The 72089-nt window shown below is 33.4% G+C and overlaps 6 protein-coding genes and 1 long non-coding RNA gene across 8 annotated transcripts; 4 read left to right on the top strand and 3 right to left on the bottom strand.

The window, feature by feature from the left end:
- Positions 1–2161: 2161 nt before the first annotated feature.
- Positions 2162–3649, bottom strand: LOC120075996 (probable galacturonosyltransferase-like 1). Its single transcript, XM_039029765.1, has one exon. It carries the CDS (start codon positions 3642–3644, stop codon positions 2454–2456), a length of 1191 nt encoding a protein of 396 aa, XP_038885693.1. The 5' UTR covers positions 3645–3649; the 3' UTR covers positions 2162–2453.
- Positions 3650–13932: 10283 nt separating this feature from the next.
- Positions 13933–15431, bottom strand: LOC120074973 (E3 ubiquitin ligase rnf-5). The gene is made up of 2 exons (XM_039028095.1): positions 15275–15431; positions 13933–14948 (listed from the first exon to the last, which is right to left on the bottom strand). The coding sequence occupies exon 2, from the start codon at positions 14931–14933 to the stop codon at positions 14241–14243; it is 693 nt and encodes a 230-aa protein (XP_038884023.1). The 5' UTR covers positions 14934–14948; positions 15275–15431; the 3' UTR covers positions 13933–14240.
- Positions 15432–18344: 2913 nt separating this feature from the next.
- LOC120076558 (elongation of fatty acids protein 3-like) lies at positions 18345–19559 on the top strand. The gene has a single exon (XM_039030424.1). It carries the CDS (start codon positions 18540–18542, stop codon positions 19377–19379), a length of 840 nt encoding a protein of 279 aa, XP_038886352.1. The 5' UTR covers positions 18345–18539; the 3' UTR covers positions 19380–19559.
- Positions 19560–24348: 4789 nt separating this feature from the next.
- LOC120076434 (probable 1-acyl-sn-glycerol-3-phosphate acyltransferase 4) lies at positions 24349–26703 on the top strand. Its single transcript, XM_039030259.1, has 4 exons — positions 24349–24517; positions 24824–25437; positions 25694–25824; positions 26140–26703. Exons 2-4 carry the CDS (start codon positions 24866–24868, stop codon positions 26586–26588), a joined length of 1152 nt encoding a protein of 383 aa, XP_038886187.1. The 5' UTR covers positions 24349–24517; positions 24824–24865; the 3' UTR covers positions 26589–26703.
- A 44-nt stretch (positions 26704–26747) lies between these two features.
- On the top strand, positions 26748–28840 carry LOC120076435 (pathogenesis-related thaumatin-like protein 3.5). Of its 2 annotated transcripts, none has more exons than XM_039030261.1 (2): positions 26748–27845; positions 27990–28840. In XM_039030261.1, the coding sequence occupies exons 1-2, from the start codon at positions 27797–27799 to the stop codon at positions 28670–28672; spliced, it is 732 nt and encodes a 243-aa protein (XP_038886189.1). In that variant the 5' UTR covers positions 26748–27796; the 3' UTR covers positions 28673–28840. The 2 variants fall into 2 exon arrangements, with proteins under 2 accessions (XP_038886189.1, XP_038886188.1); XM_039030260.1 differs by having other exon boundaries at positions 26748–27854.
- A 1490-nt stretch (positions 28841–30330) lies between these two features.
- On the bottom strand, positions 30331–36848 carry LOC120075623 (leishmanolysin homolog). The gene is made up of 17 exons (XM_039029189.1): positions 36334–36848; positions 35223–35561; positions 34972–35115; positions 34548–34680; positions 34349–34462; positions 34157–34230; positions 34003–34077; positions 33777–33869; positions 33607–33667; positions 33068–33400; positions 32737–32863; positions 32548–32647; positions 32199–32268; positions 31959–32111; positions 31780–31875; positions 31113–31432; positions 30331–30962 (listed from the first exon to the last, which is right to left on the bottom strand). Exons 1-17 carry the CDS (start codon positions 36412–36414, stop codon positions 30714–30716), a joined length of 2562 nt encoding a protein of 853 aa, XP_038885117.1. The 5' UTR covers positions 36415–36848; the 3' UTR covers positions 30331–30713.
- Positions 36849–39147: 2299 nt separating this feature from the next.
- LOC120075276 lies at positions 39148–43383 on the top strand. The gene is made up of 3 exons (XR_005481273.1): positions 39148–39305; positions 42659–42871; positions 43188–43383. It is a non-coding gene; the product is annotated as an uncharacterized LOC120075276 (long non-coding RNA).
- Positions 43384–72089: the final 28706 nt, after the last annotated feature.

Raw genomic sequence — 72089 nt, 5'->3', positions numbered from 1 at the left:
CATTTAAAAATGTAAAATCAAATATTGACTTAATTTTGAATGGTTGATATATTTTTAAGTGATTTTGAACCTCACAAAAGTAATTTTAATGATTTTAAATCACTATTAAACATGTTCCAAATGTTATAAGAGTATGTTTGTGATGGTCAACATCACTTTTTCTCTTGCCAAAAAAATTACTCTCCCTTTAAAATGATGATATTTGGCATGAGCTAAAAATGATTTGGAAGAATTAATTGGTAAGTGATTTTTATTAAGGTGATTGACCATTCCAAAAATGACTATCTAATTAGTTTTATTAAAATGTTGTTTGTTAGCTATTTTAATAATGTTGTTCGTTATCTATTTGTTGAAATGTAAGGGATGTTAAAAAAATCTGATGACCCGAAAACACTTATCAACTCAACCGTTCAAATAAATGAAAATTTTATGGGTTGAGTTGGTTCACAGGTTCACGCAAACTAACCTGAACCAATCCGAATTTATTATTAACTTTAAAATATATATTTCTTTTCTTACTTATGATACAATTTTATACACATATATTTATTTTAGTTTTATTTAATTTTATTATATTTTGGATAATTTATTCTTCAACAACTCCTAAAAATCGTTTTTTAGCACCTTGGAAAGAAAATTTTCATTAAATAAATTGAAATTGAGTTTTATTATTAATTCAATATATGAAATAATTAAATCAAATTTTTATGTATTAACATTTTACTCTTTTTAAAATAAAAAATTAAATAAATGATTGATTAAACCGAACCAACCAAACCCAAATGTTTCATGGTTGGGTTAGATTGGGTTAATTTTTTAATAAAGGTTATTTTGGTTAAAAAATTTACAACCTAAACAATTGAGTTGAGTATAAAAAGTTCTTCAACCCAACCCACAAATACTCCTATGTGTTTTTTTTTTATTTTAAATTCATGATAGACACGGATAGATTGGTTCATAGACAGTAGCCTACCATTGTATGAAATGTTTTTTTTTTAAAAAAAAATTCATGATAGACACGGATAGATTGGTTCATAGACTAGCCTATCATTGTCTATCGTGGTAGATAGATTGTGATATTTCCCTATTAATTGTAAATATTTGGTTCATTTTTCTATATTTGAAAATTTTCCTTGATTAAAACCCAAATATTAGATACTTATTTAAAATGAATTCAATGTCCAAAATTTCTATTCTTGATAACATTTTGAGGACGTGTTTGGAATACATTTTCAAGTGTTTAATTTTAAAAATAAGTCATTTTAGGAGAAATTAGAATATTTGACAACCACTCAAAATAATTTTTCAATTATATTTTAATTAATTTTTATAAAAAAATATTTAAATAAAAATGAATTTTTTGAAAAATATTTTTTCTTAAAATCAATCCATAGAAACCCTAAATCACACCTATCTTTTTCAGCACACTCCAACTATACAGAAAATTTTAAAAATAATTAAATAATAATAACAATAGTTGAATTAAGTGAGTTGCACATTACAAGATAATAAAGTCAAGGGTGCTGATTTGTTATTCAACCATAAGAATGCATGTCTTTAGCTTTAAACCTTTTCAAAAGTTTCAACCTAATAAATAAAGAGTATTCATTTTGTCAATTATCTTTACAACAATTTATTACGATAATAGGCAATTTTAAAATCAAATTTAACTCGGTCAAATAAATACATGAGTAAAAATAAATCTTCCTATAATAAATGAGAAGTCGATTTTATAGAATCATGTAGGTAAATTAATTTCAACCTGCTCAATTTTTCTCTATTGCTTAAAAAAATTTTAAACTTGCGATTTCATTCAAAATTTTAGAATTTAGAAAAAAAATATTTTTAAAAAAAAAATAGAACCACCACTTAACATATTTTACTGGACTATATTTGGATGTATCAAGATATGTACATCCAAGGGAGTACCCAAATATTTTTTCAAGTCAAAATAAATTAATTAGATCAAATTTTCTCACTTTTTAAGTAATCCATGAATTAATAACTCTAATATAAAATTTTAGATGTTATATCAAGATTCCAATTTTATGAAAATTTAAATAGGGATATTGACCAAATGTAAATAGTTCTTTCCAAAAAAATAATAAAATTAATTAAAAAGTGAGACGTTCAAATTTTTACCTTAAAAAGGAGAATTATTATTTAAAAAAAAAAATTGATGACAATGAGTGTTTATATAAAAATCTATACTATACAAGCTTTTGAATACAACAATTATACATACATAAAATTGATCTTCAGAAATATTAGTTCTCCTTTTATCCTTTATTATTTTTCTTTTCCCTCAAAATTTAGCTTTAACATTTACCATTTTTTCAAAAATCATAATTTCCGTTCCATTTTCCGGCCAATCATATCTTCTCCGTCACCGACGGCCTTCGTCTTCCTCTGTAATCCTAAATACCAAACCGTTGCCGACGAGCTTCAACCAATCAAGAGTCCAACAAAAATGGAGTCTGCAACAAATCATAAGGGACCCACAAAGCGTCCAACGGACACGGCCGGTTCGCATCGAGCCGGGCCCACGGTTTTCCCTTTCCGCTCCAATGCAACAGACTCACCGGACCCGGGTGCAGATCCCGGCAGAGTCCCCTGAAATTATCACCGCCGAGCCCGTGCTGGTTCCACCGGTGGTCCACGGGTACAATATTTCCGGCAAAAACGAGCATGAACGGTGGCAGAGATCCGAGCTCGTAGATCCTCATTCGCTTCTGAAGCTCCATCCATTCCTCGATTTTAGCGGTGAAGTCGCCGAGACGCCACCTGGAGAGGTCGATGACCATGACGCCGGTGTTGAAGTAACAGGGATTGCGATTGGCGAAGGTGAGAGACAGAGAGGGATTGGACCAGAAAGTGGGAGTGAAATAGGAGGTGAAATTGGCGTTGCAGTACTCAGGGGCGGCGAGTACGGAGTCTTTTAGAGGGGTATTTGCGAGATTGGCGATATCGTCGACGAGGATTAGATCAGAATCGAGATAGACGACACGGCGAACGCAGAGGGGGAGGAGGTCAGCCAAGTAGCTACGAGCGTAGTTCAATGGACAATCCAAGGCCGAACGAATGGAGGCGGAGATCAGACGAGACACGGCGCCGTCGTCGAATGGGTAGATTTGAAATTTCAGGTAAGGGAAGGAGAAGGAAATGGTGGCGCGTAAAGCCGACGCGTTTGCAGAGGCGGAGGAGACGAAATGGAATATTACATTTTGAGGGCACGAGGAATGTTGCAGAACGGAGAGGATGGCCGCCATAGACCCTCGAATGTATGTCGTGTCCAATGTCATCGCCACATGGACCCCGTAGTCAGAGCATAGCCGGTTACTGTCTTCCTCTCCGGCGACGACCAAGGGGCAATCCGGGGAGTTGTAGAATTGTGGGGCCTCTTTGAATACAGGGGTGGCGTTGGCGGCGGTTATGGGGGAAATGAAGAAGAAGAAGAGGAGGAAGAGAAGGGAGGTTGGCGGCGGCGGTTGGAGCATGACGGCGGCCGGCGAGAGGGTGTGAGGAAAGGAGGAAAGGTAAAAGGTGGGTTTTATGTGTAAGGTGAGAATGTGAGAGATAGGGACTGGCCGGTGGTGAGTAGCTTTAACTTTCAAATGGGGTTTAAGAAAATATTCCAACAACATTTTAAATAATAATAATAATAATAATAAATAATGAAGGTAAGTGAATCTCAAGTCTCAACTCAATGTTATGTTTTCCTTGGTTCTTATGATAAATGTATCTGGAAGCCTCCCATCATGAAATTAACCTATGGTAAATCTTACAATTATCGACAACAAAATTACCTGCCTTCGAGGTAACAACTATGACGCCTAAGTTTAGAAGAGACATTACATGAATGAATTGAATTCGATCATATTCAAATGGAAAGGATTTTGAGGATACGAGCGTATGGTTGAGAAAGACTTAAAAAATTGATAGTTACCATATATACCAATAAAGTGCATCTTTCTTTTTAGTAGCTCAATCATAAGAAATCTAAAGCTAAGTTTGAGTGAGGACAAAATAAGTCCACATTATATTTGTTGGATTGTGAGGATAGTCCTCATCACTCTTAAAATTAGTTAAAGATGAGTAAGAATGACATTGTCCGTCGAAAGAGAGATGCAAGGAAATGTTAAGACTATCAAGTGTCAAATCTAGATTTTGAATCCAAGCTTGGAATGTTACAAAAAATAATTGTAATCTCAAATATTTGATCATCTATTTCTATCAATGGTTTTTTTTTAAAAAAAAATCTTAATTCCTTAACTTTAATTTGTAAGGATTTAATTTTTTATACTTTCAAATTTTGTAAAAATTTAGTTTTAGTCGTGAAAAAATATTATCAATATTTCATAATAAATAGCACAAATATTGTAATTGATTGATAAAATTAATAGGGATCAATTTTGTTTATAAATATTTAATCCTTATTAAAAAAAGTGATACTTAAATTTGATTATATATTAAAATTAAAAGACTAAATTGTTGTAAATTAAAAATATATATATATATAGACTAAATTATTATAAGCTAAAGTAATTTTGAGACTAAAATGTTACTTTCTAATACAGTTTTAGGAACAAAATGTATTTTTTTAAAAAAATATATATAACAAAATATTAGAAAAACAATGCTACCTCCTTTATAATATATAATTTATACTAGTTAAATTATATTCAAGTTTGAATTAAAAACAAATATTAACTCATCTTCTAAGTTTTAATTTATCTCCTTCCTAATTTAGGATTTTAATTTCTACGAAAAATAAATTTGAAATAGATATACAAGTACACAAACATTTATTAATATTTATTTCTAGTAATAATACTAGTTCTTTTCACTCCTAAAAAAATGATGAAATCTTAATATAAATATGACCTTTTATGAAATTATTGAATATCACAACTTTTAGTTAATTATTATAATAATTTAGAGAGATAAAAAAAAATAAGTAGAGCAAAAATTGTTGAAAAAGAAGAAAAAAAAGAGAAAAATAGAATCTTTTGAAGGGGTTTAAAAGGCAAATAAAAAGGGGAAAAGGTGGAAATAAAAGTAGGTAAGGGATAAAAGGGCAAATGGTAATATTTGTATGCCTTTTACATGCACGACGTAACATTCTTCCAGAAAGATGACAATCGACATGTCGTATTCACATTGGCGTTGAGTGGTGGGTAGCCCAAATTTGTTGCTTCACCCCCTCCCTTAGTCCTTTCCTATTTTATTACTGCTTTTTTAAAAAAATTATACATTTCCTTATATTATGTTCTTTTTGTCCCTTTAATGAAATGCAATAAGTATTAGGACCTTTTTAAATATAAAAAATTATTTATACTATATAACAAAAGTTTTTTTTGGAACTTCTTATTATAAAGTCTAAATATTTTTTAGATATCTCTATTTATAAGAATTTCCCTAATAAATATGTTTCTTTTTTTTTCTCCCTCTTTAAAATACAATTGAGGATAGAGTATTCGTCTGGTATGCCAATTGAGTTATATTTGCTTTGACAATTATAAATATATTTCATTGGTGACAATTCAAATGAATGGTATAACTTAATTGTTTTAAATAAGACATATGTGATCTCGAAAAGACAATGTGTTCAAGCCACACGTATATGACACCAGTGTTGTGCCAAGTTGACCTACAGCACCACGTACACTTTGCTGTCTAAGTTAGCATTTGAAGTATTTTTATATGGCTAAGCAAAGATTTTGCATACCTTGTGAGGTGGTTTAATGTGATATCTATAAGGCTAATCATCCACATGCACTTGTGGCTTGTACGTTATTAGCGATGTTAGCATGAGGATAATGTTGAGATTGTAGTGTACGAGTACTCGGCTCAAGAATTTCCTCTTTCGTGAAATGGTAATGGGCTCGACTCTGTCGTCTTGGCAATCGAGGCATTATTCTTCCCTTTCGGGAAAGCGTGAATTCTAGGGTTATTTGGGCATGGACTTGATCGAAGATAACCCTTAACAACATATATCATTGACTAAGAAGTCAAAAATACCAACATCTCAAATGTGTCCGTCCCTTTCTTTGATCAAAATCATCTATGCATCAATTTCAACTTGAAGGAACTCTTAACGAAGAGCCATGGGCGTGTTCGGACCTTTCCGATTTCATTGTGACTAGAATACCACAGACACATTCTATCAAACAGTTATGCAATATCACACTAATTAACGGCATGCTTTGATAAATAAAATAAAAGGGATTGAGATCACATACCAGTTGAAGACTCTCTTCAATTTCGAACTCAATGCAGCGGAAGAACCTTTACATTCTCTATTGCCCAGCAAAACAGTCGGCTACGGCAGCACGATCATCTACACGAACGGCAGCAACACGAACAAGCACGAGCAAGAAGGAACGGGGACGACACCACCACTTAGAGCCTTTGGTATTCTCAGAGTGAAAATCCAAAGAGTGATACTTGTTGAATTTGGTAAAGGTCAGAGGAATGGGCTAATCGTGTAGACGATAAGCAAGTGGGAGAGAAAGTTGTTATCGTATAGCAGGGTTGCTTATCGTTTCGATAAAGCTATACGATTGTGTAGGTTTTACTAAGCGATCGTCTAGTAATAGGTAAATGATCATTTAGAAAACACGGTACGCTAGGCGATCGTTTAGGAAAGCTAAGCGATCGTTTAGAGAAAGGCTTGCAATCATTTATATGCGGGTGTGCGATCGTTTAAGCGATGAAGCTCTATCGTATAGGCTCTCAGCTAAGCGATCAAGACGTTTTCACACCGACTGCGAATTTTTACGAATTCATTGCAAAAATGAAACAAATTTTCGTTTTATTATTCAGTTACAATAACCGAATACTGAATTCCCACTAATGCACGATCGAGGAGAGGATTTCGGCTAATTATCATATAATTAATAAATTTAATTAATAAATGAATATAATCATATTATATTCTTACCCTATAGTTTGATATCATATATCTACTATAGTAATTTCTTCTCCACTTGATATAAATCATATTTATATCTAATTTTCTCCAAAAATAATGTATCTCATACATTTAGTCAATCATATCATGTATAATTAACTAGTTCTCCCTCTTGTCAATTTCAAGATTTCAAACTAACCCAAGAACTGATTCTCGACTTTATCTAAGCTACCTAGGAAATCTTATGGACCTGTGGCTCGAAGCTCCAACGGTACGTGAATAGCTGACTAGACTCTTTAGCCACGAGATCCACCATTCGTTAACTGCCAGACATTCCACTAAAGACCAACAGTTGAACTCTTCTTATCAAACAGATATATTTCTGTGTCCATCGGATATAACCAATCATGAGTACGATGACCCTTCCCAGATGCTCGTAAGTACAGCTGGGCCAATTTACTATTTTGCTCCTGTAATTACATCTCACTCCTTAAGTACCATTGATTCCTCTAATGAACAATACAACATAGTCCAACTATGTGTGAAACCTCTCAGGCCAAAAGAAGGTGTATGGCACCACATCGTTCAAGTCCTAGCTATTTATCTACTTGCCCTTGGTTCGGGAATGAGTGAATTTCATCTTGTGTAACTAAGTTCTCAACTCCCAAATCAGACGAATCCCCAAAATGGTAGGTTTGAATCGGCGACCTAGCCACTCGCACCCATACAAATCAAAGGACCGCCCTCAATGGTAGGAGTTCCAACTCACTCAGAATTGAGGTCATGTTACCTATGGTCATCCTAGTAAAGTGAAATCTCATTCATGAACGGTGTTATATAACGAGACGTTAACACTTCATGGTCGGGTCTTATATAAACTCTTTGTATAAGACCCCTGCTCGCATGTCCCCTACATGAATGATCAAGATCAGACCATTTGTGACAAGTCACAATACTTGTGACCATTCCACAAAGCGGGCCGCATCCGTAGCGTTACCACGATAAGGTTTCCTTCCTATATCCATATACTATAGACCATTTTGATTATCACTTAAGACATGATCCACATGTATGTCACCACATACATGCTTAAGTTACATACAGATAACTAGAGATTTTATGTTTATTGGTTTGTGGAAAAGAAAATAAAACATACAACTGAACAAAACCAAGATGTGAAGTAAATATCATATATTATACAACACAAACGTTCGTACAATCTGTTTACAAACTACAAAACACAAAGACTTTAAGGCATCAACCCCAACACAACTGTCCATTTCTTAATATGATATTTCAAGAAGTTTATACACATATAATAATTAATGCATTATTAATTTTCAAAAGTAATCTTAATTAAGAAATAATCTACACTGTTAATCTCATATGATAATTTATGAATGAAATCTAGAGGATGTATGTCACACCTCTTCCCAGATTAACCTCTTAATCCAAGAAAAGATGTGAAGACAACAATGGCCACCCATTTTATGACAACTACTACCCAACATATTCCTGAAAGCCTGTTAAACCTGATTAGCATTTTATGATTGTCTAGAACTTAACACATAATTTCAGCAACAACTTTAAACATATAGTTTATTGCTAATCATAAATATTAACTTCAACATACATAACAGTTCAAAAACCAAACTTATTAACAACAACTATTCAACACAAACTCTACCATATTCCCTCTGACATTAACATGAAAACTAAATACAGAACATGATGAGCCACCTAAACTTCCAGTCTTTATGGGTCTGAGAAGTGACTGACTGACAGAACTGCTAGGCCTCGAGACGTCGACCGTTACTTGGGGAGGAAAACATTTTAAAAGAGTGAGCTAGGAAACCTAGTGAGTGACTATCTTAAATAAAACGTATTTTAAATCATAAATAACGTGAATTTGCTTATCAAATAACGTGAATTTGCTTATCAAGGAAACAGTTATAAAATCATAATCGGAGTTTTAGAAATGGAACTAAAATAATAGAAATATATCATATAACCTCAAAATAAACTCTTTAGCATATTTCTAAAAAACTTCACTACTCTACTGCCTGAACATGTGGGAAAGCCCTTTTGCTCAATCCCTAATAACCTTAGTTGAGAGAGAGCCATTTTGCTCAATATCATCAACATCGATAACATAATCAGAGTTAAATTGGATTCTGACCACCTTATTATACCTTCGGTACCAAGGATCCCTAACATCACTGAAATCTAGATAACTTACCATACCTTTGGTACCAACATTGGAGTGGGATTTATACAAGACACAAACATTTAAACATTTAAAAACATATACAAATTATGCATTAGAAATTATCTCACTTCATGATTTCATATCATCGCATAATACCTTGCAAAACATGGAGTATGCTTATATAATTTCCTTGATAAATTTTCCTCATGCAGTACAACATAGCATAGGCTTACTGTAAAACGCATGTTGAACTCATAAATAACTTCATCATTTAAAAACATAAATCATGCGATCAACGTTCATTTTTAAAGCATGCAGTGAAGATAATCATGATATAAAATTCATATGAACTGTTATGTAGAATTTATTTATAAAACTCGCATTAGAAAACATTTATTAAAACTTGTCACTCATTGTCTTAAGCTACTTATCCAAGGGGTTTCTACGCCTCTGCTATTTGAGTTTGTCCTGAAAAGGAAAGGTCCCTTGGTCAGCATAATTAGCTCCCTTTTGAGCTTAACGCATAACTTAACCTCACCGCATACTAACAATTCTTTGCATCATAATCGATGCATCGAAACCATCTTCACCGCATCGGCTGACTTACCTTAAAACTTGGCTGATAATTGGGAATCCTTCCTCAAAGTCTTTCGAATAAGCGTCGAAACACCTTCTTGGCCTATGTGATGAATGCCTACTGTGCAACATACTCCAAGCGCATTTGTTGTGAATTGACTATGTTGTATGCGTCAATGCATAACATTACTGGGTCAGCTGGTTGCTTGTTCTTCGTATACAACTGCCTGCTTATTCATCCATAACATCATTCCAAATTCAATCTTCCAAGTTTCTTAACTTTAATTCCAACATTAATAGAAACTAAACTCTCTTTAAGGAAATTGCTCAAAAACATCTTATCTTTTACTTACCTTAGAATTTGAACATTATTTCCTCTAGAATTAATGAGGGATTCCTGAAATCTCCTTTGTTCATCTCGTGTAGTGATTGTAGACAAGGATATTGAGCAATTTGTTGAGAATTCTTCAACCTTCATAATCTTCAGATGGCAACAACACTCACTCACTTAGGTATTAGAAAACATTTGCCACCTAACATGCTTATCCTTCCATTGACATCCACAAGACTGTCACCTGAATTACTTACTCATCAATTAGGTCGAATTCTTTAACTTAACTTCATTGCATGGCCTTGTGGCTACTCAAGTCTTCTCTCTACAACGCATAATCTTTTGCTGCATAGTTCAACATAATTGGTCATATGGCGCCTCTTAGCTCCAACGCATGGAGTCCTATACTTCCACTGAGTATCAACTTTCTCCTACTCCACTAGACTCAACATTCCACACTTAACATATTTTCTTGCCCTTTCCAGCTTATCATTGTTATTCTCAACTCTCTATGCGTCGACTATGTTCACAACCTGGACGAATATACTCGTAACACTTAAAAAATTTTCCTTCTCTCACATTCTAGAGACGTCATTTAATTAAACATACTTAGCTTACTTTTTTCATTATTGTTAATACACACCTTAAACACTTACTTAAGAGAATTTAAAATTAAGTAATTAGTAAAACAAGTTCAAGAGTTAATAGTGTAGATTGATACAATTATTAAAATTTAAGATTTATATTGATACAATCTTAAACACGTACATACGTTGAACTATACGTTGGGTTTAAAAGGAGAAAAACCGTATAAAATTTCTTTGATTTAATTTTTGTGCATAAAATAATAGTTCGATTACCTACCCATACATAAGTAATTAAGACATAATGGCAAGCTAAAAATGGATAAATTTAAAGACAGAAAATTATATAGTTTGAGAAGATAACTAAAGAAAAATTGAAAATTATTCCCAATACTTTATTGATTTAGAAGAAAGTTGTGGAGTTTGTAAAATTCCTCTTAAGTCTCCACATGGTACACTTTAATAATTTCTCCAATTTTAGATTAGACAACACATTGATATATAGTCTACATCCTGTGTGCAAGACTGTTAGGGTCACTATATCACACTTTTTTGCTTATGAAAAATGTAGTTTCATTAAATATAATTATATGGTTCTTTTAAATTTTTTGTTTTGTTATCTACTTTCTATACCATCCTAAAAAAATATATTTAAATACACTCAAACATATCCTTGTACAATGCATCCAATTGTCCAACTATAATTTGACACTTCTCAAACTCTTTTTTCTTCTATTTTAATTTTTTTCTTTTTGTTTATATTTTTCTATATGATTAGAGTGGACTACAATATATCTTTGAGGAATGGTTAAAGAAGAGTAGTAGTTGCTAAAAACATTTTCTTTATTTTAAACTTTAAATAACATTTTAAAATTGACTCTACCAAATAACTGAGAGTAAATAAAGGAAGTGATAATATAAATTTTTTTTTTTTTTTTNGGGGGGGGGCGCGCGGAAACGAAAGATAAAAATGTTATCAAAATTTAAAAAAGACCTGAGTTTAAATAATTAAATTTTATACACCCTAATTCAATTTTCAAGCCTACAATAATTTACCTTTTGGCACAAACTATTATTAATTAATGGCCAAGTCATAGTAAAAATATCAAGGAAAAATAAAACATATATAAAAAAATCCACAAAATATCACTAAATTACTAATTATAATAAAACTAATAATAAGAAGAAATTTATTTATTTAAAGAATGCAAATGGCATAATTTCCAAGATTTTTTTAAGAAAGACTATCAACATCATTTTGTTTAAAAAATAATTTGAAAATAAAAACATGTCAACATCAGAATTAGCCCTATTACATTTTAGAAAGGTCTCTTTTTTATATTTGACTAATAATTCAATTACTTTTTAGCAAAATAAAAATAAAATCATTGTTAAAAATAGGAGGAAGAGGTTGGGGAAATTGCACAAACCATCCCTAAACTAAGGAGTTTGTTGCAATCGCACCCATAAAATTTTAAATTGATCAATTAACCCATGTAATTTATCAAGTGTTGCAATTATGTCCTTTTGTTAGTTGATCTTCAATTAAAAAATGACAAACACATCCATCCACTCAACCTTCCTCTCTCTTAAAAAAAACATTCTCACCTATTTCTAAAAGAAGGTTTCTTATGTCGGTCAGCGATTTGTGCATAGGTTTTTAATTCGACGATGAAAAAATCTCTGGACTAATACTCTGACAACACCCACAAAAGTGGTAGTCTTTCGACGAATACCCATGCGACATTAGATCTCCTCGAGCAAATACCCATGAATTCTAGACCAAACACTGTGAACCCCGGTAAAGTCCAAAATAGCAACCACCCACAACCTCCGACAAATTCAATAACGCACATGTAGCTCTTTGCCTCCATCGAATCAGATGCGACGAATAACAACCCTTTTGATCTCATATCCAACAAATGTCTTAGAGCGATTTTGGTGAATAACCACGGATACAAGACCAAACCTTTGACAAACTCCTGTACGACACACGACTCCTGATGAACAATAGTTGCCCACCACCAATGAACTGATATGACAAACGATGTTCAACCCCGACAAGCTCCCCAATGCATTGTAAATCGTCCAACAAATCCCCACTAACAATACACATGCACACTTTCAAACATAAGTGATCCTCCGATACAAAATAGGTGAAAAGGTTTTTTTTAGAAGCGAGAGAAAGATTGAGTGAATGGACATATTTGTCCTTTTCTAATTTAAGATTAACTAATATAAAGACATGATTGCAACACTTGTTAAACTCTAAGGAGTTAATTGATCGATGAAAAAGTTTATAGGTATCATTACAACAAACCCCATAGTACAAGAGTGGTTTGCGCAATTTTCCAAAAAAAAAAAAAAATGAACCGATCCAAATATTAAGAATAAAATACTAAAATTACTTATCAAGTGAGACCAACAAACGGAACCTCAATTCCTTCTTTCTAAGCTAGGAATGTCACGCTCAGAGGCCCTAAGAGTCTCAACTTTGGGCAGAGGGTAAGGAAATGTTTCCTGTTCTAATTTTGGGGACATGGTTTGTGCTCCCTGTCCCCACAACATTTAGTGATGAGTGATTTGGGAGTGGGGACGGGGACAGAGAGGCCACCCCCTTGACACTCCTCCTAAAGGATGCTTACAAACTATCTTCAAATAACTCTACAAGCTATGCTTTAAAAAGAAGAGAAAAATACATTCTGAGCAATTAAAATATTGTCTAGTCTTCAAAAGATGAACCATAACAAAGTAATAGATGAAAATATATAACGTGTCAACCACTATATACTGTCATGCTTCATATAATATTCCAGGCTTAAGAAGAAAGATAACATCAGACAATTGAGCTCTACAAGCCACAGCATATCTTATATAAGTTCAGTTGACATCTAGCATCAATAGCAAGCACCTACTCTTCTCTGCACTCTTCCGATAAACATGGTCTATCATGACATGTTACATGAAGCTAGGTGCAAGTAAAATTCAAGCATAAACCAAACTGGAATTTGAGAATTGGGGAAAGGAAACAAATAGCAAGCAAGAATTGTTAATTGAAACAATAAACATGGATACAACCATAGCAAAACACCATTAAATACCATGTGCAGCAGCAGCCCATTAGCATCCTAACTTCTTCACCAAGAATCAACCAAAGATATACTGACCAAAAAAAAAAAAAAAACAGGAAACCATAGCGCAAGTAGTGCATTAGCCATTAGGTAAGACCACTAAAGAAACCACTTAGGCAAATAAACCATCTCAGAGAGAATGAAACCAGAGCATGTAGTTTGTTCACATTGCATCTGATTGCATTTGGTGGTCAGCAAATAAATGTGTGTGTATTATATATATGCATAAATGGAAACTTCCAAATACAATTGCATAAGCATGTCAGCTGATGTTCACCATGCCTAAGCATAGAAAGTTGGTGTCCATTCAACATACAGTAAGACTAATCAGGACGAATGATGAGATATCAAGACAATGTACCAGCAGATTCTTTTTTTTTTTTTTTTTTTTTTTTGACCATGTACCAGTTGTTTTTTTCCCCCTTTCAATTCTTACATTAGAGGTTGAATACACTAAACACCACGAAGCAATATAAGCCCTAATGGACCCTTTCATCTATTGCCAGATTAGGGCAAGAAGAACACAAAAACCAATAAACAAAAGCAGCCGCTTCAGATAATAATCTTGCTGACCTTGACGGAGCTGGTGATAGTATCCATGGGCGTGACCATGGCTACCATGAAACATGTTAGGAAACCCGTATGGAAAGTTAGCACCTGCACCGTACATGCTTGGATCTGCGTATCCATGCATCTGAAAGTTGAATAAAGATGGGACAAGACCACCAAAAGCTGCAGACAACGTGAAATTGCCAAACCTCGTCGACGCCATTGGAGCAAACCCTCCAAGACCTCCCATGAATCCAAACCCATTGTGAGGAAAAGGATTTGGTTCTGGAGGAGGACCTGCTGCTTCGGGTCTCTGTCCCGCAGGCCGATTAGGAATGTTAATTCCAGGAATACTTTTTGATCTTGGGTCAGTCGATGTCTTACCCCTACCATATAAAGGAACCAATTTTTGCTCTTCTATGATAGCCTTGCAAACTGGACATTCCTGGGGATGGGAATGAATATGCAGCCACTTATAAAGGCATGGCCAACAGAAAAGATGACCACATAGGGTTACAATAGGATCTTGAGCTAAATCCAGGCAAATATTGCACTCAAAATTACTAGCATCACCATTGTTGTCGGAACAAGAAGGGCTTTGAGGTTGCCTACTTGTCGATTCCCCAAACCCGCTCGCCATATCTACACACCCCACCTATTGAATCACATTACAACACAAAATTGAGATAAAAAAAAAAAAAAAAAAAAAAAAAAAAAAAAATCCACCAAAGTCGAGAGAAAAATCCTTCTACCAAACGGAAACAACAGGCGAACCTAAAGAGAATCAACCATCATAGCAATGGATCTACAAGCACAGCAATACAAACGAGAAATATACAACCGAATCTCGAATCCTAGGGTTTCAAAATCCCCAAGCAGAGACCAAGAGAATTAAATTCAACGGAAACAATCCAACAAAAGAACAAAAGAACTCATCAATTAAACTAGAATTACAAAAAGAATCGGAAAAATGAAACGAACCTAGTGATTAAGAAGAACAAACCGGCCGATCCTGCGTTCCGATATGGATCAAAAAGCAAATCTAAAAACTGGAGACGAACGCGTTTGACGGAAAAACGAAACATATACGTTTGAAAATGGAAGCTTCTCGCAGCCGTGTGCCCTAAACAATATTCACTGCACTTTCCCCGTGATTGTCAACTTGTTCCCACGTGTCATCAGATTACTGGGTTATATCTTCAAACTATTAGCGGTGTAAAAGAGAGCATCGATATTATATATAGTCGAAGTAAGGAAAAATAAATTGTATCCATTTCCATACAAAATTTTCATTTTATCAAATTCAGCCTTAAAGCTTAGATGAATTTTGCAATTTGCATTAGGGTGTTTAAAAAATTCGATGATCCGAAAAAATCTATCAACCCAATTTAACCCAAGTACAACTTGGATTGAGTTATCAACTCATATAAATGAAAATTTTTATGGATTGAGTTGGTGTATGATTTCACCTCATATAACTCGAACTAATCCGAATTTTTTATTAACTTTAAAATATATTTTTTATCTACTTATAACACAATTATTTATACATATATTTATTTTAATTTTATTTGATTCCAATATTTTTTTAATATTTTTTTCTTCAACAACTTTTAAATTAGTTTATTTACATTCTAAAAACAAAATTTTCACTATATAAAGTGAGATTGAATTGTTAGTTTTAATTTAATAAATAAAAATAATTAAATTGGATTTTTACATATTTACGTTTTACTTCTTTTTAAACAAAATTTTAAATAAATGATCTGATTAAGCTGAACCAACTCAACCCAACCCTAACTTAACTCAATCCAACCCATAAACACTCTTAATTTGCACCTTTGATTATTATTTTTCTTTTTTTTTTTTTACTGATTCACCCACCATTTTAAAATTAGTATTTTAAACCCAGACTAGCATCAAAATTTCTAAAAACTCACCAATTTCATTGAAATCTAAGCTTTTGCACAAAAAAATTATTGATTAGTTTTTTTCAAAATTCAAAGATTTCAAGTGAAATTTGAGTCCAGTCTAATATATATATATATATATATTCAAATCTTATCAGGTTTCAATTTGCACAACACGTGATGAACTAAAAAGGATTTTTTAAAAAAAATAGAAAATCTTATTGACTTTAAATAAAATTATTAGGTTCAAATATTGCTTTTTGTACTTTTTACTTTTCTACTTTTATTCATTTTGGTTCTTATATTTTGAAAATATTTATTTTAGTTTGTGTACTTTAAAAAATGGAATGTTTTGATCTTTTCATTTTTATTTTTAAGGGACTAAAATGGTTACTTTTTAGAAGTATGGAAAGCAAACCAAGGTTGAGAGTATGATGCAAAATGAATATTTTGAAAGTACAAATATCAAAACGAATCAAAGTTGAAAAAACAAATACCAAAACGAACCAAAATCAAAAGTATAGAGATCGAAGTAGTATTTAAACCAAATTATTATTAAAAAAAAATGGAAACATGCCTGAGCAAATATAAATCCGTAAGTTGTCATTTAAAAAAAAAAAAAAAAAAGAAGAAAGAAAAGAAAAGAAAATTGAATCCTCACGTTGAACCCATTAAAAATGAATATGAATGGAAGAAATAACCCAAGTAAAAAGAGGAAAAAAGGTTGAAAGTTGAAGGGATTGTTTCGTAGATAATTGAAAAAAAAAATTGAAAAAAAAATTGTATTTCATGTTTTTATATATGTATTTAGTATAAATTTTTTTAATTAAATTTTAATTTAAATAATTGTTCGAAAATGTGTTTGAAATATATTTATAAACCAACAAATCGAATTGTATTTACCCGTGAAATATTAAGTTGAATATAAACTATTATTATTTCTCGAGTTTGATTCCTGGTAACGGAAAATCTAATATTATTTTGTATTCAAAGATAATAAAAATTATTATCAATTAATTTATGAAAAAAAGTATGTTAATAATTTTGTATAATTATTATCTTGTTTCATATAATTTATAATACGTAACATAATACATATTTTAATTTAAAAGAAAAATGAATTGAGTGTATAATACGAATTATTATATCTATTAATGTTTTATTTAAGGTTTAATTACGAATTTAGTCTCTATGATTTGGAAAAGTTAGAATTGAATCCTTATAGTTAAATAAAATTTCATAAATATTCTATATGGTTTGATAAAATTTTCATATATAGTTCATGTGGTAGGGACTATTTATGAGTATTTTTATTAAACCATAGAAACTAAATTATAATTATAAAAAACAAGAATACATTCAAATTTTCTTCAAACCATAGGATCAAAATTTCCATTTAACATTTCTATAAAAATATATTTTACATTTTAAATTTCAAGTTCAATATATGCATACACTAAAACATAAAAATATACCAGAATTAGAAAACGAGTTTTTTAAAACAAAATTCAAATTACCTACGAAATACATATTTATTGATAGTGATTTTAAAGACATAAACAAGAATATAGAGTCTATCCAACATTTTCTAAATTTATCAAATTATATTTTTATCCCAATAATAATTAAAACGTACTCTTGAGTTAAATAGTCAAATCTCGCATCTCTAATTATTATAATAAAATACTTTCCATTGATAATTTGAAAGGTTTGAATGACCAATAATTAAAAATTATTTTACACATGGGTTTTCAAATGTTCAACACTTTTCCTTTCTTGGATGACAATCCAACTCCCTCCTTAGGCTTGATTTCTTAAAGGAAAATTATATTCACTTTTTCCAAAATAATTGAAGAATCATTTATTCCAAATAATAATAATAATAATAATAATTTCACTCATTTTTATCATGGTGGAGAATTTTTACTTTTTACTTTTTAGTAAGCATTTAATATTCGTAAACGTTTGGACATGTTTCATACGAAGCATGAACCTGACTTTTAACAACTTCTTTTATTTTATTTATTTATTTATTTATTTACAACAAAGTATAAATTATTAAAAAAATTCAATAATATAGGACCAAGTTTCAAAAAACAATAATAAATCTAGTCCCACAAAACGAACCGTCCTTGCCTCCCCCAATTGGCCCAATTTACAAGTCGGCGTCGTCTACTCGTGAAACGTTTTTAACTATCTGTCTAATTTAAATTTAATATTCATATTTTTCCATTTTCAAAACAAATAATAAATTTATGTAATTTCCATCTTCAGTAGTTTTTTTATATATATAATGTACTCAAATTGTTTTGATTGTGAAAGCCCCCAAAATTACAATGCCGACGGTTTCTCGATACTGGCTGTCGGAGCACCCTTCCATTGTCAATTTCAGATGGAGCCACTCCCAATCATGGGGCTCCACGTGGTCTTTCCTCGTCGGCACCGTCACGCTCTACCTCCTCGCCGCCGTCTTCCTCCGTCTTTCTACGATCCTCCTCCGCCGCGATCGCCCGGTCCCACTCGGCCTGATTCCGGCCGTTCACAGTCTCTCCATGGCTGTAATCTCCGCCGTCATCTTCGCTGGTATCCTCTTCTCCGCTGCGGCCGAGATTCGTGACACCCGGTGGCTCTGGCGACGGAGCAGAACCAGAACCACCCCATTTCAATGGCTGCTCTGTTTTCCAATTGGCACTCGCCCCTCCGGGCGCGTGTTCTTCTGGTCGTACATTTTTTACCTCTCTCGATACCTCCATCTCCTCCGCACCTTTTTCACCGTCCTCCGCTGCCGTCGCCTCCCATTGTTCCACCTCTTCAATCATTCCATCCTCATCCTCACTTCCTTCCTCTGGCTCGAATTCGCACAGTCTTTTCAAATTCTCGCCATTCTCTCCACTACCCTCCTCCATACCCTCGTCTATGGTTACCGATTCTTGACCGCCGTCGGGCTCCCGGCCGCCTGCTTCCCGTTCGTACTTAATTGCCAAGCTGCTCTTCTTTCCTGTAACTTGCTCTATCATCTTGGGATGTATTCATTTCACGTTCTGAAAGGCGGGTGCAACGGCATTGGCGCTTGGGCTTGCAATTCTGTGCTTAATTCCGTTATCCTTTTGCTGTTCGTGAAATTCTACAAGGAAAATTGTTCGGGTTTGATTTATAAGAAGCCTGCGAATTTCTGAAATGGGTTTTGCTCTGTTCATGTTTTTGTTTTGATGGGAATGGGGTATCACTGTAAAGTTTTCTTTTTGTAGTTGTAGTTTGCACAGAGAGAAGAGGAAGATGTTGATACTTTAGTTCATAGAAGTCCGTCGTCAAATACAGTGTTTGTTCTTAAAGGAACAGAAATTGTCAAATGTCAAAAAGTGATTTACTCATATAATATAATTGATTCTCAAATATTTAAAAATTTATATATTCTTTTATAAATTTATTTATCGTATTTTCCCTTTCGCCACGTTTGAATTGAATGTGATTTGAGTCGATTTTGACCTTTTTGTTTTTTTTATTTATTTTAGATTATCTACTTGTTTGCCACGTATGATTTTGTGGCCTTGCACATCAAAATTTAATTTTTTTTTTTTTAATTGTTAATGTTTCTCCAAATATTTTCTTTAGGAAAAAAAAAAAACCTTTACGTTTAATGAATTAGTAAACAAATGTGTGGTGTAAGATTGATAAAATGATAGAGATTTTTTTTTAGTTTACGAATTTTGGCAAAGTTATTAAAAAGTTTGTCAAACTCAAAATTAGTAAGTTTTTGGAATATTTTTACCCTTTTAAAAGAAAATTGTGGTTGAAAACATAAATTAAAAGCATTTCTTAGAATGCCAAATGCCAAAACACTTCATACATGATTGCTTCTAGAAAAATCTTCTTATTTAAAAGCATTTCTTAGAAGTTAAATTTCTTTTTATCGTAGTGTAGATAGATTTTGATCAATTATGGACTTTGGGCTCAAATCATTTGATGAAATTGTCAATGGAATCAATTAAGGCCATGTTTACTCATTCATAATGAAAATTTGTATAATGAAATATCATTGATAGAGTAATTGCAAACGTAATTGGATTATTTTTTTTAGCACATTTACTTGAAATTATGAATCTATCACATTTACTTTTATTGTTACCATTTAGGGTCAAACAGTAACAATAAATGTGGAAAATTCACAATTCTCATATAGTAGTAGTGACAGTAATGATAATTGTTATTTAAAAAAAAAATAATAACGATAATTGTAAAGATAACGATAACAATATTGGTGCAATTTTCAAACGCAATTTGATTGAGTACCCTCCGCTCATCAAGTAATTGACGTTTTTTTATTTTTGATTTAGAAGTGGGATCCCCAAATGTCAGTACATGTACGAAATATAAGTAAACAACACTAAACGTAATCAAATGGAGCCTAATTTTTATATTACCATGGATTAAAATTCTCTCCATGTAAAAAGAAGAAGAAGAAATAAAGAGTGAATGAGTGATAATTTTTTTAACTATATGCCAAATTTGAGATTTGAAAATTTGTATCATCGATACATTGACATACTTTGTACGTGATTATTTAAGTAATTTGGCGGAGTAAAACTTATATTTTAATTATAACTTAACAAAAAGTTTGGTAACTTCAAACATAGTTTAACTAGTTTAAATCACTGATGTGAACAAATTTTAATTAAATAATTTACTTTATCATTAAATTGTTTATTAAGTTAGTTTTACATGATCATTTGAATTTAAAGATAAACTACTCAAGACTAAAAATACTAATTAATTTTTTTAGTAGAAATAAATAAACATAAATCAAATTATTCACGTATATAATCTAAATTTGAATATTCAATTTAAACATATTCATTATCTTTCCCAATAAATAATCAAATTTGAAATTTAAATGTAATATTTATATAATAATAATAATAACATAAAATTAGATAATTATACTAAATAAATAGGTAGAAACTAATCGGGATGGGGATGGGGAACAAGGGGTGCATTCCCTATCCCCGTCCCCGTCTAGGTTACAGGGAATTTTTTTCTCCCACTCCCTCCCCGCCTAATCGGGAATCCCCGCCGCGTTCGAGGCGGGGCCCGCGGGTCTCCATCCCCTTAGAAAAATTGGACATCTCTAAACTAAAATATTAAAGATTCGAATTCTCCCTCTAATATGTTATACTAAAAGAAGTAATATTTCCCAATCATACTCCATCAAAAAGAGAAGATAGTTAGGTTTTAACCCTATTTAGTAATAATCTTACTCTTTTAAATGCATGTTCTTAATCATAAAAATTACCGCACCATTTTTCAGTAGGCCAACTAATTGTTGGATATTTAACCGAATTAGAAAAGTGGTTGTCCCATGTTAAAAGTATTCAAGAAAATGATAAGCTCCAAGAACTATAAAATGAGCCTATAATATTGATTTCAAGCTATCCTATGGAACTGATATACCACTATCCAAAGTCTCTATACTCGAATGTGTTAATGCTAGTTAAATTTTCTTAGGTTTTTTTTGGTCTAAGATTGAGACTAAAAGGTGTGAGTAATAGAAAAATTTTGAGATGGTATTCTTCTAATTGAGATCAAAGAAATAATTATTATATGAATTTTTCTTGTGGGCTGTGGTTTTCCTTCGGATTGTGAGTTATTGTTTTTTTTTAAAAAAAAAAAAAAATTCTCAATTATTCATACGATAGTAACAAGAATTTATTTTTCTAAACACTAATAAGAGACTAAATTTTTGTTTTTTCAACATACCAAACGAAAAAAGTTCTCGCCTTAAAAAAGATCAATACTGTAATTTGATTTATATATGCGTGGTAACAATATATTTGGTACTTCCCCTAAATCATAATCACTTTCAAATTAATTATGTTATTTCTTATTATAAGAAAGAATAATTTGGAACTTAAAAAGATTTCAAATTTTGTTTTAACTAAAAATGTCCAATATCACATGAATTCATATGATCTAGAGTAATTTATAATTAACAGATCATAATCAAAGATGCATATTAGTAAATTTTGTTACTTTCTTTTCTCTTTTAATTGCAAACATGGAATTTTAAATATATTTATTTCAAATCATCTTCACTCCAAATGAAGTAAAAAAAAATTAAAATAATTTTTAAATTTCAAATCACATGATTTAGGTTGTGTTTGGATGATTTTGGGAGAAAGATAAAATAATTATAACAAAATCTTAACAGTTTTTTTTTTTTTTTTGGTAAAACTAATTAGGATTAAATCTACTCAAATCACTTCTAAATAACACCTTCATTTCACACCCAATTTAAAAGTCATTATTTACTACCTTTTAGATTCTCTTAAAAGCATATGTTTTTAATAAAATTTAATTTAATTTATCAATTAAAAATAAAATTTATTTTTTATATCTATATTAAACAATTACTTAATAATTATAAATGATGAAAAAAATAATAGTAAGGCTACTTTAGTTATATATATATATATAAAAAAAGATAATTTAATATTTATTTACCAATCACATGTAATTAAGTTTAAAATTTACCAAATACTAATACACTTTAAAATTAATTTTACAAAAAGAATATAACTGTCAACAATTATTTAATAACTACGAAAATATCAAATGAAGCCTTAAAATCATTTTTTGAACTCTCTAAAATCCAAATAGAGGATTAATCCGAGAAGGTAATTTGATATTTTCTAAAAAAAATTATATCTTATCAGTTATCCGTATAATTACCGTTATTTTTTTATTATAAAAAAAGGAAAAAACACATTGAAAAGACAAACATACCCTGGTGTGGTGGAGCTGCATAAGAATTTTGATTACTTTCCCTAATTTAGAATGTGTGTTAATTTTCAACAGCTCTTTTCGAATATCCAATTTGGTCCCTGCTTCTTTTGTGGTCCACTGCTTGTGGGAAGGGCAAATCTGTAAATACACGCGGCCATTGTACGGTGTTCTCAGTATTGTCGGTGGTTTTTCATTTTCTAAAGCAACTTCGCCTCCGCCTCCCCCCACTTACCTCATTTTGTGATTTTTTTATATTCTTTATTTTTCTTTTCTTTTTTTTTTTTTTAAAAAAAGTGTTATTTTATCAAACAAATTAATTTTAAATTTTATTTTCATTTCTTTTATATAATTTCAATATTTTTCATCCCACCAAGTAGTTTACCAAAATTTTCAACTATATTTTTTTAAATTGATTATATTTTAAATCATTGATGATAATAATAATGAAAATAATAGAAACTAGAAAAACATTTTTATGTCATTTAGTTAATTGTTTGAATTTGAATAAACAAAAACATGATGGATATCAAAACAATATCATATTTATATTTTTAATCTATTCAAAAGACTTAACTCAAAAAAGGAATAACATATGCTAGTATAAGAATCTAACCATAAGTTTACATCAATTTCACGTCGAGATGCATAGTTTCGTAAATCTAAAGTAAGATACTCATGTGATGTGATGTTGGGCCCAACACATTTCGATGCTTTAAAAACTAATGTAGTGTCGAATTAAATGAGAGTAGTATTGCAACATCTCTAATGAGATGGATCTCTTCTATTCATACTCTTCTTGAATGTTTTATTATTAGGATCGTTTTTCCAAAATGGCACATATCCTACTCCGATTAGAACTAAGCTCGATAGGCAACCTACCTTATCGACTTCATTCATACCTTCTCAACTTGGTCATTTTTAGAGGCCTAATTGGAGGTTTTTCACATTTGTGATCCACACAACATTGAAGGGTCTACGTGGTTATGGATCCTTAAAATCAAAGTCTACTATAATATCAGATCCTTCACCTTATACAAAAATTGTTACTATCTAGTTCGATTATATTGAAAGGTCAACCATTTAAAACCTAATTGAAGGATTATTATTTTTTAATTTAAAAATCTCTTATTTATTTAAATCCGATAAAGAAACTAAATGATTATTTTGTGGGAATAGTTTATTGATTTATTTATAAAATTGAAGATGTTACCTAACCAGAGTTAAACCTCAGGTTACAATCTGTTTAATTAGTTTTGTAGTAAAATTCGTTCCACAAGCAGCCTCTTCCTTTACCTTTCGTTAGTCTGACTCTGAATTTCCCAAATCTCATATATATATATATATTTTTTAATTTTATATATATATTTTTTTGTATTAAACTTTCAAACTTCTCTCTCTTCCGATAATCATTTCTTCTCAATTTACCATTTTTCGCGATTCCCTGTTCCATTACTTTAGATAAGAGCACACCCAGTTTCATTTTCCACAAGAAATTTGAGAGACCACGACCCAAACAAGATTTTCTTCCTCTGAGGTAATTCTTGTTCCAATCGAATGCACTTGTTTGTTTATGTAATTCAGCTGTTCTTCTTAGTTTCAGATCTGTATTTGAATTCAGCGACACTCTGAAAATCGTCTTGTTCCTTAAATTGGTATCTACTTTTTTGTGATTCCCTTTATGGGTTTTCCTGAGAACGGAATCCTTTATGCCTTTTGGAAAGATTATGTTGGGATTTTTGTTGATTTGTCTTTTTCATGTCTAGAATTGTTTCAATTTCATTAGATTTGATGAAGAAATTGTGAATCTCTTAAGGGATGTAAAACGTGTGTTTGTTTGCAGCAATCTCTAGGAGGGGAATTCTTTGAATCGGTTCTTGGAAGAATGGATGTTTCTACGCCACTGCAATCTGATAATACACAAAAACATAAATCTCTCGGTCCTATTAGGCTAATGAGAGGGGTGATTTGTTTAGCGGTGTTTCTATCCACTGCCTTCATGTTCTTAGTGTATTTTGCGCCTATAGTTACACTATCTTTGCGCCTTTTTAGTCTGCATTACAGTAGGAAGGCAACTTCCATTATTTTCGGTTTCTGGCTGGCTCTGTGGCCCTTTCTGTTTGAAGTGATAAATGGGACTAAAGTTGTCTTCTATGGGGATGATATTCCAGCAAATGAACGTGTTTTACTAATTGCCAACCACAGAACTGAAGTTGATTGGATGTATTTGTGGGACCTTGCATTGCGAAAAGGGTCCTTAGGCTGCATCAAATACATCCTTAAAAGCAGCTTAATGAAGCTGCCTCTCTTTGGTTGGGGATTTCACATTTTGGAGTTCATTCCTGTTGAGAGGAAATGGGAAATCGATGAACCAGTTATGTGCCAAAGACTTTCGACGTTTAGAAATCCTCGAGATCCCTTGTGGCTTGCTGTTTTTCCTGAGGGAACCGATTTTACGTATACCTTCCATTCCTTTTCTACTATATTCCAATTGGTTTTTTTTTTTTTTTAAATAGTTTAAATGCATTCTTCTGCTAAGCAAAGAAAGGATGGAATTGGTCAAAATCATCCATTCCCCCTTCAATCTTAATGGTATGGTTGCAAATTAATAATGCCTGATTTAGAAGCTAGTTTGAAGTTTGAAATCTGATCTTTTGTTCTTGATGATCTGTTCGCACTTCAAATTGTCAACTCATACAAAAGTTACACGTAGGGAGGCAAAATGCAAGAAGAGTCAAGCATATGCTGCTGAAGTTGGACTTCCGGTGCTGAAAAATGTTCTACTTCCAAAAGCAAGAGGTTTTTGTGCTTGCTTACAAACCCTACGAGGTTCCCTCGATGCAGGTTTGTTTCTTCAAAATCCCATCTCTTTACTCTCATTATTTCTATACGATGTAGAAGAGATTTTCTTATTTGTGTTGGTGGAGAACATGGTAGCCGTTCAGTGGTTAACTATTGTCGTATGGCGAATAGGCTGAAAGCTAAGCATGCTTATGTGTGATAATCCCCTGACTTTAGTGAAAGACATCTTTTCATCAAGATGTTATAAAGAAATGTTTAGTGCAAAAGAATATTCTAAATGTTTATATTTATTTTTCCATAACTTCTGGTCCTGGTTTTGGTTTTTTTTTCCCCCCCTAATTAACTCTATTTATGCAGTTTATGATCTGACTATTGCCTACAAGCATCAATGTCCTACCTTTATGGATAATGTCTTCGGCCTCGGTCCTTCAGAAGTTCACATTCATATTCAACGGATCCCTGTTGGTGAGATCATCCCCGCATCAGATGAAGGAGCTTCGGCTTGGTTAATGGATAAATTCAAGCTCAAGGATCATTTGCTCTCATATTTCACTGCTAATGGCTATTTCCCAGAGTCAAGAGCAGACGAACAACTTTCTTCCTTCAAGTGCACAATGAACTTCATACTGGTCGTTTCCTTGACAGCCGTCTTTGCTTACCTTACTTTGTATTCAAATTGGGCCAAAGCGTATGTAGCTTTATCTTGTATATATCTTGCTTCCGTTACATATCTCAGAGTACAACCAGAGCAAGATTTAGGCGTTTTGATATCAACGTTCATTAGCAAGAAACAAAGCACTGAATAACATTCTTTATAGCATGGTTTTTCCTTTTTGAGGTGAAGTTTTTTCAAACGCATTTACTATTTTGCTTAGACTGGTATCAAGTTTTCGTGTAGAAATAGAGCATTAACAATTTTGATATAATGGGTCCCCCCATAAGCTAAAGAAATCTTTGCTTCTCTAGATTCTACTGTCTCTTGGCCTATAAATGGACAGGCAGAAACTGAGCAACAAAAGGGTACCTGTGGCTATATTACCTGTTCATATCTTTCTCATTTGCCTAGCCTTTTTCTTTCATATTTCATCACCTGATGATCTATAGCCTTTACTTTCAAAAACCCGCTTACGTGTATGATGTGAAATCCTGATCCCATCTCAGAATTTCAGCTCTAAACCTGCTATACTCTCATCTTACGATGATTTCAAGTTCATTACTTGACTGGGAGCAAAAATGGGGTGACCTCCAGAGAGGAATAATCACAAACCTCAGAAGGTGAAACTAAAACGCGTATTATGCATCAGAAAAGAGACAAATGTATGGGAACAGCAAGTGATTAATGGAAAAAAATTGCGATATTCACTACACACTCAACGCAGACCAACTGTTTGTTAAAAGGTCCAAACCAGCAATGAATGTTGTTGGGTTAGGTGACCGAAAAAACAGCAAGCTGCGGTAGCCCCCAGGCCATGGCCTACCTTGATTGCTAGCTTATGCCTACAACTTGGTCATGGAAGAATGATCAGATGGAAACCCATTTCTGAAAAGCCACCAACTTCTTCTCTTAGAGGGTGGGTGGAAGTTGGAATGAGGCAAAGCACATGCTTTTGTTAACTGCTTTTTGTGGTCGTGGGCTGATTGTTCGGATAAAATGGGGATGTCGGCATTCACAATTACCTCAGTTTTTCTTTATTTCTGCCTCTCCTCTGTTGTCTCTCGACACCTCCACTTTCCACTTCCTTCTGCCCTCACTCCTGTTTTTTGGCCATTTCGGTTAATTGTGCTCAAACTGACGCTGAAACTGAAACCCCATTCTTTTTCCCTTTTCCATTATATACTGTCCACGTGGCTTCTTCTTTGTCCCCATCTTTTCTACTGTTCACGAAAAGATTGGTTGAAATATCTTTTTCCCATTACTGACCAATATAAATATAAACCTCTTTCTGCGTTTTTCTTCATTCGATTCCCTGAAATTCTTGTTTTTGTGTCTGCGGTTTACTTGGATTAAAAGAAAATGGCTTCCCCATTAAGTGTTTTTCTTCTGTTAGCTGTGTTTTCTCTTGGTAATGCTGGTGTGTTTTGTGTTCACCTTTGATCAACTGGGTTTAGTTCAAAATCGTTTCTTTTTTCTGTTATCGTAATGGGTTTTGGTTAATTCGATGATGATTTGGTTTCTTTTCTTGCAATTGGGTTGTGTAATGCTGCAGGAAATTTGGCTTTTGCGACTGTTTTTACGCTTCAGAATCATTGCAGCTATACACTATGGCCGGGAACGCTCTCCGGCAATGGTGCGGCGGTTCTTGGCGACGGTGGATTCCCTCTAGCACCCGGTGCGTCGGTGCAATTGACTGCTCCGCCGGGCTGGTCCGGACGGTTCTGGGCACGAACCGGCTGTGACTTCGACGGCTCTGGCAATGGGAAATGCCAGACGGGTGACTGCGGTGGCACGCTTAAATGCATCGGCGGCGGTGTTCCGCCGGTCACGCTGGCGGAATTCACCATCGGTTCAAGCAGTGGCGATATGGATTTCTACGACATTAGCCTCGTCGATGGCTATAATGTGGGTATTGGCGTCCGGGCAAACGGCGGCACCGGCGACTGCCAGTATGCCGGCTGCGTCGCGGACGTGAACGGAATCTGCCCATCGGAGTTGCAGGTAACCAATTCCGGCTCCGTCGTGGCCTGTAAGAGCGCGTGCGCTGCCTTCAATACGCCGGAATTTTGCTGCACCGATGATCACTCGACGCCGCAGACATGCCCGCCGACGCCGTACTCAGAGATGTTCAAGAACGCCTGTCCGGCGGCGTACAGCTATGCATACGACGACGCTTCGAGCACGTGCACATGTGCCGGGTCGGACTACTTGATTAGCTTTTTCCCGTCGGGTTGATCCATTAGTATTGAATTATCTTCTTTTTACCTTATTTCTTAAAATTCCATTTTTACTTTAATTTTATGAATCATTTAAGTCTTTAAAAAAATAAAATAAAAAATAAAAAATCTTGTAATCCATTGTAGTATTAAATAGTAACCAACTCCGTTTAAATGTTTAGAAATATTATTCAAATTCGTAACTGAAATCTTTTGTTTTGTTGCATTTGGGATCTTGGTAAATTAAGAACCAAATCTTGCAAAAATAGCTTATCCGAGCAAATTAATTATTCAAGTTTTTGAGCAATTAATCACAATTGATTGGTTGATTAGTAATTTAAATCATAAATGCACTCCATTATTGAGGAAGCACGCCAAATCAAACGTAATTATGGTATTATAATAGGGTCAGTTGTAATAAAAGGAGGTTGAGTTGGGAAAGAAATGGAAGCTCTAAAGTTATTGGAAAAATGAATACAAAAGAAAAGAGAAATAGTTGGGAGTTGGAAACTAAAAAGGGCCAACAAAGACGTGAATCACCTGTCTCTCTTTTATTTTTCTTGCATCACTTTCAAACCAATCGACCCTTTTAATTTTTGGGTCTTTCCTTTTTTCTTTCTTTCATTCACTTGGTTTGGTATCATCCTTCAATTTCTTAAGCATCCTTTCACATTGTTTCTCTTAGTTAGTTAGTGCACAACATCACCTTCCATGTATTGCTAAATTTGCACCAAAATGTAACACGTACCTGTTTGGATTGCGGATATTATTTCATTGGTATGCACATAATTAATATCTGTGTTTAGATACATAAAATAACTAATATTAGGAAGTTAAATATGTATATTTGGTTTACCAATTTTGTATATAGAAAACAAAATTAAATAATTAAAACAATAGTCATAAATTAAATTTAACATAATTTAATATATTATTTTATTAATTATTTATTTAATGATTTAATTTAATTAAATAACAGATATTAATAATTATTAATATTTTTTTATATTAAATAGTTAAGATAACATAAAATATATATTAATTAATGTAATTATATTTAATAATAATAATTAACTAATTTTAATCTATTAACAAATCGGACTATATTTTTACTATTCATGTCTGAGGTATAAAAATTTCACATGTATAGAGGATATTAGAAAACTCATATCAGGTGGGTTTATAAGGATATTTAATGTTTGTCTGAAATTTTATGACAAAAACTGTAAAACAAACAGACCCTTAAAGAAGAAATGATAATAAGTATTTGAAATTACCTTTTACGTATCCAAGATTTTTAAAAATAGTATTAATTATTTGCTATTACACTCATAAACTAAGTCTCCTCCTAATAACAATCATTTAGTTATTTCTTAAACTCGTGAAATCGTTACAAATGCTCATCTCTAAATTGTGATGATTACTATAGTTGGACAATTTACCACTACTTAATTATAGAATTGTTACTCTTGATGTGCAATTCCTAACGGGATGAGCTCACATGTTCAAAATGAACTCTTAAGTCTTTTTTTATGATGTGGTTAATGATTTTATGTTTGTATGATCTCCAACTTCTACATCAATTTTACAACAAAACAAAATAAAAACTCTTTGCCTTTGAATATCAACTCCCAACACCAAGATTTTCTATGCAGAATTAGTAGAATGACCACAAAATAAGGAAAAAGAAACCTTTTTTTTTCTTTTTCATTTTTACTTTCTAATTTTCTTCAAGGGCCTTCGGCCAGATTATGTTATACATCAACAAAGCTTTCCCACCTTCACTTTTTCTTTTCTTTTTCTTTTTTTCTTTTTTTTCCATACACTTACAAATTCTCTCTACAAATAGCTTTCATTTTTGAAAGCCTAAAACTTGGCAACCTCTCAACCCAATTTTTTCCTTAAATCATTTTGGGTTGAGCAAACTCAAAACCTAAATCTAAGGCTTTTTGCATAGCCAACTCTACCCTAAGTTAAGACCCCTGGTAAGATTACAAACCCGATCGCGATAATAACAAAATCAAAAGAAGGAAACGGAAAAAGACCCTACTACAATGAAACTATTTTACAGACGTTCCTCCTTTCGAGGTGCTGTTACTTACGAATAAGTTACTCCGCAATCGATTAAACCACGACAATTTGATCTCACCGGACCCAGTGCATTGCCCTTCACCTTCCTCTTCGCTGCTGAAAAGGGTCTGATCAGAGCAGTCGAGCGATGCCCCACAAGCTAGATTGTACGACTGACAAGCGGAATGGCATACTCGGAGTCTGTTGTCACCATCTTGATCACACTTTTGTATGGAAATCTGAATACGAAAACGGCATGTAAGAAGTGAAATTTAAGAATAGATGGAGTCCATTTCATGAAACAGCATATCATGTTTAGTTCAAAGATCATGCGAAAGAAAAGTGCTGAGATTAGAGTGATTTGAAGAGGTTTAGGGTAGGCCACTTACCCAGCAAGCCAACTGCTTGGCAGCTGCATCGCAGTAGCTACCACCAAAGATGTTAAAAAGCTTCCGTGCACCACCGGGAAACAAACGGTGGTAATTTGGCATGACGACAACTTCCTCAAGCTGCTGTAGTATACTCGGTTCACTGGGTGCACAGTGTTGGCCAGTCATATCCCTTTGCAATACATTTCTGCAAACAGAGAGACTTGATAGAAGCCTGGAGCTGTTCTGACATGAATAGCCAGCATAATCCGAACAACGGAACTCGCAAATGCCATTATCACATACACCACCATGGAGGCTACATTGCTCATCACAAATAGCTGAGAGATCATGCCAAGGTGAATTTGTTAGGTTATAAAGTAGAAATGCAAATGCTACAAAGATGATAACATCTACCACAAGGCTCGATTCTTTCTTTCATATTTTAGTAACCAATGACTTATGGGATTCATACTACACAAATTTCTTACGCATACTTGGATGCCACAATTGCTTGATCAACTCCCACTTTATGTTGCTAGCTATCTTTTTCCTTGTTAGACCATAAAACCAAAATGAACTAAATAAAGAATATTACCATTTCTTGAACTTGATCACAATTAATTTCTCCATTATTAAAATAGAAATGAATGTCCAAGAAGTTCAAGAAACGTCAGAAGAGAAATACCCGTGGAGCAGTCGATACCAGTGTAACCGTTTCCACATTCACAAAGTCCATTAGAAAGACACCTTCCATGTCCACTACAGTTATTGGGACAAGATCCTGCAAATTAATTTACAAGTATAATTGAGCAAGCAACATCGAAGCATAAAATGAAATTATACGGGAAAGAAATAGATGCTCACGTTCGCTACAATCATGTCCATGATAGCCTAGAAAGCAAAAACACTTCCCACCTACACAATCTCCATTGAAATTGCAAGTATTGGGGCACTTTCCAGGCACTGAAACCGAGTCTTTGCTACAAAGTTCATGATATGCAGGGCAGACTAATTCACCTACGGTAAGAAAGTAATAATAAATTGTTAAATTTGTTGGACGGAAACCATTCCCAAAACAGAAGATTGATAAGGGTAGGAACTTGCCATTGAAGCCAGGGAACTGAACTGGTCCACCAGCTTCAGGGCATACTTTCCACATACCATCAACAGCCACCTACAAAGAAAATGATTAAATCAGATTGGAATCAATAGTGTTGAAAACAAATTCTTCAAAAAAAAAAATGTATCAAGCCTCATCATCTTGCCATCAGAACAAAACTGTTGCAATGTTATCCAATCACCAACTTCATCCAGCAAGCAGCAGAGACTTAGAGATATTATATAAAATGGTCCCTATTACTAGTATAAACTAGGAACTGATCATATATGCCTGTGATACTTTTTTTTAAATAGCATCGTGGGTACAATTAGATTGCCAAAATTCCCAAAGTACCTCCAATGAATTGTTAATGCACCGATGCTGATAACAACCATTTCCTTGGGTCATGGAACCTCTTACAAACCCAGTCCTCACAAGTGATGAGGCCATGCACCTGTATACCCGTTAGAAGAACTGTGGTTACCAACAAGATTATAAATCATCTTCATACACAAAGTGCACATTAACCATAACCATTCTTACCTTGAGTTACTTCCTCGTACTTCACCCAACATTCTGTCAGGTGCACGTGCACTGTTGGTGTCAGTGCACGACCCATCCGAGTAAGCCACAAAGTAAGTACAATAATCGGCCAATGATGATTGTCCCCCTACAGTAGAGAAATTACTATATTGGTGAAATTTTAATATCACAAAAGCGGTCAAATCAACCATTCATCTCTACATATATATACACACACACATATATATAGTAGTTTACTCCCAGAAATGGAAAGAAAGAAAAAGAATGACTTCACAGTAACGTAGTTCCAATTCAAAACATCTGCAAAACCATGAAATCTTCTCTTACTCACCCTTGTTAGGTTGGGGAAAATATCGAGCCCACTGAGGAAGATCCCCGCTATAGCTAACAATTGGACAGTAACCCTCTGCTTCCCTATTATATGTACATCCTGACAACTGTGTTGTGTTGCAATGGTATGCCCCCTTCCATAGATTGCAGGGGGAAGTGACAAAATCATTTCCCTGGTTGCGTCCCCAATCAAGACGATCTGCCATGCTATAGTTGGCCTGGTACCATCCACTATCTTCCAATAAAGCCAGCGTCATTTTCGAAACTACAGATCTTGTATCCACTGAACCAGTCATAATTTCATTCATCAGAAGCCTTTTCTCCCAGTGAGATCCTGAAAGAGAACATTAATGATATGTTGATCACTTTAAATTTCATGATACAACGATTTAGAAAATATCGTTTGCAGTAGTCAGGTTTAAGAATATATGTTTTCAGAAAAAGGCTACAATAGGTTGAGTAGACTGAAGTGCCACGTAGAAGAAAGGTGGGGACAGGTAGAAGAAAGGTGGCAGGAAAAAAAAAAACCAAGAGCAAAACCTGAAGTGCCACGTCCTCCTCCATCTTCAAGCTCTAAACCTGTGAAATTCTCTGAAAATGCCTGCCAAGGGAATTGCATATTGAATTTGCTTGGTTATTTAGTTTTCAAGAAGAATAATTCCCCCTCACCCCCAATCACGCACACCAGAAAGAACAAACAACGCACTCACCCCATAATGATATCTTGAATGCATAACAACTCGTGGTAGCACCACACGAGTCACTGTGCGCCCAAGTCTTTCATCCAAGACCTGTTCTGTTACCTGATGAATATACATCAATCCATAGGTCAATTTCACATAATCCAAAACCGTTTGAACATTCTGAGAGGGGAAAGCATTAGAAGTATATCTTATATTTTTATTACTCAAGTCATTAGCACTAGCTATAGGTTACCTGACTACGCCTTCTTTTCCTCTCATCTCTAAAATGGGCAAAGGCATGTGGATCAAAACCAAGAACGTGCATAACCTGTGAAGGATGGAACATGGTGATGAAAGAAATTAATAAACACTTTTTATTAACCAAACTATGCTTAAAACCCGCAAACCTCATGTATAAGAGTAGCTGATAGTAAGGTTTCTGCTTCAGCAGTCAAATGCCGAGGTGCAACATTCACATGTCCTGCAAAAGAAATTAACACTTTTCGTTTAGAAAATAAAAAGGTTCATATTCCATGCAGCTGTAGAAAATGTTCCGTCCTTCAAACAGTTCTCTCTCAAAAAAAAAAATAATTAATTACCTGCAATTGCACGGCCCCATTGATCGCGTTCACATGCAACAGCCCAGGCAAGTGTGTTCCCAGTGGTAGGCCTTGTGGTCACTAAAAGAACCAAATCTGCATTGGGAATACCCTCTGCAGAAAACATACACAATGGTTACAGCCTAAAGATAGAGAGGAATCCCTTCTAAGGTGCATGTCAAAAAAACAATTAAAATACCTTCAACATATTCACGTGGCAGTTGCACACCTCCATCCTGTCCACAAGCAGAATATCCACTTAGACGCAAGTTCCCTTTCACGGGTTCAACGGCTAATGCCCTTCTAAACCAATCTGCTGTCTGACCTAAAGCCTGCATTGAGAAGCCTTCTAAATCAATTTCCATATCAGAGCCTATGCTCCAAGAAAACTTAATGAGAAATGTATAAAGAATGCCAAAGAAATATAGATATGAAGTGTCTTTTCACAAGCTTCAGTTGTTTTCCCGTTGATAAATGCCTAATGTCAATTAACCTTTTTGCTTATCATAACAATTTGACAGCTTAAATGAAGGAAATCAAGCATATGACAAAAGAAGAAAGGGTAGAATAAAATATAAAACAAAGCATGATATACAGGGAAGGTAATTAGCACTGCATAATACCTTGTGCAGTCGATGCCTTTTGTCCTCCCCAGATATATCATCAAAAGTGCAATTATACCAGCAGTCACCCGAAATTGGAGGGTTATTATGAGGATTGCAAGAAGGAGAGCCCAAAAAAGAACTAGTGACAGGAGGTTCTCCAAGCTGCTTGGAGAAAACAAAAGGTACAACATAGACAGAAAACTCATGGTCAATATCGAAACTGTGTTGGGTAGACACATTAGTTAAAAAGTTTCAAGGTCCTGTTTCACCTTCACAATGTCGCCAACTTTTTGGCAATCTCTATCAGGAGAATGACCAACGGCATCATAATTCAGATATATTCTGATAGGTTGTTTTGCACTCTTTTGCTGATCCGATAATTCTGAAACTCCAAGCAATGCTCTGCCCTTTCTATGAAGGGGTTTTGCATTACCAGAGACGTGGTAAACTTGGGGTGTAACAGAGTATACCTTGAGCCCAGGTCGCCTTTTTTGCTCTAGTATCTGATCATGGATGCAGGAATGTGAAACAATGCTTTCAGCTCCCCTTTCTAACTGGCGACCTTCAGATTTTGCATATGCAACATCCAAAGCCAGAAGAAGCAAAATCTGTACGAGGACAACATAAACTGAAAATTATGAATCCCAGAGAAATCCAGACATATACTTCGTGGTCAAAACAAAAATAATAAGTTTAGAGAGGCAAAAGTTGAAGCTTAAACTCCCGAATTCTCTGAAGATTGGAATACACAACTACCAATATCCTGTCTGGTAAAATGAGATCTTACAGAAATTAGATCAAAGAGGAAAACCCCTTAAAACTCTATTGAACTTAAAGGAAACCACTGGTTCTTTCTCCCAACATTGTGAAAGAAATCTCCTTCAACCTCGAGAATCAGCAACCCCAAAACCTTAAACAGAAAAGGGAAACAGAACAGCACTTTCAAGCATTAACATCCGTTTCCCTTGACTTCAAAAATTAAATAAACGAACTCCCGAAAGAGAGAGAGAGGAGAGATTTAGAAGAGAAGAGATGGGAAAATTACAAATTACTTTCTAAAATCCAAACTTCCACAGAAAATAAGCGGGGAAAAAAAACTTAACAGCAGTTTCTTGAATTGTTCAGGATAAAACGCACAGCCAAGACATCTTTAAACGTGCACTGGCAATGCCAGTCCAACAATTGCAGAACTTCCTCTGCTTCCAAATAATTTTCAGACCCAGAAAGAGCGAGCTTAGTGAACATTTTTGCTATTTAGAGAAGATGAAATCCAGTCCAGAGAAACCCTAAACCTAAATCTCCACCCCCAACATAGCCAAAATGATTACCCACCGAACTTTACTAAAAAAAAACAAACACCAGTCACCACAAAGAGCTCACCTCAAATACAACAACGGTGAAACGGATCTTAGCATCAAATTTACGAGCAGTACATAGACTACACCGAATCGTCTCCTCCATTAAGAGTCGAAGAAGACTGAAACACTAACAGAATCAATCCCATCAAATCGCCGGCGATTTTCCGATCGGGTCCAAAACCCAGTAAAACCAAACACTATTCTGCATTATAAAGTAGTTAGAAGTGTAATGAAACACGAAGAAAGATGAGCTAGGAAAGAGCGTTTGGAGTAAAAGATGAGATAATTCAAAGGTAGTGATGAAATGGGAAGGTGGGGGTCCTTGATTTCTCCGACCCAGTAGAAATTTTAAGACTGATTCAAATCTGGAGCTCGTCAACGTACGGATAAGCAACCCCAAAGCAAGAATTTGGTCTAAACAAGCACCTGAGAGCTCTCTCAGAGAAGAAAATGAGGAAAGAGAAGAAGGAAAAATAGTGACTGTGAATGGGAAAGCGCTTAAGAAAGCAAAAAACAACAAATATCCAAGGGATTGAGTGGGGGTGGGTGGGGAAGATCAAATTTTTTTACACTACACACAAAAAAAAACAATTTTTTTCACTAAGAAAAAATTTAAAGCCATAAGAAATTAAATAAAAAATATCTGGTCGCTACCTTACCATTTGTTGCTTGGAACTACAAAAACCCCCATTTTACCTTACCGCCACGCCTCTCTCTCTCTCTCTCTCTTTTTTCCTTTTTTTTTTCCCTTCTCTTTGGACCAAAGATCATAATTTATGTTATTATTTATTGATGATTTATTAGGTTTAAAATGTCGGACTTTATCTTCAAAAAAAAGTTTGGACTTTCTAAATTGTACATTATTCAATGTTTAAAAGCGATAAAAATCTCTTTTAAAAAAAAGGAAGTAAATTGTTAAGAAAAGAGCATGAAATGGTAAAGATAATAATAAGAAATAAATAACATAAATGGTACGTGATAATTGTACTAATCTTATATNATTTATATAAAAAAAATTATAATAAATAAGAAGATGGAAATTCAAATATTTGATTTTAAACATTTTTTAAAAAGTTTTTTAGGGAAATTATGACTAGTTGTACACGGTGCAAATTTAACACCCATAAATTATATGTGTGTTTAAATATTAATGCAAAAAAGGTAAATCATTAAATGTTATGTTTTTATCCATTACATATAGAGTGAAAATTAAAGTCCATCTCATACTAAAAAGAGAAACAATTAAAAGTTTTTTTTATCTTGTAATATGTGGGTTTTTAATACGGTTTTATCTTATAATATTGACTTTTACAATATGTGTGCTAATTTCATCATAATCTTTAAATTTGGAAAATTATCATATTTGTTCTCTATATATATCTCTATCTCTACGATGTTAAAAGGGTTATGTAGGAATAATTTTTACATGTTCTTTTCGTCTCTACATTTTTCATAAATTTTGATATCTCCCTTTATTGAGTGGTTGTGATTTGTTGAGTATAGGTGTCCATTTGAAAGATGGTGGATGTGACTTTTCCAATTTTTAATTTACAAAATAAATTTATATATTTAAAAAAACAAAGTCTCGAGTCGAAAGTGCAATTGATATTGAGGGAATGTATCTCTCTGACATAGGATGCAATAAATGTCAATTGTATGCATGTATTTGTGGTGGAGGTGGTTACGCATATCTAATTGGTGCAACGATTATTCCCATGTATATGTGAGATGCACAAAAACAAAATAAATACTTGCATTTACATTCTTAAAAAACAATTATGTGAGATCCAAATCTTAGAGATTTTTTTTTAAAAAAACATAGAAATTAATTGAATGAAAGTAGTCATTAGTATAGTGAGACAATGCATTATTTTGTGTGACTTCACGGTAGATATATAATAATACTAAAACAAAATTATTACATTATATATATTACAATATTGGAATACCGACATATTAATTTAATGGTTTAATTATATATATATATTATCTTTTTACACTACACATAAGATTTTTTTTAAGGGCAATATGAAAATATTGAAATAAAAATCATTACATTATTAACTTTTAAAAGTTGATGGTAACTAAAATAAAACGGTGTAATGTTTATTTATTTTATACTAAAAAATCACTATTTTAAAAAAATAGAACTACAAGATTTCACGTACATTGCATGTGTTACTTGATTAGTAAAATCATAAATTACGTTATTTTATAAAACTATTATTAAATTATGTATTTTACAAAATTGTTATCGTTCTATTATTCATGTATTAATACATTGTGTACAAATACGTGTCACTTAAATGCTAATTAAGACGTGAAATTTAATTAACCAATCAACAAAATTCGACTAACCCATCAATAAAATGTATTTTTCAACTAGCATGCTACATATTCATATACGTCGACAAAATAATAATTCCACATCATATTAACTTTATTTGCAATTTAAATGATTAAACCAAATAGAGGAAACTAATAAAAATTAGGACAATTGATATTTAAAGCAAAAGAATTAATTTTTGACATGTCATTGCATTTAATAATCAATTAAACTTAATTATTGGCTTTACTCTTTAGCCACATGCAATGATCTTGAAAACAAATTTATCAATAATTTTCAATAAAATAAATCAAAATCTGAATGAATACCCTTTTTATTAAATATAATTTTAAATAACAAAATTAGTCCCTAAAATTTTGTAAAAGTTAGGATATTAGTCCTTATAATTAGGATTTAATCCTTTAAATATAATTCAAACATTTAACGGTAAAACATAAAGAATTAAAGAAATTTTACAATAAAATAAGAATAAAGATAGAATAGTTGTTAAATAAAAAGTAGAAGAATCAATTACTTCGGTTGACTTGACACGGTTGCCGAGAAGATGGAAGAAGAAGGGGAAAGGGAAGGAATCGAAGCGAAGCTTTTGATTTTCTTGGATGAATCAATTTTTTTTTTTTAGGGACAAAGAACGCGCCATCGGAAAGGTAACTTTTCTTCTTTTCGTTAGGTTGAAGCATTGGATTAGTATTAATCGAGTTCTAAGCGTAGGGTTAGGAATTACGTGAATTAGATTTCTTGGTTTCGAACAATTCTCAAAACCCATTAAACCAATTCCTTGATTTGGGTTCGGTATTTTCTTCAAACCCATTTTTACAAGCTTCCCATTTGTCAATAATCTATCTCAATTTCATTCACCCCCTCCCCCATATGTGATCCATATCTCTGATTCGTTTCCTCAGAAAATCCAAAGAATCGAATTGTTTATGGAAAACCACAGGAATCATTGAAAGTTAGAGAAGGGGTGTTTAGTGGGGAAGGGAAAAATTTTAGGAGAAAATTCCACGTACGGAAGATGTTTGTGAAAATGCCCGAGAGAGAAAAACAATGTTTTTCAGCATGTGGACTGTGGCTCTGTTTTATACAATTTGTTTTCTAAGCATATTTTGACTGTGGAACTGGAAAGGGACTTTTGGAATCCAACCCACTTTGCTTTAATTGCACAAATTGCTGAGTGGAAGGATTTGACTGCAACTCATGCACTAATAATGATTTATTATTATTAGCCTCTCTGTCTATTTCTTATGTCAATTATTAGAAACTTCCTGCCCCCAGTTTGGTATTTACCCACTAGCTTTTCAGGGCTGAATCTTTCAGATCTATTTGAAATATCAACCCAGATCTGAATCCACCTTGATTCATTGATACCCATCTGCATATTCAAATCATCCCAACAAGAACAAACTACTAAAAATACTCTACTGTTCTTTCTTTTGGTTTCATTTTTATTTGTCAGTATACACATCTTTAACGTTAGTCGTCCTTGAAATTGTTGAGAGTTGTTGATTCAATTCTGTGTCAACTGAATCCCCAAGGTCACTACTGACTCTCACGTTCTATACGCTTTCCAGCTCCTATTTTTCCACCAGTTTTCCCCTAAGAAAGTGAAAGTGCTTAGAAAAGTTAGGTCGGAGTGATGATAAAGTTTTTGAATGTAAAAATTGGTGGGTGTGAAATCTGCTTTGATGTTGGAAAAGAAAAGTGATCAGAATCAGAATCATCCACCCATTGGAGCTAACCAAACAACCTCTAACTAATCTAATCAATTCCCCCAAAGCTATTTCCCAATAACAAACAATAATGTTATGGTTCAGTTTGCCAAGCTTAATTTGGTGAGAGCAGTTGGGTGGGTCTTGACATCATTTTACCAAATAAACTTTTAGTTAGCTCCCATTTGGTTGCCTACCATCGTTCCATTAGTGTTCCTTTTCTTTAATGAAATATATCGATATTTTGATATACATAGTCATCATATTTTTCTCTTTTTTCTTTTTCTTTTTTAATAGGACAAGATTCATCCCATTCCCATTTCAATTACTTGAATTTTTAAGTCTTTCAAATCTTACCCATATAGTTGGCCTAAACTTCAAAGTCACAATCTCTCATCTTATTCTTATCCAAATGTATCAGTAATCTACTTTTATGTGATTCCCTGGGCTTCATTTATTAACAATTTTAGAATTGTTTCAAGGCCGTTTGGTTAGAGAATTTTCTATATGGAAATTAACACAGACATTCAAATCTCATATTTGTTTCACTATTTTAAACTTTTTGCCTAGAATAACCTATTTTTAGGCATCATCATTTCCCACATAGAAGGATTTTTTTTATTCCCTTCCAAAACTATGGATTTTCCTTTTTCATCTCTTCATCTATTTTTCATTTTATATATAATTTCACTTTAAATATAGTTAATTAATTGATTAACATTAATTAAATAAAAATAATATAAATATTTATTTTAATAATTCAATACTAATATATTGAAATATTTACTGGACTTGTTTTTATAATAAAATTTATTAAATGAATAGAATTATTTTTTATATAAATTATTATTTTATTAACCAACAGTATTTTAAATATATTTAATTAGTAGACTAGAATTAGTTAAATTTAGTCCATATAAAACTTCATTTTTTTAATAATAATAATTTATTACTTTATTGTTTTTATAAATAATCAAATAATTTTTTATTATGATTAATTTTTATTACTTCATTAATTATTAACATATCATATTTACAAAACACTTTTTTAGTATTCTTTATTAATATGTTATATTTTTATCTATTATTTCCACGGTTTATTTAATATATTGTTTCTTAAAAAATATTTTTTATATTATTTAATTTAATTTAAAATTACTAATTTTGAACTCAATTAATTATAAAAATGATTAAGTATTAAATTATAATTAGTATGATGTTCATTAATTACGTTAATTAGTTAATTTTGATTATAAATTACTCAATCTTCGAATATTTTATAATTAAAATTATTATTAATTCATAGTTAATTAATTTTTTAACGATATATTGGATGTTTTTTATTATTTAATTTATTAATCTATTATAATTATAATAAGATTTTCATGCTTAATTTCATAAATTAAATACAAACACAATTGTTGATGATAGCATTCTCATGTACAAACCAAACACAGTCATCTTTGATTACCACACATCCTATTCCCAAGTATCCTTTATTCCCAAACATCTATAGAACCTTAACCCCTATTTTTAAAAAAAAAATAGCCAATTTAAAAAACAAACATGGGTTTTTTTTTAATAGGGCAAATATGAATTAATACCCCTGAACTTTGGAAATTGTATCGATTTAAACCCTAAACTAAGAATTGTATCAATATAAATCTTAAACTTTGAGGGTTCTATCAATTTAAACTCTAAACTTTGGGATTTGTATCGATTTAAACTCCTAATTAATAATTATATCAATTTAAACATTGAACTTTCATAAATATATCAATTTAAACCCTGAACATTCATAAAACATGATGGAGGGGTTTAAGTTGATACAATTATAAAAGTTTGGAGTTTAAATCGATAAATTCATAAAAGTTTAGGGTTTAAAAGGATACGATAATGATTTTGAGGTTTAAATTGAATACAATCCCAAAAGTTCATGGTTTAAATTGATACAATTATTAGTTTAGGGCTTAAATTGATACAATACCCAGTTCAATGGTATAAATTGATATTTGTCTTTAATCTTAATATTAAAGGGATTTGAGATATTTTGTTGTTGGATTATAGGTTGTTGCAAAACGTTGTTTAGCCCCAAGGACATTTTAATCTTTTATTTATTGTCTACAGTCTAGGGTTTCTGACATACGGCTATTTATATATGTTCATATATTGAGTAGTGTGTATCAAAAATCAATAAAAACTCTCTATCGTGGTTTTTTCTCCCTAGCCTAGGGTTTTCCACGTAACTTTGGTGTTCTTTCTTCTACTTTTTATTTTCAATATGATATCAGAGCAAGGTGATGATACCGTAGTTCAGTCACCAACTATGGCACACAAAAGACCAATGCTGGAAATTACACGACCGTCCACCAAATGGCAAGCGACGTCCTCCAAATGATAAGTCTAAATCTGAGCTCTCGTTAGTGAAGCTATTAATGGTGCTCCCCAAGTGACCAGTTATGTTGATCCAAGTACAGTTGGGATCGACAATATTGTCCAATCAGGTACTCCTCAATCCTTTAGTTTCTTTGTTGAGGAGATGAATCCTGGATTATTGACTCAGGAGCGACTGATCACTTAACCGGATCATTTGACCAATTCCTCTCCTATTATCCAAGCGCTGGAAATGAGAGAATATGAATTGCATATGGGTCTTTTGCCCCCGTTGCTGGGAAGGGTCACTTGTCTTCGATTCAGGGGTTGATTTTACATAATGTTTTACATGTGCCAAAGATCTCTTATAATTTGCTATCGATAAGTAAAATAATCAGAGATTTGAACTGCAAAGTTGTTTTCTCACCAGATGATGTTTTGTTTCAGGACCTGAGCTTGGGGAAGACGATTGGCACTCTCCAGCACGATAGGGGCTCTATTTCCTTTCTGATGATGCTTCTTCTAGGAGTTTGTCTAGGATTAGTTTGTTATCTTCTCTTACTGTTTATGAAACTGACTAATTATTATGGCACTTTCGTATTGGACATCCAAGCTTTCATTATATGAAATACTTGTTTCCCCACTTTATTTCGTAATGTGAATGTGTATCTTTATCTCGTGATGTTTGTATTCGTGCTAAGCAACGTAGGGCCTCTTTTACTTCTCAACCCTATAAACCTTCCCGACTTTTTCCATTTCATACATAGTGATGTTTGGGGTACGTCTAATGTCACATTTGTGTCAGGTAAACGGTGGTTTGTCACCTTTATTGACGACCACACTCGTCTTACATGGGTGTTTCTCCTTACTGACAAATCTGAAGTGACAACGGCGTTCCAACAATTTTACGCTACTATCGAAACTCAATTCAACACTAAAATTGTCATTCTTTAAAGTGATAATAGACGTGAGTTTATTAATCAGTCTCTTCGTGAGTTTTTGACTTCTAAAGGCATCATCCACCAAAATTCATGTGCTTATACCTCTCAACAGAATGGGGTGGCTGAGCACAAAAATCGCCACCTTGTTGAAGTACCCTGATCTCTCATAATACCTGCGTTCTAAGTAGCCTAATCTCTCATAATACCTGCGTTCTTACCCTCGTATCTATGGGGAGATGTTGTATTTACTGCAGCTCATCTCATCAATTAGATGCCCTTCCATGTGCTTAAATTTCAAACACCCATAGAGTGTTTTAAAGAGTCTTTCTTGTCCACTTGCCTTTTCCCAGATGTTCCCCTTAGGGTGTTTTCCTGTACCGTTTTTGTTCATAATCATGGTCCTCACTGGAGTAAGTTTGCTCCTCGGGCCCAAAAGTATGTGTTTGTTGGGTATCCCCTTCATCAACGGGGCTATAAGTGTTTTCAGCCTTCCTCTTGAAATTATTTTGTCACCATGGACGCCACCTTTCTCAAGGACAAACTTTTTTTTTTCCGTTTGTCCTCTTTAAGGGGACTGCTAGTGAAAAGGCTTACACATCCACCTATTCTGTTCCTATAGATTTGTTTCCTAGGCCTACCCTTGAGACAAATTACCTTGTCCTTCCTATGAAACAAGTGCCCTAGATAACCTACTATAGGAAGAATTTCCAAAAGGAAATAGTTCCAGAAATAGTTCCTCCTATTGCTCAACCAGAAGTTGTCCAAGAGTCAGAACCGGAACCAACTCAAGATGCCTCTATCCTTGATGATAATGAATGTGATGTAGTGAACTCTGACGAAGTCAGGATCGCTGGTGGTAGCGAATTATCAGGTGATACACAAGAAACTAAAAACGTGCAACAGTCGAGTACAGATAAACAGGTGGAAAAGACTGTTGAGTTTGATGCTACCTTGGATTTGTCAATTGCCTTACAGATAGGTACTAGTTTGAAAAACTTATTGTCCTACAGTAACTTGTCTTCGAGATTTAAGGTATTCACTACCAACCTGGATACCGTGATGATACCAGGTGATGTGCATAAGGTCATGGAAGTTCCTGAATGACAAGCTGCAATTATGGAGGAAATGCGTGCACTTGAGACAAACAGAACCTGGAATTTGGTCGCTTTTCCTAAAGATCACAAAACAGTCGGGTGCAAGTGGGTGTTCATTGTCAAATACAAGTCTGGTGGGATTCTCGATAGATACAAGGCCAGGCTAGTTGCAAAAGGGTTTACTCAGACATATAGGGTGAATTACTCATTAATTTTTTCTCAAATGGCAAAACTTAACACGATTCGAGTCCTTCTTTCAGTTCCTGTTAATCAAGACTGACCCTTACATCAACTGGATGTAAAAAATGCTTTTCTGAATGGTGAGTTAGAAGAAAAGGTCTATATGAACCCAAATCCATGTTTTGAAGCACGGTTTTGCAATCATGTTTGCAAATTAAAGAAATCTTTGTATTGCCTAAAGCAGTTTCCTAGAGCCTGGTTCAATAGGTTCACTACTTTTGTTAAGTCCCAAAGGTTTGTTCAAGGGTATTCTAATCATATTTTATTCACTAAGAGATCGACACCAGGGAAGGTGGCTGTTCTGATTGTCTATGTTGATGATATCATCTTGTCAAGGATGATTCAGTTGAGATTGGTAGGTTGAAACAGAGGATGGCAGATGAATTCGAGATCAAAGACCTTGGTGACTTGAGATATTTTCTTCAAATGGAAGTAGCAAGTTCAAAGGAAGGGATTTTCGTGTCTCAGGGAAAGTATATGTTGGACTTGTTGAAGGAAACTGGAATGACTGGGTGTAAACCTGCAGATACGCCGGTGGAAGTTAATAGAAATTTGGTAAAATCTATAGAAGATGTTCTTGTTAATAAGGAAAGGTATCAACGTCTTATGCGGAAGTTGATTTATCTTTTGCATACCATGCCTGATATATCATATGCAGTTAGTTTGGTCAGTCAGTTTATGCAGCTCCCTCTGACAGACACATGGAGGCTGTTACACGGATTCTGAGATATTTGAAGTCTACTCCTGGAAAAGGCTTGGTGTTTATAAAACATGACAAAAGATGCATTAAGGCCTACACAGATTTAGACTAGGCAGGTTCTATTACTGATGGGAATTCCACTTCGGGATATTGTACGTTTGTGTGGGGAAATTTGGTTACATGGCGGAGTAAAAAGCAAGGTGTCGTTGCTAGAAGTAGCGCCGAAGTTGAATACAGAGCTATGAGACTAGGAATTTGTGAAGAAATTTGGTTGAAAAAGGTTATGATAGATCTTCATCAGGAAAGTCATGACCCCATGAGACTTTATTGCAATAATAAGACAACTATTAATATTGCTAACAATCATGTCCAACACGACAGAACAAAAAATGTGGAGATTGACCGACACTTCATCGAAGAGAAACTGGATAGCGGTAGTATATGCATTCCCTATGTTCCGTCGAGTCAACAGATTATTGATGTCCTTACCAAAGGGTTACTGAGACATATTTTCGACACATGTGTTAGCAAGTTGGGTCTTATTAATATCAACGACCCAACTTGAGGGGGAGTATTGCAAAACGTTGTTTAGCCCTGAGGGCATTTTAGTCTTTTACTTGGTGTCTATAGTCTAGGGTTTCTGACCTATGACTATTTATATATGTTCATGTACTGTGTAATGTGTATCAAAAATCAATAAAAACTCTTTGTCGTAGTTTTTTTTCCCTAACCTAGGGTTTTCCACGTAACTTTGGTGTTCTTTCTTCTATCCTTTATTTTCAATATGGGTTTGTCATTGGTAACTGATTGTACAAATAACAATTCGACCCAAAATAATAAAAAAAAATGTAGAACAATGATAAACATATTAGGGATATGGTACAAAATTAGTGTCAGATATCACAGATAGCTACTATCAGCGATAGCTATATAGGTAAATGACTAAAAAGTCCACACGCAGCCCAACATTTCGCGCATCTTCTTCCCGTTTTCTCAAATTGAAAACTAGCACTGATAGTAGCTATCAATGATAACAATTGATAGCTGCTATTAGTTGCTATCATCGACAGCTGCTATCAGTGATAACTTTCAATTTGAGAAATATTAATACAACTTTAAAATAGTAAAACTTGAAATATCAGCTTTCAATTTGCTATCAGTTTTCAATAGCTAGCATTGATACACTTTGATCAATTGTAACCATTAATACCTAAGGCTATCAGTAGATATCAATAATAGACTTTTATGAGTAGTTATCAACTTTGGGAAGGAAACTATCATCTTTCAAAAATTAACATTTAAAGTTGTAAGTGATAAAAGTTTATCAATGAGAGGTCTATAAGTGACTATCTTTGATATTTACCTAACTCATATCACCGATATCATTAACATCGCTTATTTTATTAGCATATATGTAAGTCATATCACTGATAGCTATGACTTTCATTGATAACTTCAATCAACGACTATCATTGATAACTTTTAGTAGTGGCTATCAATGCTAGATTTTCATTAAATGGAATTGACTTTTATATTATTGATATCATCGATATATGGATATCACCTAAGTTCTATCATTAATATCACTTGTATCACTTATATCGTAGTCATCAGTGATAGCTTTTATCATCGATTACGTGCTATCAGAGATAACTTCTGTCATTCCTTTTTACCATCAAATAACATGTCATCGTTAATAGATTCTATAATTGATAACATACTATTAGTGACAACTTCTAGGCATTCCACTTACACATTAGTTCAAGATTCAACTTTATTAATTAAATTCACTAAGTTGGCTATCAACGCTAGACTTCTATAAGTGGATATTAATTGTTGAAAAAATCATCAAAGATTAAGCTATCAATGATAGAAAATATTAGAAGCTATCACTGATAGACTGAAGGTATCAATTTTGAAAGACTACCACTCAAAGTTATCAGTGGCTATTATTGGGAAAATTTTATCATGATTATCAATAATAGATTTCTATCACCAATAGACTTCTACCACCGATATCTACATAAATTTAATATCACTAATACATGAATATGATTGATATCTATCTAAGATCTATAACTAATAATTGTTATTATCAATACACAAATATTACGATACACAAATACACAAATATTTCAATTTGTGCCCGTCATCTTGGGTCATCTATGTCATTTTTTCAAGTTTATTTCTAATAAACATCATACTTTTAAAGTCATATGAAAAGAAAAAAAAATATTAACATGTTTGATATCGTTCACATTTCTCATTTTTTTAGAAATAAAACTATTTAATAACTATTATTGTTTCTTATTTCAAACTTTTAAGAAATGTTTCTAAAAATGGTGCAAATTTGTGGACTAAAAAAAGTAGTTTGTTTCAAATCCGTTTTCATTTTCTATTTATATTTAATGTTTCGTTATAATAATCAAATTTGATAATTGACTTGTTAGGGTTAAGTTACTTATAAATTGGATACTTTCAAGTATTGGGTACGGAATTAAGCCTCATAATTCTCATGAAGAAAAAAAAAAGCAAAAATTGGATAAAGAAAAAAAAACTATAAAGAAAAAAAAAAAGAAAGAAAGAAAGAAAGAGAAGAAGTAAAAGTTGGAGAAATGAAAGAAAATTTAAAAAAAATGAAGAAAGAAAAAATAGAGAAAGAAAAGAAAATAAAAATATATATAAAAAAGGAAGGAAAGAAGAAAAATCGAAGAAATGAAAGAAAATAAAAAAAAAAAAAAGAAAAGGAATAAGCAAAAATCGGATAAAGAAAAAAATAAAAAGAAATGAAAGATGATGGAAAGGAAAGAAAAAAAAAAGACGTAAAAACTGGATAAATGAAAGAAAATAAAAAAAAGGAAAGGGAAGAAAAAAAAGGGAGAAATGAAAGAAAATAATAATAAAAAAAAGAAATGAAAGAAGTGAAAATCAAAGAAAAGAATGAAAATAAAAGATAAAGAAAAAAAAGTGTGCAAGAAGACTAGGGAGAACGAAATTGTAAATTAGAAAAAAATATAGTTAACACTTCTATATTTACAAATATTTTAAATATGTTATATATTTTAGATTTTTCTCCTCATTTTACCAACTATTATAAATATTATAAAAAAATTATCATATATTAATTTTAAGAAAAGGTTCATTTTACAATTTATTCAAATTTCATATTTAATATGATAAAATTAGGATGCCATGACTAAAATTATTTTAGTGAGCTAACAAGTGTCAAATAAGAAAATTCAGTTTGAAGTTTTAACTCCTTTTTTCATCTAAATCATTTGATTAAATTCAACTTCCATACCAAACAAAAAGATGTAGATTAAAAAGTGGAGAAATATAAGCATTATTGGAGTTTTGGTGATTAAAAAAGAAGATTCAAAGGACATAACAATGAATAAATTTTGGGTTGGAACAATGGGTGGGTGTGTTTGGAGGGGCCATTTAAAGTACCTTCATAATTGAGAACCCCTACTTATTATTGGGCTCTCCAAATTAAAATTATATAAAAATTCCCAAGGAGAAGAGCATTGTTTAGTCAATTGTTATTTATTTGAATAGTTTTTATGACTAATTTTGAGTGGCTTGTAAAAATTTAAAATTGCTCAAGAGTTTGAGATTGCTATATATGATCTATTATTAAAATTAAAAATGTGCATTTTTTAAATAATATCACACCAAAAAATATAATGTGAGAACATGGATTCACTATTGGTAAATACTAATTATAAAAAAAATGTGATATTAATATTTTAAATATATATGATGTGTACTAAGACAGTGACCTAAATCTTATTTGGGCCCTTTACCATTTTTATTTATTTTGTTTAAATAAATTGTTTGTACTCCCATTTAAATATTTTGTTTTATATTTTCTAACCATTCATTGATTATTTAATGATAATTTGAATTCATTTAAAAATAGGACTTTGAGACTATATTACACACTAATTCAAACATTTTTTCAAGTAGACACTTCTCATAAGGTAAATAGAAATAAGATGACCTCATATTAATTCTATTATACAAAATTTAGGTATTAAGATAGAATATATCCTACAAAAATCTACACGGTATAAATTTCTAGTTATTTTATTTTGAAAATTTATATATATATATAAAAAAAAACATTGTCAAACCACTCCTTAAATAATTAGAATAAGAGTGAACCAAAAATAATAATGATGTGTTGCCCCATATGGTGGTGGCATAGAATTCTTACCTAGTTGCTTTTAATTTCTTCATCCATTGATAAAAGAGAACAAAGTGGGCCTTAGCAATTGGGCCCAATTTCCCTCTCTCAAGAGATGACCCCTCAACCCCCATCCCAATTTCTCAAAATTTATTATAATTTGTTTTTTTTTTATAGGGTGTACTAGTTCCATATGTGGGTCCCTATGCAGAAAAACCAAACCATAATTATAAACACAAATTTATAAAAGATTTATTAATCTCTGTTGTAACTCTGACTTTCAAATATTGATTCTCTTATAATGTTTCATTATTATATAGATTTGTATTTTTTAAATTTTTGCAGTGGGAATGAGTTGGTACACCCAATTATTCTAAGTAGACTAACATAATCTTACCACCCTTGACATTTAATCAACTGAAAATATTATATACACAAAAAAGAGACAATTTAATAGGCCTAAAACATATCATTGGTATAAATACTATCTACTAGAAAATAGTTTAAATAGTTATATAAGAGGGTTATTAAGGATTTCTAATTGATTTTTCAAATATTTAAAAATAGTTCAACTCATATATCAATTTATACTTTTTTTTTTTTTTTTTTGAGTTCATAGAAAAATATTTAGGTATATCGTGATTATACTATCTTTGTTAATCCTATCAAATTGTCAAGTCATAATTTGTCGAATGTCAAATTCTAATATTGCATTATGGATTTTTTTTTTTGTTACTTTTAGATTCAGGGAATTTATTGATACATTTCTTTTTGTATGTTCTCATAGATATTCAACCATCAAAATACTGTTATAATATTGAAAACATATGTTAAAAAAAGGGGGAAAATATTACAATAAATAATAGATAAATAATAGGTTAAAAAACAATTTTGGTCTCTAAACTTCCACGAGAGTAATAGTTTAGTCCATAAACTTTGGTTTGTGACGATCTAGTCTATATACTTTTAATTTTGTAACAATTTAGTCTTCGAACATCAATATGTAACAATTTAGTATTCAGCATAAAAAAATGATAAATCAAATTTTGATGTCAATTTTTATTATTTTGTGAGGTAAACTTTGCATTTTATAAAAATATTGAGTATTTAATTAGTTTATCACTTTATTTATGCAATAAATCTTATTAAATCTTAACATCAATTTTTATATAACAAATTTTAAAGTACAATTATTAAATTGTTACATATTAAAGTTCATGTACTAAATCGTTTCAAAATTGAAAGTTTGGAGACTAAATCGTTATAAACTAAAATTTATAGACTAAATTGTTACTTTAACTAAAGTTTAGGGATTAAAATTGTTTTTTTAGTGAAAAGTCTTTAAAATATATATCCACATTCTCAAATTTAAATTAATTCACATCAAGATTATACATATCACTGTAACGGTAAATATTTCAATCATTCCCATGAGATATTCTTAGTTATTGATTTAAAAAAAAAAAAATCAATTTCATACAAGTTGCATTAAAATCTTTCTCTCTACTCGCCTTCATTTTCATTTTTTTTAAAAAAAGATCAATTATATTTTAAAAACATGGCTTCAAAAAACATCATATATATATATAAAAAAAAAAAACATGTGAGATTAGAAATTCAAAACGAGATAATCAATTTAAATTATTATAATTATGTAATCAATTTCAATAAATTTTAATTTTAAATAATTAAATGATCACTCAAATTAAACCAACTTTGAGTATTTAGTTGAACGAGACAAGAAAAGTCAGGTTAATGATTATATAGAAATATATTGAAAACAATAATTAATTTGTCTCCCCATTAGGTGAAGTTTCCAATTTTTGTTTAAATAATAACTTTATTGTTTGGCCATATTTTCCAAAATTTATCTTCCTCTTTTTCTTATTTGAACAGCTTCTTTTTTTTTTTTTTTTTTTTCTTTTCTAAATAATTTCATTATTTACCTTAACTAAAATATTTGAATTCAAAGAATACACCATAGTTAGAACTAAAAAAAAAAAAAGAAATTCTAATATTTTAAAATTTTAGAAACGTAGAATTACATACATATGAAAAGTATTAAATTGAAGTTTTTTATAAACACATTTTTTAAGGTTACAATAAGACAGAAAAAAGCATTAATTGCTACCGAAGCTTAATTTGTTAGAGAAAAGAAAGACTTTTGTCATCACAACATGACAAACACTTTATTTATTTATTTTCTTGTAAACTTAATTAATTATTCACTCTCTAAGTTATCAAGCATGTGATCACTTCAATTTTATTTTCTTAAATCAAAATTTTTCTCTAAATAATTAAAGGTACAAGTTAAACCTGACTAGAAACTTTAAGTCTAGTTGTACCATCACCAGCAAGATTTTTTTACTTTTAGACGAGTTAAATTTCGTTATATTGATAATTTAATATCAAATAAAACAAGTTTTATGATGTATTATAACTTAGAGATCTAAAAAATATAGAACTCGAGAACCTGAACATGATTACGATATATTTTATTATAGATACAAGTTATATTGATTACGATATATTCTATTATAGATACAAGTTATATTAAAGGCCGAATAAAAGAGACCTAATTTAAAAGTTTTAAAAGAAATGTTCCAAAAAAAAAATAAGATCCCAAGTTTTGTGTAAAGTAATAATAATAAATCCCAAGTTATGTGGGTTACAAAAATAAAGTTGGTGGAAAGTGGGCTCCTAAGCCATAATGATTCCTTTTATCTGAATTCATTTGGAATGACATGGGCAAGCTCAAATTGGAAGTGCCTTTTTTTTCCCTTTATTTTTCATGTATATAATAAAAGATAATGTAGTGTATAAAAAAAATATTCCTTTTAAGACCAGCACTTGAGAAAGCTTATCCACTTGCAATGAATGCGATGTTATTAGAAAAACAAATAATATTATTAATAAATGATATATTTCTAATAATTCGTATATTTGTAGAGTCAGACACCACATATATCATTCGTACTCTTAATAATCCAAATATAGATTTGTATGAAATAGATAACGTGGTAAGAGACTTATTGTACTCGTCAAACACGTATTTGGTGTTGTTTCTTTTGATTTTTCTAAGCACTTTTATAATTTTATCATCAACTCTCTAACACATGTAGCTGTTAGTTCTTTTGATTCCAAAATTTTCCATTTGCAAAGGGAGGGTGCAATGTCTATGGAGAAGCTCATTACTTTAGTTGAGAATTTTTTTTATTAAAAGAAGTTTTTTTTTCCCTTGTTTAGGTTAATGGAGTTACTCTAAAAATTGTAATATATATATATATATAGAAAGTGGGTATCCATCTGAAGTTGCCTTTATTTACACCCATTTGGCTTTGGAATATGTCTCTTTTACAACCATTTTTGGTAATAACTTTTTCATTTCCTTGGGTTTTTCATCTTAGCCTTTAAAGAAATGATTTAATACGCTTGGAGGAATGTGTAAATTTACTATTTTATGGGATACAGTGTTTTGTATATTTAGGGATTGGAATTAATTCCCTTGATTTTAAAATTTTGTTTTTATTAGAAATATGTTAAATTAGGTTTATATGTCTCAAGATTACACGCTATTAGTGTCGTTGTAATCCATTTTTTACTTGTCATATTGCAGTGGCATTTGGTGAGTTTTGATAAAAACACATATTGGTCACCAATTCAAAAAGATTGGAGATAGTGGAGAAATCTATTATTTGTTATTTTATTTACTTTTTATTGTTTATTTATTTTATTATATATTATAGGATATTTGTAATACATAGTATAATAAGAGAAAAAATATAAAAATATATTACATCCTTAAAATATTTGTAAGGATGGATGAGTTGATTAATTAATCTTTGATTTTTTTTTTTAAAAAAATTTCAATTTCGCCCTCTCTTTTCTTATTTTGTTATACACCTTCTTTCTTTTAGTCTTTTTATTTTCTTTATTTTCTCGATTTTTGCTTTTTCCCTTCTATTTTTCATTTTCTTTTCTTTTTTAGTTTTTGCTTCTTCTCTCTCTCTCTTTTTAATTTTATTCTTTCATTTATTTGGTTTTTGCTTCTTTCCTTTATTAAATTTTTATTTCCTAGTGACTTAACACCAACAAGTCAATCATCAAGTTTGATTATTATAACTAATAATAAATATAAATAGCAAATGAAAGTCTATCAGTGATAGCCACTAATATTTTCTATCATTGATAGCTTAATCTTTGATTATATTTTCATAGTTAATAGCCACTTATAGAAATCTATCATTGATAGCCAACTTAGTGAATTTAATTAATAAAGTTGAATCTCGAACTAAAATGTAAGAGGAATGCCTAAAAGTTATCACTAATAGCATGTTTATCAATGATAGAATCTATCATAAAAAAAGAAAAGGGACTTATAAATATTTGGGAAGAACAAGAAAGGGGCAAAAAGGTGTTCAGTGACTATGATTGATAGAAGCTACTACTAATAGCATGTTACCAGTGATAGAAGCTAATACTAATAGCATGTTACCGATGATAGAAGCTACCCGATAGCACGTTATCGATGATAGAAGCTACCACTAATAGCATGTTATCGATGATAAAGAAATATCACTGATAGCATGATATCAGTGAGATCATTGATAGCATCTCATCAGTGAAATAAGCTATCACTAATAACCACAATACGAGTGATGTTAATGATATCGGTGATAGAACTTAGGTGATATCTATATATCGAGTTTCTTTCAAAGGTGATAACCAGTTATAGAAGTCTATCATTGATAGCTTTAAATGTTAATATTTCAAGGTTTATTCTAATTGATGAAAATTTATCAGTGATAGCGGCTGATAGCTGCTATCAGTGATAGCCATGATAAAAGATTATTAGTGATAGCTACTGTCCTAATCAAAGTTGTTGGTCACTATTTATAAATATATCATTGATAGCCACTGATAACCTTAAATATTGATATTTCAAGGTTGATTCCAACTGATGAAAGTGACTAGTGAGTGCCCCTCTTTGGCATATGAGGTTAGGTCACATCAACCTTAATAAGATTGAGAAGTTGGTGAAAAGTGGACTTCTAAAGAGTTTAGAAGAAAACTCCTTGCCGGTATGTGAATCATGCCTCGAAGGCAAGATGACCAAACGAGCTTTTACTGGAAAAGGTTACAGAGCCAAGAAAGCCTTGGAGCTTGTACATTCAGACTTCTGTGGTTCGATGAATGTTAGAGCTCGGGGTGGGTATGAATATTTCATCTCTTTCATAGATGATTATTCAAGGTTTGGGTATCTCTTCCTAATGCAATGTAAGTCTGAAGCCCTTGACAAGTTCAAGGGGTATAAGGCTGAAGTTGAAAATTTGTTAGGTAAGAAGATAAAAACATTATGATCTGATCGTGGAGGAAAGTATTATGGACCTCCAATTCTAGAACTATATGATAGAACATGGGATTGCGTCCCAACTCTCGGCCCTGGTACACCTTAACAAAATGGTATCTATGAAAGGAGAAACATAACCTTGTTGGACATGGTTCGGTCTATCATGAGTTATGCTCATCTTCCAGACTCATTTTGGGGTTATGTAGTGGAGATTGCATATTATATCCTGAACAACGTTCCCTCGAAGAGTGTTTTTGAAATACCTTTTGAGTTATGGAGAAGTTGTAAAGGTAGTTTACGCCACTTTTGGATTTGGGGCTATCGGCATATGTGCTAACGACTAACCCAAAAAAGTTGGAACTGCGTTCGAAGGTTTGCCTCTTTGTAGGCTACCCCAAGGAAACCAGAGGTGGATACTTTTATGATCCAAGTGAGAATAAAGTGTTTGTTTCTACAAATGCTATCTTCTTGGAAGAATACCACATGAGGAATCATAAGCCATGAAGTAAGCTCTTTTTACGTGAGATCTCAAGTGAAACTGAGACTGCTGAGAGTTTAACAAGAGTTGTTGAACAGGCCGACAGATCAACAAGAGTTGTTGATGTCGGAACGTCTAGTCAACCAGCTTAAGAGTTGAGATTGCCTTGATGTAGTGGGAAGGTTATGAACCCACCGGATTGCTACATGGGTTTGACTGAATCCCAAAACATCATTACGAATGATGGGGTCGAGGATCCGTTGCCTTTTAAGAAAGTAATGGAGGATGTTGACAAAGATGAATGGATTAAGGCCATGAACTAGAAAATGGAGTCTGTGTACTTCAATAACGTCTGAGAGTTGTTGATCCACCTGATTATGAAATATGAATTTTATGATTATGAAATATGGAAAATGGATGTCAAGACTGCCTTTCTTAATGGTAATCTTGAGGAGACCATCTATATGACTCAACCAGAGGGCTTCATAGTTCCAGATCAAGAGCAAAGGGTTTGCAAGTTTAATATGTCCATTTATGGGCTGAAACAAGCATCTAGATCTTGGAACATCAGATTTTACACTGTTGTCATGTCATTTGGCATTGATTAGAACATTGATGAGCCCTGTGTTTACAAGAATATCATCAACAATTCAGTAGCTTTCGTGGTACTGTATGTGGATGATATCCTCTCATTGGGAATGATGTAGGGTATCTGACTGACATTAAGAAGTGGCTGCCAACATTTGCTATGCAGTAAGGATTGTCAGTCGGTATCAGTCCAATCCAGGATTTGATTGCTGGACGACGATCAAGACGATCCTCAAGTATTTTTGAAGAACGAGGGACTACATGCTCGTGTATGGAGATAAGTATCTGATCCTTACAGGATACACAGACTCTGACTTTCAGACTGATCGAGATTCTCGCAAATCGACATCGGGGTCAGTGTTCACTCTGAATGGAGAGGCTGTAGTCTGACGAAGCATCAAGCAAGGATGCATTGTGGACTCCACTATGGAAGCCGAATACGTAGCCACTTGTGAAGCAGCTAAAGAGGCTGTTTGGCTGAGGAAGTTCCTTTCAGATTTGGAAGTTGTTCCAAATATGGATTTGCCTATCACACTGTATTGTGATAACAACAAGGCTGTGGAAAATTCGAAGGAGGCTCGGAGTCATCATCGGGGTAAGCACATAGAACGAAAATATCACCTGATTAAGGAGATTGTGCATCGCGGTGATGTGATAGTCATGAAGATCGTATCGAAGCACAACGTTGTTGATCCCTTTACTAAGGCCCTCACGGCTAAAGTGTTCGAGGGTTACCTGGAGAGTCTGGGTCTGTGAGACATGCGGCATCTTGTCTAGGGCAAGTGAGAGATGATACTGAGGTATGCCCTAGTTTATTGTATATTGTACATTTTTATATTATATTGTACCTTAGTCTCCCGAGTCATTAGGACAAGTGGGAGATTGTTGGGATTGGTGTCCTAATTCTCCCGGAGTCTCGTTGTTTTGTAAAGATACACATTATTTGATAAATAAAATAAATGTTATTTAATTCTGGCATTTATTCATATCCAATAAACAAAACTCCTTAGTTATCTTATGTGAACTTAAGCATGTATATGCGATATGCAAGAGGATCATGCCTTAAGTGATAACCTAAATAGGTCTGTAGCATAAGGATTAAAGTAGGATACTTGATCCTGGTGACACTACAGATATGGCCCACTTTGTAGAAGTTTTCAAGTGTTGTAAACTACTACAGAAGGTAGATCCTGACCATTCATGTGGAGACGTGCAAGCGGGGGTATCCTATATAAAGAGTTTGTATAAGACCTGGACCATGAGATGACTAGACTCTGTATATAACGTCGTTGATACTAGAGACTTACATCTCACCTAAACGACCATAGGTAACATGACCTCAATCCTAAGTGTTTTGGAACTCCTGCCTTTGAGGGCGGTCCTTTGATTAGTATGGGTGAGAGTGGCCAGATTGCCAACTCAACATGCCTACCTTTTTGGGGACTTGTCTAATCTGGGAACTGGGAACTCAATCCACAAGATGGAATTCACTCCCTTCCCGAAGTAGGGATAAGTAGAAATATTGCTCCCTTAAGGGTTGATTCCGGGGCTTGAACATAGTGGTCACAACTTCTCTTTGGAAGAGAAGACTCAGTCATTGTAGGACTATGACTTATGTTCATTAGAGGGATCGGTGGTACTTAAGGAGACAGATGTAACTATAGGGGCCTAATAGTTATTGGTCCAGCTGTACTTACGAGCGATCTGTGAAGGGTTGTCGCACTTCTGATTGGTTAAGATGGACACATAATATATCTATGGTAAAAAGAGTTCAGCTGTCGGTCTTCAGTGCAGTGCCTGACAGTTAATGGATGGTGGATCCCGTGACTAAAGAATTTAGTAAGTTATTCACGTACCGTTGGAGCTTCGAGCTACAGGTCCATAAGGTCCCCTTGGTAGCTCAATGGATTCAAGTTGAGAATCGGTTCTTGGTGTTGATTTGAAATGTTCAAATTGACAAGGGAAAATTCGATTATATATGATATGATCGGTGTGATGTATGAGATACATCAAGTGGAGGATTAATGTAAATGAGATTTACATTAAGTACCATGAAATAGAAAAAGAGCTATGGTTTATATGTTTCATAAGATGAAATATTAAAACTATAGATTATAAATATATTATGGTAAGTTGGTTATCATATATATTTATAATAATATTAATTATTGGATAATTATCTCTTTTTCTCTAATAACCAATTGAGTGGAAGGTTATTAGTGGTTTCATGGTAACCGTGAGATAAAAGGAAAAATGTTTTCCTAAATTTAGTATGATTGAAATTTTCCATTCTTGGAAAGACTCACGTTGGCTGTCAAGTGAATGAGATTTACTAAACGACAGCTGAAGAGAGATTAAACGATCGTAGAGTGAAACTACTCGATAGTTCGCTTAGCTGGCCTTTAGCTAAACGATCGCGGAGCTTTTGCTAATAGATCGTCGAACTTAAACAATTGGGCATCGTCTATACGATAGATCTTGTCATCTCCCACTTGCTCAATCGTTTACACGATTGTTATTCCTCTGGTCTCTTCCTTAAACCAAGTCCACATAGAGCCCACACTTCTGGATTCTCATACTGAGAATACCAAGGTAGCCATTGTGCTGGTGTCATACTCAACTCGACATAATCGAGGTTTTGTGGATGTCGTTCGCTGTGTTCATAATCTTGGAGATTGCTGAGTTCGTAGTTGTTGTGATCGTGTTGTGTTGCGATCGTAGTGTTCGAGCATTCGGGTTAGCAGTCTTGCTGATTGTTCGAGCGTTCGTGATCGAGGGTGTTTGAAAATGTGTCTTCAAAGGTATGTATAATTCTTCTATTGATCTTTGTTAAACATGCTGTAATTTCCTGTGTTGCATGACTAGTTAATTTTCGTTTCTTGTACTGTAATTGTTGTTGTTCAAATACGATTGGAATTTGAAACGATCATTCCGCTGCTCATAGAAATCCTCATATCTGATTTCCTTTAAATCCAAATCATGAGTGTTGTGACACTGCAACAGAGGCATTTTGGTCTTTTTGACTCCTTTGAAGCCCAAATGCTCAAATCACCTCCAAATTGCTTTAAATTAACATCGTTCAACTCCAAATTGCCAATTCTACCTCATGGTTGCTTGGTACTTACAAAAATAGGCAAATAAACACATAAAATCTAATAACGAGCCTGAATTAAGCTAAGAATAATAGCTCTTTTTGAGAGTTATCAAACACCCCCAACTTAATTCTTGTTCGTCCCAAGCAAGGTAGAAACACACAATAAAATAGAATATAAGATAATTAAAGATATGCTAATTAATTTGTAAGGTCGTTATTCCAGCCTCAACAATCAATTAGAATGAAATTTGTAATCAAGAACGAAAATCAATTATGATCAATCAATGAAGCATAAGTTTAAGAATAGTTCTTAATCCATTCATGCAAGAGCGAGCTTAGAGCTTTGCTAGTTAAGTTTGCACAACCTGGAAAAGTTTTAAAAGGTTCTAATCTCGTTTTTCCCTACTCTAGTTCGGTTATCAACCTCAGACATACCACATTGCAAAAAAAGAGGGCAATACTAAGACAAGAGTTCCTTAAAACACACTTTTTTTTTTTTTTTTTTTTTTTGTAGCCACGATAGCTTATGCCTCTTTTTCTTAATGCATTATTTTATTATTATTATTTTTAGGATTTCAACTAATTTGCTTTTCTTTCTTTCTTTCTTTCTTTTTTTTATTCATAGTAGACTCTATTTTATCCACTTTGTCTAGTTTTTCTCTAAAACAAGTAAGGTTACTCCTAAGTCAAAGGTGGACCTTTCAGGGTGACAACAGAAGTATAAACCAAATAACCCAATTCTGAGCATGCAATACTTTATTTTCGCAAAAAAATGACTTAAAGATACATGAGAGATAAGAATATTATCTTTTAAAAAAAATTGGGCTAAAATCATGATCATGATTTACTAACGTTCTTTCATGCAAATCTTATTACAGGAAGAATGCGTCATAAACTATCATGATAACAATAGAGCAAACAAGCTAACAAGGAAATCAAAGCACACAAACATTGTCCGAGCACCACGCTCAAGGACCCCAAGCTAATATAAAAAACTACCCAACGGTTACCCTACCTCCAACTCAAAGCAATACATTGGAACAGAAAACCTCCCTTGAAAACGATGTCGCACACGGGATGGTGGTGTCAGGCATCTCCTCTTCGCCTATAAAACTATGGAGAGGTCTACAAAAGAAAAAAATAAAAGGAAAAAAAAAAGAAACCTAAAAAGAAACAAGAAGTTAGAAAAACTAAAATAAAGAAAAAAAAATTCAAACTAAAAATAACATTAAAAAATGAAAAAGAAAAGGAAAGAAAAGAAAAAATACAACCGAGGGCACAAATAATTTAGGAAAGCTAGCCTTAGTCGAAGTCAGTAGAGTTCGGGTCTCTCTGAAGACCGCTTCAGAATTCGATGCTATCATAATAAAGGCAGTTCTCTGCAGCAATGAAGCTCAATATCTTTTCCATTCGCCTCACCCGACGAGCAGTCTTCTGACTCACTCATAGTGACTTAGTGGCCACCTTGAGTGCCTTAGTAGATATCCTCAGAGCCTACTCCCCACAAGACTCCTCTGCCATCAGAATCTTGTACTGATCTAGGGGATTAGCATCAGGAAGTTGCTCAGCCGCAGGAACATCCTTATCCTTCCTGTCATCGTCAGAACTGTGCTTTTCTATACCTTGCCCATGAAAGGTGGCAACCAATGACCTACAGATGGCGGCTTGACACCCCATCCTCTTTTCGTCGTTAAGAATCTCCACCCCAGACCTAGGACATAACTCAGTGATCAAGCTAGGGTGCCCTAAGCTACCAGTAGTTGAACATAGTCCATAACGACAGATCGAATCTTTAATGACTCGATCGACGTTGATAAACATCCCTTGGACTAGACAATACAGGAGTTTGGCCCAGTCCTTGGTGACATCTGTGAGGCGTAAGACCGACATCAATCTGGAACGTACAAAAGCATGCCATATTTTGCCAGAGACGGACATATCTGTCCCTCTAAACCTCACAGCCACCCCTCTAAACTTGGCCCACTGAACTCCCGGACCACACAAGGCCTTTATTACCTCATCTTTGAGGAACTTCTGGGAACAAAAACCACTATACTCATCATTGAAGTCTTTTAAACCATAGACTTCATTAATGCGGTACGTTGAAAAGGGTGAAGGAAATCAGACATGAGGATTTCCATGAGGAGCAGAAGGATTATTCCAAATTCCATTCGAAATTGAACACTAACAATTACAGTCAATAAACGGAAACTAACAAGTCATGCAACAACAAGAAATTACAGCATGCTTACTAAGATAATCAAGGGAGAGTATGCGTACCTTTGAAGAATCATTCTTCAAAGTCCCTTGATCACTCTCCAATCGTCCAAGCACAGCCACACAGCCCTCGAACGCAACGACCGAAACACAGCACGATCAACAATGAACACGAACCCAACGAACAACCTCAATCGTTTAACTACGATTAGCTGAATGAACTATCATATAGTTTAAGTACACGATCGTTTAGTCCCCCTACTAGCTATCACTTAGTGAAATACTTTCACTTGATAGAATTCTCTGGGAGTTTCTTTCTGAAAGTAGCAACTCTCACAAATTAGGAAAACATTTTTCCTTTTATCTCACGGTTACCATAAAACCACCAATAACCTCTCACTCAATTGGTGTTAGAGAAAAAGAGATAATTATCAAAATAATTATCAATAATATATATATAATATATATATATATATATAATAAAAACCAACTTACCATATTATATTTATAACCTATAGTTTTAATATTTCATCTCATGAAACATATAAACCATAATTCTTTTTCAATTTCATGGTATTTAATGTAAATCATATTTAAATTAATCCTCCTCTTGATGTACTCATACACCACACCGATTATTCATATATTATCGAATTTTCTCTTGTCAATTTGAACATTTCAAATCAACCCCAAGAACTAATTCTCAACTTGAATCCATTTGAGCTACCAAGGGGACTTTATGGACCTGTAGCTTAAAGCTCCAACGGTACGTGAATAACTAATTAAACTCTTTAGTCACGGGATCCACCATCCGTTAACTCTCGGGCACTCCACTGAAGACTGACAGCTACACTCTCCTCACTATAGATATATTTTGTGTCCATATCAACCAATCAATAGTGCGATAACCCTTCACAAATTGTTCATAAGTATAATTGGGCCAATTTACCGTTTTGCCCCCGTAGTTACATCTAACTCCTTAAATACCACTGATTCCTCTAATGAATATAAGTCATAGTCCTACTATGACTGAGTCCTCTCTTCCAAAGAGAGGCTGTGACTACTATGTTCAAGACCCAAAATCAACCCTTAAAGGAGTAATCTATCTACTTACCCCTGCTTCAGGGAAGAAGTGAATTTCATCTTGTGTAACTGAGTTCCCAGCTCCCCAATCAAAAAAATCTCCAAAAAGGTAGGCTTATTGAGTTGGCAATCTGGCCACTCTCACCCATATGAATCAAAGAACCACTCTCAAAGGCAGAAGTTTCCAAAACACTCAGGATTAAGGTCATGTCACTTATGGTCATTTAGGTGAGACGTTAGTCTCAAGTATCAACGGCGTTATATAAAGAGACTATTCATCTCGTGGTCCAGTCTTATACAAACTCTTTGTATAGGGCACCCCCACTCGCATATCTCTACATGAATGGTCAGGATCAACCATCTGAAGTAGTTCACAACACTTGTAACCTCTACAAAGCGGGTCGTATCCGTAGTGTCATCAGGATCAGGTATCTCTCCTTATTCCTTATACTACATACCTTTTTAGGTTATCACTTAAGACATGATTCACTTGTATATCTCATATACATGCTTAAGTTTACATATAATAATCACGAAGCCTTGTTTATTGGATATGAGTAAATGCAAAATAAAATAACTCTTATTTTATTCATAATAATGTGTAAAATGTTTACAAACTATGAGACTCCAGGAGAATTAGGACACCAATCCCAACAAAGGGGACTCTAACACCTCTCACTAACGAAAAGTCACTCCCTTCGTTGATGTTGGCGTAAAACTCCCTAACCAATGGGACTACCACCTCGCCAGGATGGGCTGCCAAAGATTCCCACCCCCTTTACTATATGGCAGTAGTGATGTGTGGGTAAAAGTCGACCTCTAGGGATAAGACTTTCTTGGGGAAAATTTTCCTAGAGGAAACTACGTAGTGATAACGATCTGAGACCTCTTGCGAGCTGAACCTAGGATGCTCGAAGATTGGATCAGGGTTTTGTCCACTCCCACTAGTGCTAACATCTCTCCTTCCTACTCTCCTAGGAACCATTGAGGAAAAATTTCTAAATGAAAGCTTACAAAATTTGGTTCACTAGCGGAAAATTCAATCACGCTTCTCAATTCCTACCCAAAATCACACCAAAGTTTCAACAATTAAACACAAATCCACCTGTATGTAGAAAATTCCAAACATTTATTCATATATTCAACTATTTACTCATCCACAATTCTTCAACTCCATTCAATTTAAGCAAAGAAATCATGCAATCCAAGAAAATTTTCAAGACTATGTAGTAAATCCAAGAAGCAAATACACAATGGAAGGTTAGAAATTTACCTTAAGTGAAAAAAATTCCCAAAAAATGCATAAAAATGCCCTAAATCTCGAATTAGGTGAGAAACCCACAAAATAAAGGAGAAACCAAGGGAGAATCATGAAGATTTGGAAGAAAAGAGTAGGAAAATCAAAATTTGATGGAAGAAAAGTGAAGAAATCGGAAGAAATTGAGGAAGAAGAAGATATAAAATATTCTTGCTGCAGAACTGCATTTTAAAGCAGTTCTGCCTCACAGCATTGCAACATTGTGCCCTACTTTAATTAATTAATTAATTTTTTTAGATAAAGGAAAAATATATCATACAGAAAAGGAAATAAAGACTACCAAAAGATCTAACCTAAAAATAAAAATAAGAATAAAAATAAAAAGAAATAACGAAATTTTTTTAAAAACTTGTCTTCCTTCAGGAAGCGCAAATTTTTAATGTCGGTTGCTCGACGCGACTTGTCCCCTATCAAGGTACAAAAAAAATATCGTATTTCTCTGGTCCTTTCTTGGATGAGTCGATATGGCCTGACAAAGCCATAAGGGTCCTCTTCTTTTGAAAAGAACCAGACAAGTCAAATTTGGAATTTTTGAATTTTATAAAAGGGAATAAAATAAAAAAACTCTGGGACTGACTCTATGGAAAATAAAGACTCTGACTCAATTGATTCACAAGATAAAGATGAGCAAAATTCAAAAATTAAAGAAATACCAGGACAAAGAACAGATTGAGGCTTGGAAGCCTCTAACTCTTTTACTTGAGACTCCTCAGAGTAAAGTTCAGACTCATACTTAATCTCACTAACTTGTTTTGGACACGACATGAAGCTAGAGTTGAGCTTCAGAATCTGAGTGACCGCATTGCTCAAATTACTGAATCAGTTAGGAGACTCGAGGAATCTTGGGAACAATTATCTTATGAGAGTGCTGAGTTGAGTAGTGGAGATACTTGCATCAATGACTCCATTGAGCAGCTGATTCGATAATTGGTATGCTTCCTCGACAACGACGACATTTTTGTTTGAGCCTTTTACGTCGTTAATAAGCTTCAAACTTGATCAAAAGAAAATTTATAAATACTGAACTACTTCTATAACTACGAAGACATAGCAACAGTGGTAAGTCCGAGTCAATCCGTAGGGAAGCGCGATTTATTTCGTTAAGTTAATTTTCTAACTAAAGTGATCAATGGGGGATTTTGATATGAAAAAGATAAATGCATGAAATTAAAATAAAAGGGTAAATGTAATCTAGAATAGGAGTCTATCTAATTTCTAGAGCAAGAAAAAGTTTCCTATGTGTTAGCTCTAAAAAAAAGATAAAAAAGCCATTGAGTTCCACCAAGTTAAAGGCAGCCATCGAGCACCATCGAGTAAGAGACTGTCAAATAACCAAGAAAACGCTATCAAGTGAACGAGTTTCTGGCAATGGGCGCAGCATTGCAATGATGGCCACAACGTCGCAACGCTCCAGATTTTCACCAACGCAAGCGTTGCAACGCATCGCAACGCTTCAGCCCAACACTCGAGGACAGAACGCTCAGCGTTGCAACGCTACAAAATTTGACGGAAGAGTAAGGGGCGTGCACGTGAGTGAGAGTTTCAACGCTATTCCAAGCGTTGCAATGCTGCGATGGATTTCTATAAATACTTCTCCTCGGCCCTAGGTCAAAAGAGGCTGAATTTTGAGGGGTTTAGGCCGACTCTTGGAGCCGAAGGATGGGGGCCGAAGTCAGACTTTCTTTCTTCTTCTATTCCCTTTAACTTTTAGTGTCCTTAGATTAAATTTATTTTATTTTTTAGATTATGAACATGTATTGTATTGTATCTCATTGGTTTGTCCATGAATCAATGAGGTAATCTTTCGATTAGTTATTGGATTAAGCACTCTTCGTACTTTTGATAAGTTTCAACTCAATTTTTATCCTTTAATCTAGATTTTTTTTTAAAATTTTGTTTAATTTAGATTTGCCTTTATGTGTGGATTGACACTCCTAACATGAATGCATGTCTTTGCTAGTTAAATTCAAGGTCGCACGCATCCTTGTATCGTCCACGCTTAGAATTTACCCTTGTAGCACCAATTTGATGAGCATGCTTAGGTCTCTAGGCTAGTCTTGAATCTTTGCATCGCACGTTTGATTTAGATTTAAGAACAAATTGATTTTTTGAACACGACTTTCTTGACATTTAATCAACATAGTTAAATCCTGAATCTTAACGCATGTGTTTCTAGTCCTTTATGGTCGCCGAGGACCCAATTGCATCTAGGAGCATTTAGGTTAGTCAGGGCACGACTTTCCAACATCAACTACAAGTTAGGACGCTGGACCGATTCAGATTAATTGATTTTTGGGCTTAAAGAAATTAGTTAATTCGCACCGATTTAGTAGCTATGTATGCATAATTCGAACATATGATATTTTGGCTGAAACAGTGATTTAATTTATATTAAATGACTACTTGATCCGAGAACTAAATGAACCCATTACCATTTCATATGTCCATCGTATTTCACTTTTTACTTGCATATTTTCAATTTCAAAACCATCAATCAAAACCCAGTTTTTACTGTTTTTCCACGGTCAAATCTAATGCAAAAGAAATTATTTCTTCGTTTCTCTGTGGTTCGACCCCACACTTACCACTGTTACTACATTTTAGTAGCAATAGGATTAGTTCAGGTATTTAAAAATTGCTTTTGCTTTGGTTTGGAGTCGAACTAATGACATTGACATTTCGATCTAAACACTATACAATTTCTTTCATTAGGCATCAATTAATTACACTGAATCTGTCAATTCCTTAACCTATTAGAAAATCTAATAGCCCAATTAGCCAAATTCGATATTAAACCAAACTAACCCCAATTCAATTTACAACTCTTCCTTTTCAATGACATACAAATTAAAATTGAATTGCATTACGAAATAGTTCAATTGTTGAGACATACTACACGCCGTAAAAGCCATATCTTATAGCATGATTTATTTCAAAAAGATTATATTAGGGTATAGATGCATTTGGTCAGAAAAAGTCTAGATTTTACACATGTGACCCTAATATGCGCAACTAAATCAATCAATATATGCATAAGCTATGCGATTTTGCAAACATAACTTTCAATAAACTAATTTGTCAAATCAATTTATAAAAATTCCATTAAGCTTTAATCAAATCATCCCAAAGAGTTCACAACAATTCAGTTAAATTAACTAGAAATCCTTCAAGAAATTAAACATAGGGCTCTTGCTCAAAGAAATTAGATAGGAGTTACCTCTTAATTCATAGACAAATCTGAGATACACATCCAATATGTTGATTACAACCCAAAACAAAAAGAAAAACTAACCTAAAGATATTAAAATCCGAAGGGAAAAGAAGAAGATTGAAGCTTAGCCTCGACCTCTATCAATTCACCCCTCAAGATTCAGTATATTTTGACCTAAGGACGAAGGGAGGTATTTATAGAAATCATCGAAGCATCGCAACGCTAGAAACAACATTGCAACACTCGACAAATAAGGCCACTAGCATCAGGGAAACGTTGCAATGTTGGCGTTGCTGCCAACTTGGAGCGTTGCAACTCTAGGAGTAATATTGAAACGCTCTCCTGCACATCAAGTTATTTCCTTTTAGCATTAGGTGAGCGTTGGGGCTTTGTATAAGGTGAGCAATGCAATGTTGAAGCAGGGGCATTTTGGTTTTTTTTGACTCATTGGATGCTCAAATCAACTCCAAATTGCTCCAAATTAACCTCGTTCTTCACCAAATCGCCAATTATACCTCTTGATTGCTCGTTACCTACAAAATAGAAAAATAAACACATAAAATCCAATAACGAGCCCAAATTAAGCTAGGAATAATAGCTCTTTTTGAGAGCTATTAGCCGACAATCAACTAATTCGAAACCAATCAAGTGCCATAATTAATAATTAAGGCTGGAAATACCGTGCCCTAACTAACCTACATGCTTTTAGATTCAATTGGGTCTTTAGCGGTCATAAAGAACTAGAAACATATGCATCAAGATTTAGGGTTCAACTATGTCGATTAAGTGTTAGGAAAATCCATATTCAATTAACCAAATATTCTTCAAACCTAAATTAAACATACAATGCAAAGATTTAAGATCAGCCTATAAACCTAAACATACACGTTCAATCGATGCTACTGGGGTAAACTCAAAGCATAGACAAACTACTAGGATACGTGCGAGTTCGAGATTAACTAGTGATAGAATTGCAATCATGATAGGAGTGTCAATCCAACACACAAATACAATTCGAAATCAAGCAAGATTCAAAGAAAACACAATTCTGAATTAAAACACAAAGTTGGGCAGAAAACTCAATAATTTACATGAATGCTCGATCCAAGAACTAAATAAAAGAATTACCTCATCGATTCATAGACAAACCAACGAGGTACAGTCTAATACACGTTCATCATCCAAAATCAAACTAAAAACTATTCTAGTGATACTGAAAATAAAGAGGGAAAGGAAGAAAATAAGGTCTTTCCTCGGCCTCCATATAAATCATCATGTTCCCGTTAATTTTTGACACCCCTGACCTAAATCAGAAGAATTATATTTATAGAAAAAGGGACAACGTCGCAATGCTATTCGAAGTGTTGCAACGTTGATGCGGCTGGTCTCGAGCGTCAGGCACGAAAGTCCAATGCTAAGCTGACACTCACCTGCACACGCGTGAAGGTTTCTCCATCTTCAACATCGTAGCGTTGCAACATTACCCATTCTGTCTTATAGCGTTGGGCAAGCGTCAAGCCAATGCAAATCATTAACGTTGCGACGTTGAAGTTGGGGCAATTTGGTCTTTTTGACTCATTTGAAGCCTAGATGCTCAAATCACCTCCAAATTGCTTTAAATTAACCCTGTTCAACTCCAAATCACCAATTATACCTCATAGTTGCTCGGTATCTACAAAAATAGGAAAATAAACACATAAAATCCAATAACGAGTCCGAATTAAGTTAGAAACAATAACTCTTTTTCAGAGCTATCACCGACCTTATCCATCTACTATAGACCCTTTAGTTTTATCCATCTGTCTCGATCAAAACTGCATTGGAAGCGATCAGAATTCTAACACCCCTCTAGATTGACTGTGCTCGAAAAACATGGAAGGAAAGAAGAAAAGCAAGTAGGGAAGAAATATGATTGATGGTTATGCCTCCCTTCTCAAGCTCCAAAGGCAATGAGTGCGCAACGAAGGAGTAACGTGCATACGTCTGCACTGAGCGAAAACGAAACGAAAAAAACGGATGACCACGGTAAATTTGGATGACTGAATTGAATGTATGGAAATAATTATTTTTAAATTAAAAATGAAATTAAAACAAAACAAAACAAAACAAAAACCTCTTTTTTTAATAAAAAAAATTTCACACATATGTATCTTGCCTCACCACACCTAAGAATGACAACCATACCCACATTTGCCCACCTCCTCACCTATTTTAAAACAGAGGTGTCCCTTAAGGCCTAAACCTACAAAGAAAGATAGGGGTAAATAAAAAGACATATCCTTATTGATTTAATCAATGTGGGATTCTCCACTTTCTTTTTCCTTTATTAAAATTAAATTCTTACCAAATATTTTATATTTCTTAAATATATTAATCTTGGATTGTTTTGGTTAAATTATAGAAAATGCATTGAAGTTCGTACCTTGTCTCATTTATATCCTTAAACTTTCAACAAATAATTCAAAAATGTATTTATTATTAGCATACGGATAGTGTGTCGATGATCAATAATATATACCTCTACCTTCTTTCAATAAAACATGTGAATTTAAAAAGATGCATGAATATCTTTAGTCGATCAAAACAATTGAAAAATGGCTTAACAATAGTATATGGATGAAAACCCATTTATTTTTACACTATATCATACTTTTTCTCCCTATCTTTTTTAATACCCTTTTAGGCTTGAATATTTTCTACAAAGTATTTTTTTAACCATTTAAAAGCTCTAGGGGCATAACCAAATCTTATCCCAAGATTGAAAGAGAAGCTATAGTCGGTAGCAATTTAGGAATATAATATTGCAAAGTGTATCACCCACTTTTTATAGTTCGCACCTATGACAATTTTTTAAAATCATATTTTTAGATTCTTTATTATTCCTAAATTTCCCACAATGAAACCCTCGTCTTCTTCCTTTTCTTCTTCCTCTAGCCGCCAACACCGTCCACTCAAGCAATGATACACATGGCACGATGTTGTAAATGGCAAGACCATCAGACGACGAATATAACAGCAGCAAACGGTCAGGTCACGGTTAGAGATATCCACAGGGCAGGGCCGGGGATGCCATTCCCCATCCCCGTACCCGCTCCCCATTTCATTCTCCATCCCCGTGAAATTCCCCACGGGGATCGGGTTCTCCATAGGGAATTTTTTCCTGTTACCTTTTTTTTTTTTTTTTTTGTAAAAAGTCAATTAATTTAAATCACTAATGTGAGCAAATTTTAATTAAATAATTAACTTTATCATAAATTGTTTATTATGGTTAGTTTTATATGACAATTTGAATTAAAGATAAATTACTCAAATTTTGGCCTAAAAAGTTAATTAATTTTTTTAGTAGTAAGAAATAAATATAAATCAAATTATTACATATATAATCTAAATTTAAACATATTCATTATATTTCAAAAAAAAAAAAAAAAGAAAAATCAAATTTGAACTGTAAATGTAATATTTATATAATAATAAATACATAACATTAGATAACTATACTAAATAAATATGTAAAAGCTATTGTAGCAGGGTCGAGGTCGGGGGCGGGGACGAGGAATGCATTCCCGTCCCGTCCCCGTTTAGCTCAGGGGGAATTTCCCCCCACTCCCTCCCCCATTCCCGCCTAATCGGGGAATCCCCGTCCCTCGTGAGGAAATTGGACATCTCTAGTCACGGCGGTCGAGCAAAGAATGGACTTGCAAAACAGAAGCCCCTTATAGGCTGAGTCGCGGAGCTCGTTCTCTGAAGACGTTTCGCGGCCCTGCCCAAATGTGCGAGCAGGTCAGGAATACTGTCACGTTGTTCTTAGGATAAAAAACCCAAAAAGGAAATCCGATCGGAAATGCACCGTTACCGACCAGAATAGACACCCTTTTCTGATTGACTGCTAAAGGTCACGCCTTTTTATAGGCCTTCAGAGTGGAATTGCTGCGTGAGAAAGAGACCGGCAACCTCTGAACATACGAGGGCGGGTCGGAAAAAGCAAAAGACACGCACGCGGAGGACTATTAGAAAATAAAATAATAAATAATAAAAATAAAATACAAATAATATTTTTATTAAAAAAATAATCACACAGACGCCTCACCCGACCAGATGCAGCATGCGTGTGGGACGTCTACCGAACTCATATTGGTCTATTTTCTCACCCCCTCTAAGATATGATACCCGTTGTGCCCAAACCCACATTCCAAAGTTGGAGTATAAAAGGAAGACTTCCAATTCAAAATTCTCCGACCAAAGGTGGTTACTTTTATTCTTGAAAAATAAAATTTCACCCAATACACGACTACCTTACCATTGCGCGATCTCAGACCGGTCGAATCCACAAGCAACGACAAAAACGACGTGATGTTCTAACTCAAGATTCATTCTCTTGGTCTGCAATTTCCTCTATGCTTACTAAAACCAATGTCCCTTATCATCTTCAACCCTTTTTCATTCACCAAATTTTCATTAGGGCTCGTGAAATTGCTACCCAACCCATTTGCGCACCATTTCCATGATCGTCGAACTCATGCTCTCGAAGGAAGCCATGGAAGATTTCGATTATAGGTCTAATGCCCACGTGGGAATTGGGTCGGGTCGAGCCAGTAGGGTTTCGATTAAGGAAATGGAAAGAATTGAAATTGTTGGGGGTTTGAGTGATCGAGTGATCTTCTTCAATTGGGTATGAAATTGATGCAGTTTGAATGCCTCGTTTACATGTTGTTGCACTTTGTGTCGGTTTCATGTTGTTGCCCTTGCTCTGTTTTTCTTCTTATTCCATTCTGTAATATATTTACTTTTTTTCTTTAGTTTTCCTTTTGTTCCTTTGGATGGTTTCTTCTTTCAAAGCTTTTATGGA

The sequence above is a fragment of the Benincasa hispida genome, chromosome 4, assembly GCF_009727055.1.
Source record: "Benincasa hispida cultivar B227 chromosome 4, ASM972705v1, whole genome shotgun sequence".
NCBI lineage: Eukaryota > Viridiplantae > Streptophyta > Magnoliopsida > Cucurbitales > Cucurbitaceae > Benincasa > Benincasa hispida.
Note: the sequence above shows the minus strand (reverse complement) of the source record. Positions and strands in the feature narration are given on the sequence as shown.

Excerpts from the sequence above, each read along its gene's own strand:
- LOC120075996 (XM_039029765.1), bottom strand. The coding sequence starts at position 3,644 with ATGTTGTTGGAATATTTTCTTAAACCCCATTTGAAAGTTAAAGCTACT.
- LOC120074973 (XM_039028095.1), bottom strand. The coding sequence starts at position 14,933 with ATGGCGAGCGGGTTTGGGGAATCGACAAGTAGGCAACCTCAAAGCCCT.
- LOC120076558 (XM_039030424.1), top strand. The coding sequence starts at position 18,540 with ATGCCGACGGTTTCTCGATACTGGCTGTCGGAGCACCCTTCCATTGTC.
- LOC120076434 (XM_039030259.1), top strand. The coding sequence starts at position 24,866 with ATGGATGTTTCTACGCCACTGCAATCTGATAATACACAAAAACATAAA. Across the intron at positions 25,438-25,693 it reads CCTGAGGGAACCGATTTTAC|GGAGGCAAAATGCAAGAAGA; the intron begins GTATACCTTCCA and ends AGTTACACGTAG. Across the intron at positions 25,825-26,139 it reads ACGAGGTTCCCTCGATGCAG|TTTATGATCTGACTATTGCC; the intron begins GTTTGTTTCTTC and ends CTATTTATGCAG.
- LOC120076435 (XM_039030260.1), top strand. The coding sequence starts at position 27,797 with ATGGCTTCCCCATTAAGTGTTTTTCTTCTGTTAGCTGTGTTTTCTCTT. Across the intron at positions 27,855-27,989 it reads GTTTTCTCTTGGTAATGCTG|GAAATTTGGCTTTTGCGACT; the intron begins GTGTGTTTTGTG and ends GTAATGCTGCAG.
- LOC120075623 (XM_039029189.1), bottom strand. The coding sequence starts at position 36,414 with ATGGAGGAGACGATTCGGTGTAGTCTATGTACTGCTCGTAAATTTGAT. Across the intron at positions 33,401-33,606 it reads AGGAGGACGTGGCACTTCAG|GATCTCACTGGGAGAAAAGG; the intron begins GTTTTGCTCTTG and ends GTTCTCTTTCAG. Across the intron at positions 32,648-32,736 it reads GTACGAGGAAGTAACTCAAG|GTGCATGGCCTCATCACTTG; the intron begins GTAAGAATGGTT and ends ACGGGTATACAG.